This window comes from Miniopterus natalensis, chromosome 9 (assembly GCF_054644295.1).
Source record: "Miniopterus natalensis isolate mMinNat1 chromosome 9, mMinNat1.hap1, whole genome shotgun sequence".
NCBI lineage: Eukaryota > Metazoa > Chordata > Mammalia > Chiroptera > Miniopteridae > Miniopterus > Miniopterus natalensis.
Genome location: NC_142089.1, coordinates 17,808,283 through 17,876,021, shown reverse-complemented (window position 1 = coordinate 17,876,021; position 67,739 = coordinate 17,808,283). Strand labels below are relative to the sequence as shown.

The 67,739-nt window shown below is 42.6% G+C and overlaps 2 protein-coding genes across 6 annotated transcripts; both read right to left on the bottom strand.

Moving 5' to 3' along the window:
- Positions 1-2,564: 2,564 nt before the first annotated feature.
- On the bottom strand, positions 2,565-19,108 carry TMEM39B (transmembrane protein 39B). 4 transcript variants are annotated; one of them, XM_016217560.2, is made up of 9 exons: positions 18,839-19,108; positions 17,046-17,172; positions 16,312-16,531; positions 15,592-15,675; positions 15,122-15,276; positions 8,427-8,763; positions 7,285-7,472; positions 4,504-4,624; positions 2,566-3,061 (listed from the first exon to the last, which is right to left on the bottom strand). In XM_016217560.2, exons 1-9 carry the CDS (start codon positions 18,840-18,842, stop codon positions 2,819-2,821), a joined length of 1,479 nt encoding a protein of 492 aa, XP_016073046.2. In that variant the 5' UTR covers positions 18,843-19,108; the 3' UTR covers positions 2,566-2,818. The 4 variants fall into 4 exon arrangements, with proteins under 4 accessions (XP_016073039.2, XP_016073046.2, XP_016073052.2 ...); XM_016217553.2 differs by lacking the exon at positions 18,839-19,108 and having other exon boundaries at positions 2,565-3,061; positions 17,046-17,316; XM_016217566.2 differs by lacking the exons at positions 17,046-17,172; positions 18,839-19,108 and adding an exon at positions 15,790-15,872 and having other exon boundaries at positions 2,601-3,061; positions 16,312-16,327.
- Positions 19,109-26,676: 7,568 nt separating this feature from the next.
- On the bottom strand, positions 26,677-60,654 carry KHDRBS1 (KH RNA binding domain containing, signal transduction associated 1). 2 transcript variants are annotated; one of them, XM_016217537.2, is made up of 11 exons: positions 60,118-60,654; positions 49,623-49,747; positions 48,722-48,838; positions 46,191-46,337; positions 43,470-43,603; positions 42,664-42,865; positions 42,120-42,187; positions 40,857-40,915; positions 36,351-38,620; positions 35,788-35,845; positions 26,677-27,319 (listed from the first exon to the last, which is right to left on the bottom strand). In XM_016217537.2, the coding sequence occupies exons 1-9, from the start codon at positions 60,497-60,499 to the stop codon at positions 38,523-38,525; spliced, it is 1,332 nt and encodes a 443-aa protein (XP_016073023.1). In that variant the 5' UTR covers positions 60,500-60,654; the 3' UTR covers positions 26,677-27,319; positions 35,788-35,845; positions 36,351-38,522. The 2 variants fall into 2 exon arrangements, with proteins under 2 accessions (XP_016073023.1, XP_087676393.1); XM_087820267.1 differs by having other exon boundaries at positions 38,428-38,620.
- Between the last annotated feature and the right edge of the window lie 7,085 nt (positions 60,655-67,739).

Sequence of the window (67,739 nt, the reverse complement as noted above, 5' to 3'; positions counted from 1 at the left end):
TCTGTCCTCTCTGCTCCCGAGTGTTGGACACACATTTTCCTCAGCACTTAGCACCCTAATTTGTTCACAAGTTGTGTCTCTCTCAAAGTTGTCTATGGAAGGGACAGTATTGTAGATGAAAAGGGGGCACTGTAATAAATCTAACAAAAGTAACCACAGAGGGTGATCTGATTATAAATTCCTAATTGTGCAGGCAGGTCAAGGTGAGTAGTCATGCTCCATACAACTTTTTTAGGAAAAGGTTTATTTTTGCCTATTGGCTATATTATTCTTATGCATCTAGGTTAACACATCTTTGAAATGCCAGAGTAATTCTCTTTTTAAAACCCCTCAGAGGCATAACCACCCTCAAGGGACCACATGATCTTAACTATCCTGTACTTTGCTTTCTCTTACCTTCATGTAATCTTTACATTCCCTCCTTAATACCAAGCACATAAAAGAAACTGCAGAACTTCCATTCTCTGTAGCATTTGAGAGCTTGTTTCCCAGTAGTCATCAGTTTGGGTTTAAATAAACCTTTTTTTAAAATTAATGTTTTTAAAAATTTAAATCATTTAAATTTTTCAATTACAAGTTGACATACAATATTATATTAGTTTCAGGTGTACACCTGTTTTTAGACATTATATAACTTAGTAAGTGATCATCCCCATAAACCTAATACATAGTTATTACAATATTATTGACTATATTCCCTGTGCTGTACTTTACACTCCCACGACTATTCTGTAACAACCAATTTGTACTTCTTAATCCCTTCACCTTTTTCACCATATCCCCAACTCCCTTTCCACCTGGCAACCAACAAAAACTTCCCCATATCTATGCATCTGTTTCTGTTCTACTTTTTTCATTTTGTTGGAGATTCGATTGTTGATATGTATTTATTGTCATTTTATTGTTCATATTTTCTATCTTCTTCTTAAAGAAGACCCTTTAACATTTCGCATAATACTGGTCTTGTGATGATGAACTCCATTAGTTTTTTGTTTTTTTTAAAGATTTTTAAATTGATTTTTACAGAGATGAAGTGAGAGAGAAACATTGATGTGAGAGCAAAACCAATCGGTTGCCTCCTGCACACCCCCTACCAGGGGTTGAACCCACAACCTGGGCATGTGCCCAGACTGAGAATCAAACTGGCAACTGTTCTGTACATGGGAGGATGCCCAACCAACTTAGCCACACTGGCCAGGGCAGTTTTTTCTTGTCTGGGAAGCTCTTTATATATCCTTCAATTCTAAATGATAACTTTGCAGAGTAGATTAATCTTGGTTGTAGGTCTTTGCTTGTCCTCACTTTGAATATTTCTTCCCAATCCCTTCTGGCCTGCAAAGTTTCTTTTGAGAAATCAGCTGAAAGTCCTATGGGAGTTCCCTTGTAGGTAACTAACTGCTTTTCTCTTGCTGCTTTTACGATTCTCTCTGTCTTTAACCTTTTCTCTCCCTCCACCCCCACTCTCTCTGAAAAGCAATGGAAAAATATCCTCCAGTGAGGATTAAAAACAAAATAAAAAACAAAATTCTCTACAGGTTTGGACATTCTTACATTGTATCTTTCTCATCTTTGTATTTGTCTCAGTGCCTAGCACAATAGCTGCCTCAACAGGCACCAAAAACATTTGTTGCAGTGTCTGTCTACCATACACCTCTGAAGACTCATCTGCATATCTTGTGGCCAAAAAGGGCTCAGGGAATACAGGCAAACTAGATGAGCAGCTATGACTGTCTCCTCTCCTCCCAGCCCCTGAGTTATGCCCCATAGGAACCAGGTGGCCCTCCAAGCACCTTTATGTCTTCACTCTAGCACTTGGCCTTGCTCATAAACCCCCTAGAGCCATTGGTCCTCTCTGATCCAGGCCTTACATACCTTTCCAGCTCCACCCCACTGTTGCCCCACTTTCTTTATCCTGCCTGCTCTAGGAACCATATCCTGCTTACCCTCTCCAAATACACCAGGATGTTCCAAATCGCTGTGCTATTGTACAAACCCTTTTCTCTGCTTGAAATGCACTTTCCCCTCTTGTCCACCTAGGAAGTAGCTATCCCCTCCTCCAAGAAGTGCAGCAAACATTAAACATTCTTTCCTCTGTGCTACTGTGTACCTTGTAACTGTTATAGCCATCCCAGTGTAGTATGACTTGTTTCCTCACCATCTACCACAATGCCTGGCACAGAGCAGGGTCGTAGTGACTGCATGCTGAATCAGGATATCACATTCGGCTAGGATAGTAGTATCATCCTTTGGAGGGTTTTTGGCACCACTCTATCCTAGCTGTGTTACCTAGCTGGGCAAGTCACTATAGCTCTCTGAGCTCTTTCTTCATCTACAGACTAGGAGTGACAGCACCCACCTCCTAGGGTTGTCGTAGAAGTTGGATTAGGCCTGTAATATACATAAAGCAGCATCTGACTGGTACATGGTGAGCATTCAGCTAGAGGCAGTTTTCACTGCTACCATAACTCTGGTGCCTTGTCTCCCCTCCACTGGAGAACGCAGAGCCCACAGGCCCCAGAAGACACATGTGGAGCTTCCTGGCCCAGAATCCCACACCTCTGCACTCTCCCTGACAGGCAAGAAGGGAAAGAAATACAGGACACAAGCTCATTAGGAGTATAAAAATAGGACTTTTTTTTCCTCATAATCATATCAATTATCAAAGAAAGAAACAGTATGTAACAAAAATACAAAGCTCTGGTGGATTTTTTTTGTCAGTTTTTGGGATTTTTGCCCCTCACCCATCCCTCCCCAACAGCCCCTTCCCAGGGATCCCCTGGCTGAAGCCTGGATGCTGTCCCTGGGGTCACCCTGGGGCTCAGGAGAACCGGTGGTCCAGGTCCCTCTGGGGGTTGGCCGAGTATGAGTAGGCCTTGCCTAATACCAGGCGGTCCCGCAGCAGCTTGAAGAAGGCGTAGTAGTTGCTGAAGAGGATGAGCGCCAGTGAGATGGTCTGGTGCCACTTTTCAGAAGACATTAAGGAGTACAGCTGGTAGACAATGACAGCACCTTCCAGCAGCAGCAGAATGTTAAGGATCCGCAGAGGTTTGCTGAAAAAGAACTGCCCAGGAAAGCGTAGGCATGGACTGGGAAGTATGCTCTGGAAACCTGCCTCTTGCATGGGCTGGGTGGGCCAATGAAGGGGATGAGCTCTTGGGGGGCCCCATGCAGAGTGGGTTGGGAGGACGACTTTGGAGGGTTGGGCACGGACTTTGCTGCCTCTCTGCCTTTGCTTGTGGTGTTCCTTCTATCAAGACTATTGCTTCCCACATACGTTGTTTAAGATCCTATTCACCTTCTACCTCCTCCAGGAAGCTTTTCTTGAGAGGTCTTGCTTGGTCTTTCAAACTTTTTCTGGTCTAAACTCAACACCTTTTTATATGTGATCCTCCTGGTACTGTAAGACCTGAGCAAATTAGAATCTTATGCCATATTATAGATTCTATAGCCTGAGTCACCACTACTTCATGTGTAGCATAGCCAGCTAGGCCGGAAGTTTCCAGGGGACATGGTGACGCCACACTCTTACCTGGTGTTTACTGGGCAAGGGAGAGTATAGGGACTCAAGAGTGATCAAAGTCTAGGGATCTAGATTCTGCAGAAGTCAAGGTTCTGCACGAGCCAGGGTACCTAAATCTCAAGAGCTGCTTACAGGATGGGAGAAGTAGCAGGAAATGGGAGTCCAAGAAACCAGTATGCCAGGCTCAGCTCTGCACCTGGCAGGCTTCTGGGACCCTGGGCAAGTCCCTTCCCTGTCTGGGCCTTAGGTTTCTCTACTGTGAAATGAAGAGATCACCCAGATCAATGATTTCTCAAGTTGTGTTCCTTATATCACCGGGTTCTGAGGAGGTTATTTTAGGGACTGTATCAGTGGTGAGTGGGAAGTGAAAGAAGTTCCAACCCTTTCAAATAGAGCAGTGCCATGAGGTCCTATATATTGGACTTTAGTCTATGACTATATTGGGCAAAGGATTTTGATAGCAAAATAAATAAATAAAATGGAGACCACTAGCCTAGATGATTTTGAGCAGCCCTTTTCCATAGTGTCATTACCACTACCAGTTTCCAAATTTCTCAGGAAGGCACCCTTGAACAAGTTAAACTCTCTAAGCTGATTTTAGTATCTGAAAATGGGGAGAGCCCTGGCATTTCTCCCATACACACAAGGTTCTGGTAAAGCGCGATGGAAGGGTGCATGGGAAGTGCTTACCACAATAAGCATACAGTACAAATGACGATAGTTGTTATTTTCACCACTGAGAACCCCTCCCCTTATTGTATCATCTTTCCCGCCTCCACCCAGTGTTTCCAAAGATCTGCTACCAAAGGAGCTGCAGTTATGAAGTGGTCATTGGCATGGCCATCCTTGTTCTGCATGTGTGCACTGTCTTCCTTTGGATTTGGGAAATACTAAAAATAGCTCTCTTATTATGACATCACCTTCCTGCCCCTCCTGCCATCTAGATAAGGCCCTAGCCCTCCTTCCCAGGGGAGCAGACTCACGTGGAACCGGAAGTGGGAGACATCAGAGGGGATGGCCACGTTGTAGTGACCCACTGCTTTGTAGACATTCTTGCTGTGCTTCACCAGCACGCCCTGCGGCCACATGCATTCTTCAGTCCACCTGGAGGCACAGCCCAACAATGCCTTTAGATCCCAGCTCACCCACAAAAGGGGGTAACAGAAGATTGAGCATGAGGAGAGACCACCAAGCCTCTACTCCCATTTCTATGACTTAGACACAGTAACTTTCCTTTTCTATAAAATGGGGTAAGGCCTGGCCAGCATGGCTCAGTGGTTGAGCATCGACCTAGGATCCAGGAGATCATGGTTCAAATCCCAGTCAGGGCACATGCCCAGGTTGCAGGCTCTATCCCCATTAAGGAGTGGGCAGGAGGCAGCCGATCGATGACTCTCTCATCATTGATGTTTCTATCTCTTTCTCTCTCTCCCTTCCTCTTTGAAATCAATAAAAATATATTTAAGAAAAAACAAAACGGGGTAAGAACCATGAAAAATTCACTGTACTGGCAGTAACAAGGTCTAGGGCTGACATTAATGTCTGAAGGACTGTCAAGAAAATCCTTTTTTCTCTCTAGGTGAATTTTCTTCATCTGGTCTCACCTGTAGCCTCCAATTGGTCCATCACACAGTTGCCTAAGTGATCTTTGTAAAATACCAAACTGAGCCTGACTGTTTTCTGCTCAAAGACCCCTGAAGACTATCCAGTGCTCTTGGGGGTCAAGTACCCCTCTGAGGCCCTGCATGGCCTTCCATGACTCCCACCATATAGCTCAGTTTCTAGTCCCTCCAGTATACCTTACTGCTTCATGTCTCTGCACAAGTTGCTCCCTCCAATTAGAGTGCCCTTCCTGATGCCTTATCGTTCTGGCAAGGTCTTTGTCATCTTTTTTTTTTTCTTTTTTCCAATTGATCTCAGAGAGAGGAAGGGAGGGAGAAAGAGAGAGGGAGAAACATTGATGTGAAAGAGAAATATTCATCAGTTGCCTCCTGCATGTGCCCCAAATGGGGATCGAACCCGCAGCTTGGGTATGTACCCTGACTAGAACTGAACCACCACCTTCTGGTGTATGGGATGGTGCTCCAACCAACTGAGTCACACTGGCCAAGGCTCTCTGTCACCTTTTAAAACTCCGAATCCTTCAGAAAGCCTTCCTCCAGTTCCTCACAGAGTTCAGTATCCTTTAACTCTCCCTGAATCCCCTACTACTGGTCTATTTTCCCCAATATTTTGTCACTTATTTATTTCTTTGTATCCCACACTAGACTAGGAGCCCTTAAGGGAAGGGACGGTGTCCAATTCATCTTTGTGTTCCTGAAGCATGTCACAAGGCCTGGCACATAGAGGCCCCAGTGAGCATGTGAATGAGGTGATGGAACCAGTGAGCTTTCTTCCAATATTCTGCGAGATCTCTCAGGAACCCCAAGGGTGCCAGGCTAGAGGACTGAGAATCACTGTCTGCAAGAAGCTCAATCTCATGCTCCTGCTAGAGTGGAGTATGAGCTGGGGCATGGTAAGAGATGAGGTAGAAAAGGCTGGCAGGACCCAGTTCATCAGCTGGGAAACTGTGTGAAAGAGCCTGGATCTTATCTGCGGACCGTGGTGAGCTACAGACACGTTTATCCTCATATTCAGCTATGTTCTATCTTTCTACTCTTCCCTCCCTTCAGAGCCCAAGGCTAAGCCCCATTTTGGCAATGCCCATCCCCTTTCCTGGACCACCCGGACAGAGGCTGAGAGGGCCCTGAATGGCACAGAGGGCCAACACCAGGAGGGTTGGCCTCTGTGGCCTCCCTTTGCATCTCTGCTTCTAGGTGGGCGTACCTCTACAAACTATCCTAGCAGCCTCTTCTCTGCGAGGCCTGGTGCTGGGCCCAAGACTCAGATGTGATACAGAAGTGGCCCCACCTTGAGAAGCTTCCAGTCCAATGGGACAATACAGGCAGAAAAATTAGTGTAACCTGGGTGAATAGCACTGTGGTGAAGGGCTGTAGAAATGCTAGGCCTCCATGAAGAATTAGCCAGGCTGAGGGGAAGACAGCCTAGCCCCTCGGTGTCCCAAGCTGGGGACTTCTGCCTCTGCTCTGGGAGCAACGATATCCTGCAGCTGGGCTTCTTTCATGCCCCTCATCCTATTTGTATACACAGCTATCATCCCCACCAGACTGTGAACTCCTCAAGGATCTCATCTCAGTCATTTCCTCCGTGTCTTTTCTTCCCTGTCCAGGGTTCACCATCAGCTAACATAACACCATATCTTGTTACCAGACATGTTTCTAAGGTCCCTCCACTATTCAGAACCCTTTATAGCTTTCCTTTGCCTATAGGTCAAAGCCAAGCTTCTGTGTCCAATACATAGCATCAGGCCTGGTATGGATTAGGTAGAAATAAGAGTCTGCTGAGAGAGTAGGTGACCTAATAACTGAATGGATGAGTAAGCAGTTGATAGAGGGAGTGAAGCAATAAATGAATGCATCAGTAAATCAGTCAATGAGTGAATAAGTCGTGAATGAGAAAGTCAATGAGTCTATGAATTTACCACCTGTCCCCCCCCATTTCTAGTCCACTACAAGTTACCTAAGAACAGGGAACATGTCCGGCTTGTTCATGCCATACCCCATTCTGCCACAAGGTCTAGCATACAAGACATGCTCAATAACTATTTGCTGACTGAATGAATGTGTTGATGAGCGAAGAGGTGAGTGACTCCAGACACCAACCAGGAGGGTTGGGGTTGGGCAGAGAAGGGTAGGGCAACTCACGGGTGCTGCAGCACATTGGAGCACAGCGCTGGGTCCACCTTCTGCCAGCAGCCCAGGTGGGCAGCAGCCTTGTGCAGTAGGTCACAGTAGCTGGCAGGCAGCAGGTGTTGCATGAGGATCACTGAGGTGCTGATGGACACCAGAAGGAAGAGCTCGCAGGACCAGCGCTTGTCATAGTAATGTGTGTTCTGGGGGCAGGAAGAGATGGGAAAGGCCTGGGATGCCCATAATGCCCTCACTCCCTCACCCTTCCCTGATTCTATGTGCCTTGAACATCAGGACAACCCTGGAGAGAACTCAGGGTAACCTGAAACCAAGGACCTAACACATAACAAAAAAGGCTTAACCATGGGCTTAGACCCTGTGCCCACTTAGTTTTCTACGAAGAAAAACTGCTCCTACTGTCGACCACTCTGAGCCAGAGCACAGGCACTGGGGTCCAAGCAGAGACTCTGGGGTCCAACAGACATGAGTTCAAATTTTGGCTCTGCTGCTTATTAAATGTGTTACCTTGGGCAAGTCATTTCACTGCTCTATGCTCTAGCTTCCTCATCTGTTAAGTGAGGATAAGAGTAATCACCAACCACCTCTGAGAGGCATCCAGAGGACTATAATACCCATGAAAGCTCTAGCACATTGTAGGTGCTCAATAGACTTTAAGTCCTCTTAACCTCAGATTATTCAGTGTAGTCCATCCTTGGAGAAATGTTTCAAGCCTACAGTCAGCTGGAGAGGTAATTTCCCAGGCCACACAAACTCAACCGCTGAGCCATGCTCAGCCAGGCTCATCACTGATGTTTCTCTCTCTCTCTCTCTCCCTCTCCTTTCCTCTCTGAAATCAATAAAGATATATTTAAAAAAAAAAAGAAATACAAGTCACTGCTCTTTGTTATCAAGTATTATGAACAATAATGCCAGGTCCTCCTCATTTGCTGGGTGACCCTTTGTAGGCCACTTCCTTTCAATGAGCCTTATTGTCCCACCCTAAAATAGAAGTAGCAGCCACTCTAGCCCTCGAGAGAACAAACAGAATCTCATCAAAAACGGTAGAGTTATTTATGCAAGCAGGAGGTCGCCTGCAGGGCAGGCAGCAGGGTGAAGCCCTGGGCAGGCCCTTTACCTCCCTGGGTTGAGCTACATACCTTCACGAACCAGACAGGCACAAAGGCCACATAATAAGCACTCAGCATGGAGCTGACCAGCACTTCCTTCATGCGCCAGTTGAAGTCCATCTTGAGGAACTCCACCTCGCTGCGGATGAGGCTGGGCGACAGGCAGCAGGCATGGGTGGGCATTGAATCTGGGCCATACAGCTGCCGAGTGTGCTGCTTCCATGTCTCCCGCAGGGTCAGCAGGTAGTCCCGGCTCCGGGCCAGGCCACTGACAGCCTCCCGGGGACCCATGGAAGCCACATGGCTGAAGAGATTTGTCTTGCGGAGGTCACAGTTCAGCTGCAGGAACGGAATGTACATCCCAAACCTGCTGGGGAAGACAGTGGTGAGGGCAGGCCTGCCCATGGGCCGGATCCCAATCTTTAGGCACTGAGGGAATCCTTCTTTCCTTCCCGGGCCTGAGCTCTCCTGGCTGTTCTGAGGGAAGAATTTACCCATCCATCCTCCCATCCAAAGGTCCAGTCATTCAACACGTGTTAGCGCTGAGCATGTGCCAAGCATCAGGAATAGAGCAGGAAGCAAGAGGAGTCCCTGTCCTCACAGTCTACTGATGACTAACAGTAATCATAACTGCCCACAGTAATTGGGCACAGCCTATGTTCCAGACACTGTACTAAGTCCTTTACGTTCATTCTCTTCTTTTTTTTCTTCCTAAGAACATTGTGCTTTAGATACTGTTATTTTGTGCCCTTTTCAGATGAAGACGCTGTGGCTCAGAGAGGTGAAGGGGGTTCCCAAGGGTTACACAATTAGTAAAGGAGGTAATAGAGCTGGGATTTAAACCCAGAACAGTCTGGTACCATAGATCAAGACAGATACTCAAGAAATACTATGAGTAACTAATTTAAAATGTATACAGCACCACAAAAGAGAGGTATAAGTTGTTATGAGTACATATGTTAGAGGCAGCTCTTAAGTGTGCAGAGGAGGGCAGTTCAGGAACAATATTTGTGTGCCTACTATGTGCCAAGCACAGAAATGGACCCTTGAACAGTACAAATCACTTCCTCTGAGTGGTACCCTTAGGTTAGGGCTGGAGCTAATTAGTAAAGGGGTGTTTTGAGAGTCTAGCTGATATCATTTGAGGAGAAAAGTAGACGAACCCATAGCTCAGAAGGGTAGGTAATTATAAAAAGTGGGTAAGTGTCTAGCACAGTACATGGAACATCACAGTAGGAGCTCTTTACAAGCATTCTCTTTTTTAGCTTGGGGCCTCTCAATTTCCTCAGACACAGACACAGAAGGGGTCCCTGGGCTGCTCCCAGAAGTTAGGGTCAATGAGAATGCTACATTTTCTTATCAACAGTAATTGCCTCTTTTCTTGTTTTCTGAGGTTCCAAGAAGATAAATGAGTGTCCTTGGGCAATTTGCCTCTTTGGGTTTTTGCTTTCTGTATAAAATGGGGATGCTACCATTCTCCCTGGGGTAATGTTAAGATAACTAGAGAATTTGGTTGAGAGCATAACCTTTGGGGTCAAATATGCCAGGATTAATATCCCAGCTCTGCTACTTACTAATGCTGTGATCTAGGGCAAGTTACTTAACCTCTATGAGCCTCAGTTTCCTTAACTTGCCTTAAGTTACATAGCTTGTATTGATTCTCTATGCTCAACCAGGCATTATGCTAGAGTTTTCATAAATACTCTCAATTTCTACAATAACCCTAGCATGGTGCCTGGCTCAGAGTATGTCAATATGACTTTGTTTAAAAAAGAAATAGGCCAGTGATTCTATAGGACAGAAAGAAGACTGAAATGGGATTCCCAAAACACTCTTTAGGATACCCTGTGGGAATGAGGGGGCGGAGCACTTACATGAACATATAAGGGATTCAGAGTCAAACTTAAGGGCAAGTCCTTAAAATTTCCTTAGCTTTGCCTCTAAGAACTGCAGGTTCAATTAAATTATGTGGTAACAGCAGTGACTGCTCTGACAGGTCACAAATTAGAAGCAGCTTCACATGCAAGATGGAAGATTCCCTCCCATCCTCTCCACCCAAGACATAACAATAGGAAATGAAGCCATATCAGCAAAACAAGTGGGAGGAGGCGTATCAGTACACAAGTGATTCTGACAAATTTAGGAAGCGACGGAAACATGTCAACAGATGAGGGAGGAAGCCATTGTCTAGAGCAGCAATGAGAGTCACACATGTAATTTAAAAATTTCTAATAGCCACATTATAAAATAGATAAAATTAATTTTAATACTCTATTTTACTTAATGCAATATATACAAAATATTATCAATGCAACACATAATCATTGCTTATGAATGACATTTTACTTACTTTCTTTTTTTGTACTGTCTTCAGAATCCAGCGTATATTTTACACTTATAGCACATCTCAATTCAAATTAGCCTATTTCAAATGTTTAATAACAACAGAAGGCTAGAAACTACTAACCTGGATGGCACAGGTCTAGGATATGCCATAAGAGGGCTGCACTGGGGGTAGGAGCTTCTCTGCCTAGAGTGACTCAAGAGAGACTCTGGCTTGAAGTGAGCAATTTTGATAGAGGACAGAAGTGAGAAGCAGGGCTGAACAAATGAGATTAAACAAAGGATCTGTATTTATGTATACAAATCAGTCCTTTTACTCTATTACACACCTCATATAACCCACCCTGAAGGATTTTTCTCTAAAGAAATCGAAGAAAGCATTTGAGAATTGAGGTCTCCAATCTGGGCATCCGAGAGTAATACCTACCCCCCTTTTTTTCTGGCCAATGAGGGCTCACAGCCTGACAACTAGTACCTTAATCATCCTAAAGCAAAGTTTGCCAGTCAATATGCCTTGCCCACACACTCAGAACTCCCAGTCAAATCTCCTGTTCTCTATACAATGGTAGGGGGAGAGAAAATGCACTCCAAGCTACTAGGTCCTTTGTTCTTAAATAAAGACAACCAAAGAAACCAACTGTACCTAGAAAACTAGCAGCATGAAACAGAAAAATTGACCCAGGACGAAAGACAAAATTGTGGGAACATAAAGAGATTTTAAAAACAAGAGAATGCCATAAAAAAGAATAATCAGAAAATAAGAAAGAGGCCTTAGATAGGAAAAACATGATTGCTGAAAAAAATCTCAATAAAAAAGCTGGAAGATAAAGTTGAGGGAATCTCCCTAAGGCAAAGTAAAAAGGAAGAGACAGAGAAAGACTGATGGAAGGGAGATGAGAAAAATATGAGAGAAAATATAAAAACAAATGATCAATCTATGAGGTCTACCATCTGATGAACAGAAGTCCCAGAGAGAATAGAAAACATGAAGGAAAGATATTATCAGAGAAATAATACAAGAACATTTCCTTGAATTGAATACCTAAATCTTTTGGTTACAAAAAATCCTAGAGTACTGAAAGATGAATGAGAAAGTTCCACACTAGACACATCCTAGTGAAATTTCAAATAATCAAAAGATAAACAGAATATCACTCAAAGCCTTCAGAAAGAAAAAACAAGTCATCTATAAAGTAACTGGAATCAAACTGGTATCAGTCTTCTCTTTGGAAACATGGGATGCTAGAGACAATGAACCAGTACCTTCAACATTCTGAGAATATGAATTTGAATTTAATTTTCTACATTCAGCCGAATCACCAATCAAGTATGAGGGCAGAATAAAGATATTTTTAGACATGCAAGGACTTAGAATGTATATAGCTACCACGTACCCATTGTTAAGAAAATTACCTGATTGTGCAGTCCAGCAAAATAAGGAAGAAAACCAAGAAAGAGGAAGATATGGGATCCAGGAAATAGTGGATCCAACCCAGGAGGGCAGCGTAGGGAAGTCCCAGGCTGATAGCTGTACATCAGGCCTAGGGAGCAACCACTCCAGACTGGAGCAGGAGGATGCAGAGCTCCAGGAGGGATGTCTTGGGGGGAGGGGGCGGGGAATGAGCTCCAGGCAACAGGTAGCATGACTGAGAGAGGCTGGATAAACTTGAGGATATGTTGGAGGCCCATCATTCTTTTGTCAACAAGAAAAAAGAAAGGCAATTAGAAACTCCAAGATAAATAAAAAGCTGTATAAGAAAGTTAAAATCTAAATATGAAGCAAACTAAACTATGACATGATTTTAAGCAACTGATGAAATGTAAGAAAAGAGAAACCATTTGAGCTTGATACTACAACATTCTTTTTTTAAGAGGCTCGAGACTGTAACTCAGTAACTATAGAGAAGGAATGTCATCTATGCATTCATCTGTGGCCCTACACTGAGTGGCATTTTCATATTCATAACATCAAGGCTATTATTTTTAATTTTTAGAATTAGCCTTAGACAAAGAATGTGTTTATACAGAAGAGCGTGAATGTCAAGCTTGACTATATAAGAGTATAGTTGTCAGGAAGTGAGGGGAGGGAAAGGGGAGAAAGAGTGGATGGGCAGGGTTCCTAATATTCTCCTCTTATATAAAAGGGATTAAGATACTGACTATTGTGGATGGAATAAAAAATACAGGCATTCTCATATTACTGAAAAAGGTAACTAATAGGAAACAAAAATAAGTTATTAAACACTGGAAACAGTAGGGATGGAAGAGTAAACTAAATCTTTTATCTCTTATCGTATGTGTATATATGAATGCTTGGTACGCTTGTATATGAAAGGAAATTTATTTCCAGTATATACAAGAAACCAGAAATATTGGTGGCTACCTCTGTGCAGGGAAACTGGGTAGCTGAGAAACAGAAGTCAAGGGGAGACTTTTTCACTCACATTCTTTTATATCTGTTGAATTTTTAAATATGTTTTTATTGATTTTAGAGAGAAAGGGAGAGGGAGAGAGAGAAACATCAACTGGCTGCCTCCTGCATGCCTCCTGCTGGGGATAGAGCCCACAATCGGGGCATGGACCTTGACTGGGAATCAAACTGGCACCAGCAGTGCAATCGGTTAGTGCACAGTATTTATACCTGTTGAAAAAGCCTACTGGATTTAATTTTTTATGAGATACATGTATTACGTTCATAAAAATTAAAAAATTAAGCAAAATACAAACATCGGATGATGTCTGTATCCAAGGAGATTGGACTCACCGGAGAGTAACCAGAAAGGTCAAATTTAGGCAAATGTTGACAATTTAAATCAGTACAACCACTCTGGAGGATCACTTACTAATAGCTATCAAAAATGTACATAGTGTACTACCCAGTGTGGCTCAGTTGGTTGGGTGCCATCCCGTGCACAGAAGGGTCACCGGTTGGATTTCCGGTCAGGGCAAATGCCCAGGTTGCAGGTTCGGTCCCCGGTTAGGGGTGCTAAGGGAGGCAACTGATCAATGTTTCTCTCTCTCTCCCTCCCTCTCTCCCTAAAATCAATTTTAAAAAAATGGACATAACTTTTGCTGCAATAATTCTACTTCTGGGAATCTGTTGTACAAAAGTATTAGAAAAGTGTGCAAAGATTTATGCGAAAGAACGTTCCCTACCTCATTGTTTTAAATAGGGAGAGGATAGGCACAGCTCAAAAATCTACCAATAGAAGACAAAACAAACTGTAAGAAATCTATACAATGAAATACTATGAGGCCACTTGAAAAAGTGAGGCAGATCCATATGCATTGCCATGAAAAAATACCCAAGTTATATGATTATGTGAAAAATGTTATCAATTGTACATCATGCAAAGTATAATCCCATTTTCGTTTTAAAAAAAGTACATGTATGTGTTCTAGCACAAAAAAAATATGGAAGGATATGCTGTAAATAATGGTTTTCTGGGGGATTGAGATTATGTGGACTTCCATTTTCTATGATAAAAGCTTCTATAAAGTTTAATGTTTTTATATGACATATGTCACTCTTCTAATTATAAACTAGATATAATTGAAGCAACAGTGATGGGGCTCCTCCCATGACAGTACTCTTTTGGTCAAGCAAGGTAGAGAGGGAGAAGTGTCCAGCTATGAAGCTTCCCAGGGAACAGGGCTGGTCTAACCTGGAGAAGCTCATGAACCAGGAAACTCGGGTTGGGAAATAACTGTTAATGCCCAGGCAGCCAGAAGCCTGCCCCAGGAATAGCCTAGAGTAGACACCTTGCCAAAGCCCTCCCCAATTCTAGGCCAGAAAGGGGCAGTCCTGGGCTCCTCTTAGACACTATTTCTCCATCCTCAACAATCTGGGTTCTGGCAAGATGGAAGGAGTGAGTGACCAAAACAGACACAAAGACAGACATATACACATGCAAGTGCAGATATATACACACATGCTTCATGCATAGACACCCACAGGAAACATGCACACAGGTGCCTACATGCATACAGACCTAGGGGACGCACCAAGAGCTTACACAAACACTGATATACACAGCCAGAAAGAGAGAGAACCAGAGAGAGAGGAAAGGAAGAGAGAGGGAGACAAAGCCTGTGCATTCTCCCTCAGGAAACTTCCTTTGGGATATACACTCAGATTTGAGTCCCGTTCTGACCTCCCCCTTGGTGGAACCTTGGGTAAATTATGGCATCTCAGTTTCTGCTCCTGCAAAAGAAGGCTAATCACTCTGACCTCGGGGATATTGTCAGACAATGTGAGGGGACATTGTTGCCGCCCTGCCTGGGAGTCTTCCAGGTGTGGGGGCCTGGTGACCCAGCCACACTCAGGACAAAGGTCAGGAGCCAGGTGCTAGGCAGTAAGGGGTGAAATGAGGGGTACTCACGGATAGCAGAGGAACAGGAGGTTCAGGAAGGAGTAGGTCCTGAAGAGGTGGATGAGGGAGCGGCACAGGCTCCAGCCTGTTGCCGTGAGAACGGTGAAGCGGGTGAGGAACAGCAGGATGGAGCGAAAGAGGGAGACCTTTCCCCTCTGAGAAGCCTGGGTCAGGGTGAGATAGGACAGGATGGGGCCTTGGATAAAGGCCATAGGGGCTGTGCCCAAATCCCTCCCAGTATGGCCTATGATCCCATCCAGGCAAATATGGGGCAGCAGGCTAGGCAGAACCTGGCAAGGGAAGTTCTTCTCCTCAAACCCAGTAAACTCCAATAGCCGAAGGGATGTGAGTAATGCTCTTTGACCAAGTCCAAAGGGAGCCCCAATGAAATGCTTCAGGGTTGAAGGGCTCCACATGTCTCCTTGGCACCCCCAGGGGAAAGGGAATCCCAAAGTCCCCAGCCTCGAGGAACCAATCACCTCCTTCACGATGGACCCAATGAAGCGGCGGCCCAAAACGATGGTGGTCACCATCAGCAAGTTGAAGTCGATCAGGTGGAAATTCTGTCAGGGGCAGAGGCTGGGGGTCATGTGGGCCCCCTGCCCATATATAAGCTATTCTCATACCCACCTCCCTCTGCCCAATCCTTTCCATAGGGACTGTCCCCACTCTCTGACCTTCAAAGGCCTCCAGCTGAGTCAGGACAGGAAATTACCTAGAGGAGTAGAACAGGACCCAGAGGAGGGAAGTGGGAACGTCCCTGGAGATAAGAGAGTGGTGTGTGAGCCCTCTTGCTCTGATCACCCCTGCCCCTGTCCCTGAACCTCTCTTTCTGCAAGGAGAACTTTCCACTCCTTGAAATACTCATGTATGCCTGTGGTTCATCTTCCCCACAGGACTTAAGACTGTGCTTCATTAGGCAAAATCTGTCAGATTCATCTCTGCTACCTTTACAATGTCTTAGTGTGGTGCTAAGCACATTAGGGGTGAGTATTCAGGAATCACCAGTTACCTGTTCCTTCTATACTTCCCTTGCCCAGCACGAGGCCAAGCATACAGGGTGCTAGGTAAGCTATGCTAAACTGAAACCAAACATATCTCTCTCTCTCTCTCTCGCTCTCTCTCTCTCTCTCTCTCTCTCTCTCTCTCTCACACACACACACACACACACACACAGCTGGTCCTAGCTGGGCACCTACCAGGGAGGTGTGGGAGGGAGGGTGGGAAGGTGGGTACCACCACACTGTCTTGTAGATGTTGATGTAGTGAACGAAGAGGGCCACAAGCTGGCAGAAGAAGAGCTGCAACTCAAACAGAATGCTGGCTTGGACTGGCAGCTCGGGGATCTTGCAGTGCTGTAGGGGCACGACTGTCTGGGTGGCCAGTGGGGGACTGGAGAGGCCTGTCCCGGAACTGCTCCTGGGGATAGGAAGGGAAAACATCAGGAGCTGACCTGAGAACCCTACCAAGAAGGGCTTCTGAGGCACAGGATTGTGCAGAACGATCAGAAAAGTAGTTCATGGCAAGAATGGAGTCTTTATCCCGCCTGTCAGACAAAGGAGTCAACAGAACCTTTTTCTGTCCCTAATCTTGTTCAGGCTTCCCAACATTGCCCAGGAAGGAAAAAATTATTAGATCCATTTTACAGATGAGAAAAAGGAGGCCAAAGGGGGGGGGGGGGAAGAAAACTTGACCAAGCCCCCAGCAAATGAGTAGCAGAACTATAACTGAATCCAGGCCTTGGGGCTTACTACCCAATGTACCACTGCAGCTGTCCAAATGACCACCCTCTGGGTCTTTGCTGCTGCCCACTGCCTTCTGAACTCCCTCTGGTATCTGGGGCATCACATCCTAGAGCTCAGTCAGGGTCAGCTTTGTCCTCACTACCCCTATGAACCCACAGTGAGGGGCAAGAGACAGAAAGGTGGTTTACCTGGTGCGGGAACGGACACTGGTGACTGATGCGCTGGAAGTGTGGCTCCCACCAGAGCCCCCGGAGGATCCTGGCTCACAGAGCGGATTACGACAGTAGGATGTCCTGTTGGGACCTCTTCGTCCTCCTGTGGGGCTCAGCATAAGGTAGATCCTCAAGCCAGAGGGCATATATCAAGGATAACAGCAGTGATACTGGCTACCAGTTACCTAGTGTCTTGTTTTACGATTTAATCAGAGACCTATGATCTGGCCCCTGTCTACCTCTTCAACCTCATCTACCATTCTCTTCAAGCCCCCACGCTTCAGCAATCCTGGCCTCTTTCTCCTTAAGCAAACCAAGCTTGTTGCTACCTCTTGTACTTGCTGTATCCTGTTTGCAGAGCCCTTCCCTGATTGCCATTTTGGAAGTATGTGCTTCCATAATTCTTTTTTCCTCCCACAACAATTCACTCTTGGAATTTTTCTTATTCACTTATTAACGTATTTATTGTCTGTCTTACCCACTAGTATGGAAACTACACTTATGTCTTTTTCTGTTGTATCCCCTCCCCATACCACAGTGCACAGCATTAAGTAAATGCCCATAAGTATATGTTGATGAGTGAATGAAACCGGCAGGGTAGGCTTTCCGTAGATTAGGGAACAGTTTATACTGTACCACAGGTAGTTTGGGGGTCTAGGTCCTGTGCTCCTAGCTCTGGTGTACGCTGCCCCCTTCAGATACTACATAGTTTCTATAGGCTTACAGTTCTGGGCACTCTTGAAGCTTTTTCCTCTAGGGCCTGAGGTCCAGCTCAAGGGGCATCCTGGTGTCCTACAGTCAGGACCCAGGGCCTGAGCACAGGGTAAAGGGTGTGGGCTTTGGGAGAATGGTGTGGTTGTGGACCCAGAACTTGGACCCACAATCTATTTCTCTAGCCTTAACAGCCTAGCCCAAGCTCCCAGGCACCATCCTGCTTATAAACACCACTCCAGTTCTAGTTAAGGTCATAGCCTTGCTTATATCCCTTCGGGGTAACACAGCAGCCTACAGAACACACACCCTTTGCCCTAGTTCCTCAGTCTGGAAGCTTTTCCCACAAGTCTCCACAAAGAACTTGTCTATGAACTCTGTCCCCCAACCAGCCCCCAGCCCAGAAGCTCTGTTCGTACACTATTATACTCAGATTAGAAAATCCCACACAAGCACCCTCAGCCCAAAAGCTCTGTCCACACCTACTCTCCTCTCTTTACAAGCTCTGCACCCACACAGGCATCCTCAGCTCAGAAGTCCCGCCTACATACAATTGTCAGCCCAGAAAACCCGCCCACAAACCAATAAAAGCTCCGCCTACCATCCTGCTTATAAGCACCACCCCAGAAGCCCCGCTCCAGAATGGGCTCTCTTAGTCTAGAAGGTCTCCTTCTACCCCCACCACTCCCAATATAAAGCCCCTGCAACCCAGAAACATCGCTCCCGCTCCAGAACCTACAGTCCAAGGGCTCCGCCCCTAGCACTGAGGCCCCACCCCATTAAGCCCCGCCCCCACACCCAGCCCAGTCCTCACCAGAGCCCAATTCTCCACAAGACCCCTTTATTTTAGAAGTCCCGCCCACCGCTCAGCTGTCCCGCCCCAACAACAGAGGCCCCACCCCTCAAAACGACAGGAGGGGGCGGGGTCCCTCAGCGCCCGAATCCCCTCCCCCTCCCCTCGCCGGGATCCCGTCCGCGTGTGGGAGCCATTAGCAGCTCGGCCATCCCAATCTCCGCGCCCGCCCGGTCCCCGGCCGAGCCGGACCCGCTCTGCTCACCCATCTCCTCCCCCCGGCGCGCTCTGCTTCGCCGCCGCAGCTCCTGCGGGCAATATGTCGGAGGCGACGGCGGCCGGGAGAGGACTAACCGCCGCAGCCCAGTCCGCGGGTATCCGCCGCGAGCTCCCGCCTCGCGCTAAATTTGCATACAAGGCCGGGCTAGAGGCTGGGGGCGCGCTTCTTAAAGGGGCCGTCCGGACCAAGGCGGGGACTGCGCGGTCTTTGTCTCGCAGTTCCCCACGCCCTTCCTGCAGCTGCTGCTAAAGAAACCCGAGAGGCCAGGAAACCCACGTCCTGCTCTTCCGTCGTGACTTCTCCCAGCATCTCTTCAGGCCCGAGGGAGGGGGCCGGAAGCCGCCGCTCGTCTCAGTTCCTGCCCGAGATGGACTGTGCTCCTGAGTGGCCCGCAGGCTCCTCAAACTCGACACTTCCCAAATTGGGCTGTCCCCTTTCTCTTCGGCCTTATTGCTCTTTGGTCCACCCCAGTCAAAACCTGAGAGTTATTTCCCCCTATCCCTTGGCCCCACATCTAATCTTTTACATAGTCTTGCCGACCCTAAGATGTAAATATTTCTCACATCTGAACCTATTACCCTGCAGCACCTGTTCAAATTCTGACTGCCGGTTCCCAGCCTTGAAATCCTGTTTCTTGCCCTTTACAATGAGGCTGGTAATATTCAAGTTATAGGTCTTGGTGAGGATTAAATGAGATAATGCATGTAGAACAGAGTCTGTTTTATAAATTAAAAAGCCATCATTATTATGGTGATGTATGGCAAGCACTTAACACAGAGGAAGAGCTCAACAAATGAGCTACTACTAATAATTGTTATGGTTTCTTCCCTCTAAGACTTACAAGCTGTGTTAATCGCCTGGTAGCTCCATCACTTAGCACAGAGCTTGGCACATAATGGTCATCAATGTTCAATTAATTATATGAATTAGTAGATATTTAATTGATATTCAGAGCTTATAGTCAAGTGGGAGGATATGGACATTAAATTAGTAAATTCGGTAGTACGTTAGAAGAGAATGATTGCTGTGGAGGAAACAAGAAAGGGGAATGGCAGTTTACAATTATATAAAATAGGCTTCACTGAGGTGACTTCTGAGCTAACACTTGAAAGAAATGAATCAGTATGCAGCTATCTGGAGAGATAGGGCAGTCCAGGCAGAGGAAGTCAGTGGAAAGGCCCTCAGGTACAGGCATGCATGCCTGGCATGTTTAAGACACAGCCAGGAGCCAGTGTGGCTTGGATGGAATAGATGAGAGATTAGGATATAAGAAAGGATGGACCATATAGGACTGTGTGGCTTTACTCTGAATGAAATGGGAAACAGTTGGGAGGTTTGAACTTCCATTTTTATTGATTTTTAGAGAGAGAGAGGAAGGGTGAAAGAGAGGGAAACATCAGTTTGTTGTTCCACTTATTTACCCATTCATTGATTGTTGTATGTGCCCTGACGGAATGGAACTGCAACCTTGGTGTATGGGGACGACACTCTAACCAACTGAGGTATCTGGCCAGGGCCTGCACTTGCTTTTTAATTATTGATTAATTTTAGAGAGGAAAGGAGAAACAGATTTGTGTTCCACTTATTTATGCATCCATTGGTTGATTCTTGTATGTGCCCTGACCTGGGATCTAACCTGAAGCCTTGGCTTATTGGACAGTGCTCTAACCAACTGAGCTACCTGGCCAGGGCTGAACTTCCAATTTTTTTTAAAAAAAGTCTTTATTGATTTCAGAAAGGAGGAGGAGGAGGAAGAGATAGAAACATCAATGATGAGTTATTGGGGAGACAGAGATAAGAATCAATAAATTATGGTACAGTGTGATAATATCAGTCGGTATCAAGTTCAGAGGTGGATGGAAGGTGACTAACTCTGACGGGGTGGTGGACAAGAGAAGGCTTCCTGGGAGATGACATCAGAGCTGGTTTCTGAGAGATGGACAGGAGTTTGCCTATTATACTCCTATGGGAGGAAGCAATAGCTTGAGTCAGGTAATTGTTTTACTGGGGATGGGAGCAGAGCAATGTCTTGCTGTGCATTTATCATGTGCATAGTTCTAGACCTTGTACATGGTGAATACTTAGTAAATATTTGCCAAATTGCTTTTAGGGCATCCATACAATGCAGGGTAAGAGTTCAAATGAACTGTTATGCATGTGACCCATTACCGGTAGCTCCTGCCCACCTTGTACCTGTCCAACTATTGATTTTGCTTGCCTGGTATCTATTCATTCCTTCTGGTAAGAACACTGTGACTTTCCCTTGGGAAACTACCCTTCCTTCCACTCAGGTCATGTGGTTTGGTGAGGCTGCTTTATTCTGTAGTTCCAGTGTGGGTAGATGCCCCTGTCCTGGTGAATCAAAGCATTCCATCCCTGCCACCCCAGCGCCAGTGACTGGTTGCGGGGAGGGGTGTGTTAGTGACCCACTGCAGGCCAAATGTGATGCAACCCTAAGATCTTTGCTAGAAGTATTGGGAAATAATTTTAACTTTTGGGATGGCTAAGTAAATAGGATATAAACGTGGAGTTGTTGGTGGGTATCTTGATACTTTGGGGGGAAAACTTAACTGACAATGAAGGAAACAGTTACATCTGAAGCCTTTTTGGACTTTTCGATTACAAAAGTCCACTTTGGTGTCTGACTACTGCATTTGAAATAATGCAAAATACACACTTCTATCACTAGCAGAAACATCTAGGGGTTTAGCCCTTTCACATTTGCCTCCTACAGGCTCTCTGGGGAAAATAATAAGATGGCAGGATGCTGGTTAGGTTCTGTCCTCCAGATCTGTAGCCACACATTCCAGCTGTTTCTTGACTTAGAGACCTCACTTTGCTTCTTTGTGTCATTTCCTGATTAACTTGCTCTCTGTTGGTTCTTCCAGGAGTCTGAGTTTTTGAGGAAATGCCACTGGCTCTAGGCCAGTCTATGTTATTGGGTGTTAGGAGTTGGAATCTCTTCCTTGGTCATGTTATTCTGGGGCCAAGGCTGCAATGTCCATCCTCAAGATCAGTGGTTTTCAACCTGGAATACACTGACCTCTGGTGGTATACAGTGGAGGTGCTAAAACCATAGAACAAAACACAATACTGCTTTCTGGAGTGTTAATTTTATTCATGGAAATGTAAGGCAGTATTTTCAATATTAAAGTGTATTCAGGGCACCCTCTCCGAGCCAGTCTTACATAAACTCAAATCCTGGCTCCATCACTTACTAGCTGCATGACCTTAAGATTACTAAACCTCTGTGTACCTGATTCCTCAAACTATGAGGATATAGTATCAGTGCCTATCTTATGAGATTATGGTAAAAATTAAGTTAGTCTGTGTAAACTTACTCAGAACAGTGCCTGCTGCATAATAAGTGCTATGTAAGTATTAGTTATTACTGTTAAAACATGGATATATTGTGAAGTACAAATAAAACTAGTGTAATTTTAAGATCCAAGACTATGAAGAAATGTCACCTGCAGCTCTGACCCAGCTTCCCAGGGAGGGATTTGCTCTCACTTTCTTCTGCCAGCGAGAATACTTACATCTATGGAGAAAAGGGAACGCTTGTGCACTGCTAGTGGAAATGTAAATTAGAGCAGCCACTATGGAAAACTTTGGAGCCTCTTTGAAAAGTTAAAAATAGAACTACCATACAATCCTGCAATTCAACCTCTGGGTATTTATCCAAAAACAAAAATACTAATTCAAAAAGATATATGCATCAAGATATGGAAGCAATCTAAGTGCCTATTGATAGATGAATGGATAAAGATGATGTGATACATATACAGCGGCATATTACTCAGCCATTAAAAAGAATGAAATCTTGCCATTAGCAACATGGATGGACCTCAAGAGTAATATACTAAATAAGTCAGAGAAAAAGACAGATACTGTATGATTTCACTTATATGTGGAATCTAAATACCAAAAGAAATGAACAAAATAGAAACAGACTCATAGAGAACAAACTAATGGTGGCCTGAGGGAAGCAAGGGGGTGGGTAAAATAGGTACAGGGCAATGAGGTACAGACTTCCAATTATAAAATAAGTCTAAGGGATGTGATGTACAGCATAGGGAATACAGTAAGTAACATTGTAATAACTTCATAGGGTGACTGGTGATTACTAGACTTAATGTGATCATTTTGTAAGGTATTTAAATGTTGAATCACTATGTTATACACCTGAAACTAATAGTTTATCAACCATATATATATATTTTTAATCCTCACCCAAGGATATGTTATAATTTTAGAAACGGAGAAACATCAATGTGAGAAACATAGATCTATTGCCTCCCATATGCACCCTGACTGGGATCGAACCCATCACCTTTTGGTGTACAGGATGATGCTCCAACTAACTGAGCCACCAGGTCAGGGCTCAACTATATTCTTTTTCTTAAAATATATCTTTATTGATTTCAGAGAGGAAGGGAGAGGGAGAGAGATAGAAACATCAATGATGAGAGAGTCATCGATCAGCTGCAGCCTGCAACCTGAGCATGTGCCCTGACCGGGAATAGAACCCTGATCGCCTGGATCCTAGGTTGACGCTCAACTGCTGAGCCACGCCCGGCCGGGCTCAACTATATTCTTTAAAAAGAATACTTACATGTGATTTTTACTACAAGAGAGAATCCAGGTGAATTCACATTCTTCTAATTTCCAGGGCCATCCTTGTTTCATGTATACATTAGCTTCCTCTATCCACTTTCCACATCTTAGGGCCACCCACCCATTGTCATACAGACACTTGCCTTCCATTTGATTACAAGGATAATATATGCAAGCTTTAAAAAAATAACCATTTCTTCAGTTTTTCAAAAATAGGATTTTGTTAGGTAATGTACTTCATGGGGGGTGGGCAATGAAGATAGAAGGAACAGCATGAGCAAAGGTCCAGAGGTTATGTTCCAGAAGAGCAAGTCCATTTTGACTTGAGAGTAATTGAAGATGAGGCCGGAAAAATAGGATAAGTTTTTATCACTTGAGGATCTTGAATGTTACATACATTAAAGAGTTTGAAGTTGATTTAAACTCTCTAAGCCCGTTTCATCTGTAAAATTAGGAAACTTTCTCTCACTGAATTGTTGTGAGGACTGACGAGAGAAGCAAACAGATGGTGTGAGATATCCTACAGAGAAATGGAATGACTGTCTTGCGAGTTGGAGACAAAGATTCTACTCCTTGGTATAGAGCAAACCATCCCACCTCTCAGGATGGCCTCTAATTCAGATTTTCCCACTTTTGAGATCATATGTTCCTGCAAGGCACATATCAACCACCACCAGAGGGAGCTCAATACAAAGGAATCAGAGCTCACAGTTCAACAGGAAAATTGTGGTAGGCAAGTGTGGGCAGGGGGTGTGGAATCCTGAACCCAATCCAGAGATTCTCAATGGTAGTAGTGGGACATGGATCTAGGCGCCCTCTCTCTGGCCCCCTCTCCTTAGACCCATCCTAAGGACAGGGGTAGGATATGCCGCTACAACCTAGAGCTTAGGTAGCAAGTCAGATGTTAAGATCTCTAGGATGGGAGGTAGAGGATGAGGGGCCAGACCTAGTTTGGGGGCCTGAATTTCTGTATCTCAAGTAAAAGGGCTTTCACCAACTCTGGTTATAAGCCACTGAGCTGGGTGCCAGGCTAGGTAGTCTAAATCTAGCCAGACCTTAGAACAGGAGCAGAGCTGCTGTGTGGGAAGGAAAGAGGCAGTGCCATGTCTGATAATTAGTCATTAGAGTGGTGTCTGCATGGCGCTGGGACTCCAGCCTTTAGGTCTATCAGAAAGGGTTATGTACCCGGCTGGGCGTGGCTCAGTGGCTGAGTGGCGACCTAGGATCCAGGCGATCAGGGTTCGATTACCGGTCAGGGCACATGCCCCGGTTGCGGGCTTCATCCCCAGTTGGGGGAGTGCAGGAGGCAGCCGATCAATGACTCATCATTGATGTTTCTTTCTCTCTCCCTCTCCTTTCCTCTCTCTGAAATCAAGAGATATATTTAAAAAAAAAAAAAGGGGGGGGTTATGTGGTCTAGCTTCTCCAATCAAGACTACTTACTAACCTAGTGGTTCATACAATTTTTACAAAACCTTTGTCTTTTCCACTAACCCACACTGAGTTAAGTACTGATTTTTGTGTTGCAGATGTTAAAATGAAAGCCTAGAGACATTTAGCAGTTTACCCAAGATCAAATAGCACTCAAGGGCAGAGTTGGGCCTGGAAGCAGTAGGAGTGGCTCTGATGGGCCCAGGAAAGGGAAGGCAGGCCAACAGAGCAGCAGCCTTCAGAACTGCCGCAGCAAGCACTGGCTCTTGTCCAGGCTTCAGACTCACTCCTCCAGGACCAGCTCTGCTGCTAGCCCCAGGCTGCCAGCCCAAGTCTCCTACTCCCACCCCAGTCCCCTGAGAGCCCATCACCCTGGCAACAGCCAGAGAAAAGCCCAGCTAAAATATTTATGGCTCAAAACAGTCCAGAGGCTTCTGATAGGGGGAGGGGAAAAGGTTGAAGTCATCCCTTCTCTGCTTGCAGGGGAGGTGATTGACATGCAGGGCAGCTGGGTGTGTGGGTCAAGCCCAACAGGTCGGGGCTCTCACAGGAAGCTCTCTAGGCTGCAAATATTAATGAGGGAGGTCGTCCTGTATGTGACAGACGTGACAGGTGACAGGACTGGGTAAGAAACATAAGACGGATAAAAGGAAGAAGGAAACTCAAGTGTTGAGCAGTATTATGTATAGACCTTGTGCTGGGTATTTCACACACATTCCATTTGCTTCTCAGATCCAATTCAGTGCATAGGGATTATTATCCTGCTTTTATGGAGTAAACAGGCCATGAAAAATACACAGCAAGTGATGAGCTAGAATTTGAACTCAGATCTGTTTGGCTTTAGCTCTCTGAGTTTTCTGTAAAATTTCGTGGCTCCCAAGCAGATATCCTGCATTTGGGGTTGAGCATATAGCAGCTTAGGAACCTAGTGCTGGCTTCTCAGACAGCTGACACCAGCTCTGCAGCTCCATTTACCTATGATCAGGATGTCATGATTCCCTAATTCCTTACCTCAAACTCCTCCCCTGCCTGCTAAACTGAAGCAGGTCCTCTGATGCTACATAAAGGAACTCTGGCCACAAGGTGAGGTCTATGAGACCAAGAAACCAAGGAAACTGCAGACTCAGTGGCCAATCCTGGACTGAGTCTCAGTGCAAACAGGCTGACAAACCCATCTCAGTTCGCCTGGAACTTTTCTGGTTTTAGCACTGAAAGTTCCACATCCTAGGAACCTGCTCAGTTCTGGGTAAATCTGAGGGTCTGTCATCCTTAAAAATCTCTTACACAAACATAATGCTTTGCTGCTTCAAAATAGTTGAGGCTAGAAGAGGTACAAACAGGTCAAGAGCAGGGACTATGAAAATCTGTAGCCCTTAACCGTAGGCAGTTATTTACCCTCCTTGAACCTGCTCCTCACATGCAAAATGAGGGTGACAGAATGAAGGGTTACGTGAGACAGTGCACACAAATGCTTGGCACAGTACCTGGCACACTAAGCATTCAATAAATTATTAGCTGTTATTCACAGTAATCAATAATGAAGATAAAAATGTGATCAGAGGTTAAATAACTTGCCCTAAGTAAATCAACTGATTTCAGTGTCCCTTCCCTGCTAAGAATAAATCTAGTCTGTATCAAAGGCTGACTTTCCAATCCTTCAAGAGAAATGTTGAGGGCAAATAGCTAGCCTAATATAACTAGGTGAGTGGAAGCTATACAGGGAAGCTTTGGCTCTCTCCCAAAGTTGATAGAAGCTACCCGAGTAGGTCCATTCATCACTTGACCAAACCTTTATTGAGCCCCTCATTACCAGATATTTGCTGGGGAAGGGATACAGCACAGAGGTAAAGCCCTACCCTTAAAGAGCTTTTTGAATAAGTTTAGTAATAAACAATGCAGAGAAAAACAGGTGCAGAGGTTAAATAACTTGCCCAAAATAAATGAACCTTCTCACTTGGCTTTCCTCAGCCTGTTCCTGAGTTGGTGACCAGCTTCTCTCTAGGAGCCCTCTGGAAGTGTCCAAGGGCTCCCAGGCTGCACTCACAACACAGATGTGGCAGGGAGAGAACTAGGAGGTGGTGGAGTGTTGGTAGGGTGTCCCAGCCAGTTCTGCTAGAGGCTAAGGGGAAGCACGCAAACTGGGAATGACACAGTAGGAGTTGCCAGTTTATTCAGATTTAGGCGGCCATGCTGAGGATATTGTTAGTCCCCTTCAGTTTTTCCCCTGCAGCCCTGAGGACTCCATTCTGGGCCTAGAGACTCTTAGGGGATCTTGGCTGGCTTTCTGTGTGTAAATCAGACAAAGAGGTGGGTGAGAACAGACTGTTGATCTCTCGTGTTTCTCTGGGCTCAGCAAAGGCCCTCAGGCCAGCCTTGACACAGCAGGCAGCTCTCCTGGTTTCCGGAGTCCTCTGATAGCTGCAAAGACACAGGCAGAAAATTAAGAAACATGAAACTGCCACATCAGGGGGCTTCCCTGCCTCCCATATGGCCAGGCTGCCTCCCTTACAATCTCCCCACCTCACAGCACAACTGCAGTTGTTCCATTCAGTACAAGGTTTATAGGTGCACAGATGAGCAGAAAATAGAAGTCCACAGTCTATGAGCTTTTTCCATGTCAGTCAGGCATATGGTTCCTCACATCTCATACCTCCCAGCCTTGGCCATGCCAGAAATCTAATCATGTCACTCCCCACCCGTCACTCCTGGGTTCAGTGGTCTTCAGTGATGACCACAGAATAAGGTCTAGATTCTTACCTCATCTTGAACCTGCTATAGTTTTACCCTCTGCCTAGAATGTGTCCTATGCCCTTTCCCAAGCCTTCTACCTCACTAACTCTTCCTTTTATTTTTCAGATGACGGCTTAAACATCAGTTCCTCAAGGAAAACCCCAGTTAGGTTAGCTCCCTGTTTGTGCCCTCAGAGCACTCTGTTTTCTTTTATAGCACTGATGGTCACAACTGATACATTTAGTGTCTGTTTCCACTAATATACTGTTTTTGAAAAAAGTTATTGAGGGAAGGAGGGAGGAAGAGAAAGAGAGAAACATCGATTTGTTGTTCCACTTATTTATGCATTCCTTGGTTGTTTCTTGCATGTACTCCGATTGAGGACTGAACCAACAACCTTAGTGTAATGGGATGACGCTCTAACCAATTGAGTTACCCAGCCAGGGCTCCCTAAATATACTGTAACCTCTATGAGGCCAGGGATCAATTTTATCTTGCTCTCTTGTGTCTAGCACATAGTAGGTGCTCCAATTTATAAACGTGAATGCATTAAGAAAAATGAATAAAAGGGGCCATGTGTCTGATATCTGGAGAGAAGCTTATGAAGCCTTATGTCAGAGCATAGGTATTTCTCTTTCTCAAAGGCTGATGCAATTTATTTCCTACATTCCAACCCCAGAGAGCCTGAGAAATGGGTAGCACCGTTCTTTTGTTGTTTTTTTAAATATGTCTTTAGTGATTTCAGAGAGGAAGGGAGAGAGAAACATCAATGATGAGTCATTCATCGGCTGCCTCCTGCACGCCCCCACTGGGGATTGAACCAGAAACTCGGGCATGTGCCCTGACCAGGAATCAAACCGTGACCTTCCGGTTCATGGGTCAATGCTCAACCACTGAGTCATGTTTGGCTGGGTGGTAGCACCCATTTTATAGCTAAAGCTGGGCCATGAATAGGAAGCATGAAGCCTGCAGGAGTTAGAAGATCCCAGAGAATTAGCCTGTATCTGAACTCAAATGCTTTTTTTTCACCAACCCTGGGATCGATCAAACTCACAACCTACATATGTGCCCCAACAGAGGATTGACCGTGCAAACTTTCAGTGTATGGGATGACACTCCAACAGAGCCATACCAGCCAGCCAGGGCTGAACTCAAACACTTTTATCTCAAGTTCTCACACATGGTGCCGAGTGGGAAGAGACTGGCTATCCTGAGGTGGGCCAAGGTGGGCTTTAGAGGTTGATAAGGGAACAGCTAACTCAGGCATCTTAACAGAGTATGAACAGAAACAATGCCCAAATTTCTGGCAATGTGCTCTACTTAGCTGATTAATCTGGGGCAATAGCCTGACCATGCCTCAAACTCTTGCCTAGAAACATCTCAAATAGGCTGTCCTTTTTCAGGAGTCCCAACTCCCCCAAATTTGTCTTGGAAACAGCAAGGCCTCCTTGAAGCAAAAAGCTCCCTAGGTCTAGGTGAGGGAAACACAAGGTTAGCTTGTGTACCTGTCTAAGAACTCCCCTGCCTAATGCCTGCATGAGATGCAGTCAGACAATCACTGCAGCTTAGGCTAGGAATGAGTAGGACACGTACTGCTGAGAGGCTACTACTGCATTTATAGTCAAGGAATTTCAAGAGGCTAAACCCCAGCGGCATAGCTATGAAATTCAAGTCCCTTCCAGATACAAGTCTCCCTCCTTTTAGAAAAGAGAGCTGCAGTTGGCAGAACATTGGGTAAGAACACATTATCTGTCCCAGAGTCAGAACAGGCCATAAAGGACCTCCTGCCCAGGGGTTGTAAAATTGATTCTAGATGCCAGGAAACATAATCTGCTCCAAATAACCCCAAAAAAGGGGTTTGGTCTGCTGCTTAAATGTAACCTCCTTGGGAGCCCAGGGCACCAATCAGGCCACAGTAGGACTAGGGAACAATACCCACCATAGGCCTTTGTTCCCAAAGGGGTAGGCCAGGGAACAAAAGTAGTTAGGTAGTAAAGTGCACTTCCTCCCCTCCCCCAACAGCTGCTATCTCGACAGCTGTATGCAGCCTGCCTGCTCAAGGCTATTAAATATTCATCAGATGCTCACAAACTTTAAACATGCAATGACTATTAATCTGGAGAGCAAGAGGTACATAAGGGCTGGAGAGAGGAATCCAATTTTTTTAAAGTTCAGGGATCTGGAAACCATGCCAGGGGCACCCATCCTGTACACCAAAGCTGGGAACTACTTTCAGTGCAAACTGATCATCTTGTTGCCACTCTAGACACAGAGGCGGCAGCTCAGTGGGAGTACAAAGACTTGGGTTTAAGCTCCAGCTTTTTTTTTTAAATATATCTTTATTGATTTCAGAGAGAGGAACAGAGAGGGAGATGAAACATCAATGATGAGAGAGTCGTTGATCGAGCCCACAACCTGGGCATATGCCCTGACCAGGAATGGAACTGGGATCTCCTAGATCCTAGGCTGATGCTCAACCGCGGATTCACGCCTGAACGGGCTAAGCTCCAGCTTTTGGACCTTGTGGTCATCCTAACCTGTATGCAACAGTTTTCAGTTTCACAGGACTGTTTCTGAAAATTAAATGGGATGCTGCGTGTGATATTCTTAGCATAGTTAGCACAGAATTAAAAGCTTAAAATGGAGGCAGAGACTTCATTCATTCAGGACAGAGTAGTGTGAGCAAAGTTTGTATCAGTGGAGACTCAGAGTTTTGGTCTCCAATTCACAGGGCAGATGAGAGGGATAGATATGGGAAGACTGTCAAGATATGGTGAAAGCTTAACATACACCCTCATATAGTCCAAATTCTATCTGAGATGATTTTTCTTTCTGAAAAAGAACCAAAGGCATTCAAACAAGAGGGAGAGAGGAAGGAATGCAAAGTGAGAGGAGACTATCTCCTTCACTCTCCCAAAAGGGAGTGGTGCTACTTATGGATGGCTCTCCTCTTCTGGTTCCCTTACTCTCCTACCTCACCAGCACAACGACAAACACAGGTGTATTCTTGTGCTTAAGGCCTCCAATAGCTCCTTAAACTTCAGAATAAAGTCCAAATTTCTTGCCTAACATTTACTGTTTCAAAATTGGCACTAACCTACTCTTCCAGCCTCTATTTATAGCTAAATTTATTGGGCACTCACTACGTCATGTTGAATGTTTTACATGTATTAGTTCACTCAAGCTTTACGACGATGTTGTGAAATGACTATCATCATCCCATTTTACAGATGATGGAACTGAGACTTGGAGAGGACAACTCATCTAAGGTCCCAAAGCTACTAGCTTTGGAGGCAGAATCTGAAATTGGTCTGTTTAAAGCCATAGTAAAGTGCTATGCTAACCTATCTGTTTGCCTGGTAAATTCTTAAGTTATACTTTAGGACAACTTAAATTCTACCACTCCCCTTCTCCAGCACTTCTTATGCCTTTCTCACCAGCTCCTGCAGGCTCTCTGACAGTTCAGCAACAGAAATGATCTCACACTACCGTTAACTATGTAAGACTTACTCTCCCATTAGATTGAGTTTCTTGAAGGCAGAGGCTATGAACTGATGTAGACCCGTGATCCAGCACAAGAGCCTAAGTGACTTCAGCTAATGTTCCCTACATTAGTAATAACATTCCTGCAGAGTAAGCCTCCTTCCAGGATACAGGATGACTGTGCAAGCTCTCTGGGATGGTTCTGGCTAACAGGTAAAACTTCTCAGTTCCAGTATAATCTAGAAGTTGAGACTGATCATAGCCTCTAAAATTAGACTACCTGAGCTTGAATCCCAGCTTTGCTACTTAACAGCTGCATGACCTTGGATAAGTGATTTAATTTTTCTGAGCCTAAGTTTCATCATTGTGTAAACATGGGATAATAACAGCTCCTCTACATGTGGAGAAGATGGTGCATGGCACACAGAGAAGAATGTTATAATTGACAAAATGCCATAGTAGCTAAGACATATTTTTTTTCAGGTTTTAACATCTCTGAAATCGGGATGCAATCTTACATTCAATATAAAAACACACACAAAAACTATTGTGTTGGTTTAACTGGTAGTCTTTTTTCTTTCTTTGTAGTACTTAATAATACATCTTAGAATAAATGGCCTCAGTGTCAATAAAATATAGGAGCAGCAAGCTTTTAGCACAGAAAATGGATGTTGGTGCACAAAAGTATTTGAATTTACTGGGGTGACAGTGGTTAACAAACAGAAAAATGTTGATACTCACCACCTCCCGCAACTTCCTATGCAAACATGGTAAACTACTTTTTCTCTCCTGGTATCATCTGCCTCATTTACAAAAACAGGGATACATAGCAGGAATTCAAATTGTGTTCTCTTCTCCCTTGGCCAGGCAAAGCTGCTTATTTTCCCTATGTTACTTTCTCCTTCTTTTAAAAATGGGGTCGCCCTGGTGTGGCTCAGTTGGTTGGAGTGTCGACCCATGCACTGAAAGGTTACCAGTTTGATCCCCAGTCAGGATGAGCACGGGAGGCAACCAATCGATGTTTCTTACATTGACATTTTTCTCGTTCTCTCTCTCTCCCCCTCCCTCTTTCTAAAATCAGTAAAACTTATCCCCAGGTGAAGATTAAAAAATAAATTAAAAAGGGTCTTGGCTGATGTTGCTCAGTGGTTAGAGCGTTGGCCTGTGCACCAAAGGGTCACAAGTTCCATTACCAGTCAAGGGCACGTACCTGGGTTGTGGGTTTGATCCCTGGCCCAAGTTGGGGTGCCTGTGGAAGGCAACCAATCGATGTGTCTCTCTCACATCAGGGTTTCTCTCCCCCCCCCACTCCTTCCCTTCCACTCTCTTTAAAAAGCAATGGAGCCTATCTGGCGTGGCTCAGAGGTTGAGCATCCATCTAGGATCCAGGACATCTTAGTTTGATTCCCAGTCAGGGCACATGCCCGGGTTGTGGACTCCATCCCCAGCAGGGGGCGTGCAGGAGGCAGCCGATCAATGACTCTCATCATTAATGTTTCTCTCTCTCCTCCTCCCTTTCTCTCTGTGAAATCAATCAATAAAATAATTTCTTTTTTAAAAAAAAGGCAATGGAAAAAATATCCTCGGGTGAGGATTAATGAAAAACAAACCAAAAAAACTAAATTGGGTCAAGGTCGATGAATGAGAGCAGACTGAGAATAAAATGAGAAAACAATTGAAATGAGAATAAAATGAAACACTGCCAGCAAAGGGCAGCTGTGTAGGCTCAAGCAAAGCAAAAGCCTATATATCAAGAAAAGAGGAGCCCATATGCTGCATTATGCATTCTAACTCAGAAATAATCTTTGGGCAAAGCCTTAGGGGACATAGAACTTCAGGGTTTGAGGCCAGGGAGGGAGTACTTAAATTTAAAAAACCCGAGCAAAACATCCACCAATACTACCTCTATCTCTTTTGTTTACTTAGTTCAAGAACACTCTGCATACTTATAGGCAAGAAGCCTTTTGGTTCCCAACTCTCAGGCTGCTGTTTTCTGAAACAAAAAATAGTCTGAGTCTGTTTCACCCTTTGTGGCCAGAAAGCCCCAGCAGCTGCTGATGCATCCTTACCTTGGCATTTTGGGGGTGATAAAGTTGTTCTAAAATGGTTGTGGCGATTATTGTACAATTCTGTATATATAGTCATGAACCACTTAACAGGGATACATCTTGAGAAATGTGTTTTTAGGCGATTTTGTCATTGTGTAAGTATCATGGAGTATACTGACATAAACCTAGATGGTCTAGCCGACTGCAAACCTAGGCTGTACAATATTACCACCACTGTACATGCAGTCTGTTGTTGACTGAAATGTCATTATGACTGTACTAAAACCACTGAATTATACACTTTAAATGGGTGAATAGTATGGTACACAAATTATATCTCAATAATCCTAACATGTTTTTAATTTATATTAATAGAAGCTAACCAGACTCTGCAAACTGGTAGGCTAAAGGTAGCATCTGGCTTCTAGTGGATGTTTTACAAGGACTGATACAAATCTGAGCAAACATTAAACTGGTATATAAAATCCAAATTTCTAGTTTTCCTTGAAAATCAGATCTAGCAAGTCTAACAAAAAACTTTGAAGCTGGGAAAGAAACATGAGTGAAAACGATCCTCAAATACTTGAAAGGATATTCAGGGGTCCAAAGAAGAACCAGTAATAGGTTACTGGAGTGATTTGTTCAACATACGGGAAAATTTCCAATACCTGGAGCTGTCCTAAATTAAATGGGCTGCTTTTGGAAGTAATGTTTCCTGTCAGTAGTATGAAGTACTGATACATGCTATAACATGGATGAACCTTGAAAACATGCGAAGTCAAAGAGGCCAATCACAAAAGGCATATGTATATAATTCTATTCATATGAAATGTTCAAAATAGGCAAATCCATAGAAACAGAAAATAGATTAGTGGTAGCCAGAGGCTGGGAAGAGACAGGAATTAGTGACCACTAACAGGTATGGGATTTCTTTTGGAGTAATGGAAATTTTCTGGAATTAAATAGTAACGATGGTTGCACAGCATTGTGAATATTCTAAAAAAACCCATTGGACTGTACACTTTAAAATGGTTAATATTACATTATGTGAGTTTTATCTCAATTAAAAAAGAAAAAGGTAGAAGGTCAAATGAGATAATCCTTATTAACTGCTTAGGACATTATGATGGACATAGTGATAAATGTTAGCTATTATCATCAACTTCATTTGGTGATAAATGAGAGGGGTTAAGGGTTTACCAATATCATATTCAGGACTTCCTGGGTGCCTCACACCATGCTCAAGACAAATGGTCCTCCCTAAAATCTCCAAATCTCAGAGGCTTCTGGCTATGAGGAAGGCTTGGAAGAAATGGTGTCCAAAAAGGCAAATTACTCTGTCAAAGACTACAATGTGCCTTTGGCTTACCTAAGTAGATCTTGTCTCCTCAGTGTTACCAGAACCCTAACAACTTATTCAAGGGCAGAGGGAAAAATCATCCAGTTAGTTCCTTGATGGCTTCAAGCAACAGGAAGACTCATTCAGTTGTCAGAGTGAGCCCAACGATTCAAACAGGGAGAATGCTTGAATTCTTAGGGGAAGAACACTAATATTTACTATGTATAGGGCATTGAATTGGTTGGCCTTATACAGAACTCCTTCAGTCTGCCAACCACTCAAAGATGTCCATTATCATTATCTTCCTTCCCAGATGTGGAAGTAAGATAGATAATTGCTCTAGATCACTAAGCAAGATAGCTCATGGAGTCAACTCTAGGTTTTTGTCAGGTCCTATGTCCTTTCTACTATAAAATAATATCCCTACTAGGGGTCTAAGTGTGAGAAATGACCCTTTCCTTAAAGTAATAAGCAGTATTGTGTAAGTCAAGATGTTAGGTTCAGGCAACACATAAACTTGGGCTTGACCCTGGGAAGTCACTTCACTTACTTCTGTAAAATACATATATTACTGGACAATTGTTTTTTGGCTGTCCAGAATCCACTTCCCCTTCTAATAACACCCTGACTTCCTTTTGTGGAATGAGCTTTTTCTTACTGCATACTGTTAAAGCACGGGCATGTAACTCAAGCTAATCCAGTTTGATATTCCCTCCCTAAAACTTGAATCTTGAGGGCCAACATGGCTAGAGTTTACTTATTCCAGCCAACAGTGCCTAAGCAGCTATCGCTGCTTCAGGACTACTCCTGTGGTTCTACCACTGCTGTTTCACACGCCCCCTGCAGGGATCGAGCCTGCAATCTGGGCATCTGCCCAATTGGGAATTAAACCAGTGACCTCTCAGTGCACAGGACGATGCTCAACCAACTGAGCTACACTGGCAGTCCCTAACATCCTTCTAGTACATTCCCTTCTGTTTACATGAGCTACTTTGTTGCTTACGACCAATGAATACCAATGAACTCCAAGTGAAACACTGCCTTATTAGATTACTGACAGGATAGAGTGGGATTCAACAGCCATAAGTTGATACTATCTAGTCATTATATAAAATCAGTATGAACTGTAAAGGAACATACAAACATGGTCATGTTGTAAATATGATACAAACGACTGTGTAAGAAAGATCTGCCCATTGATTACCTCCCAGGCCACCTCTTGGCAGAATTGTTTTATATTTAGGATAAAAGTCCCACATCCTTAATAGAAAGCCACCTTAACGTACCTGACATGGGTCTTTACTACCCACTCTACTTCAGGAAATGTCTTGAGTTTTCAATGACCTGAAATGGACAAGTAAGAGATCAGTCTTTCAAAGAGGAAGTTTTAAAGACATACAAAATAAAAGGTAGAGATCCTGCATGCAGTTTACACATTACAGGAGAGAAACATGCAACTTTAAGGAAATTTTAAGTAACATTTCATTGTGAATATCAATATGGGGACCTATAGGAACTCATCCTTGTACATTTTAAAATAACTGAGCAGAAAGCTTTACTTTGGGGAGCAGATCTAATCTACAGTCATTGAAATTTTACATTGTGTCATTTAAGATGTCAGACTTTGTGCCCAGGTTACATTACAGTTCAGTTGTGATGGGCAGGATTATTAAGAGTTATGGCTAATTTATGCGGCAGCATATGGTTTTTCTTTTTACAGCTATTTTTATTAAACAAGTTTTGCAAAGTTTTAACATTAAAATTAACAGCTAAAGAATTGTTTATGCAAGTTGCTGTCACAGTTTATGTAAAAGAAATATGTGCTATTAAAATCAGACATTTAGGTTACCTTTGGTTTTTTGCGATGCATGTTAGCTTTACACATCCTGATTCTCTTGCGATAATTTTCCTTTAAAAAGGGGGGTATAGAGTGATCTCTTTTCATCAAAACAAGACATAATGCCCTGAAAGCTGACTTCAAACCATGGTTGAAAATTCAGTTATTTACACTTTATCACAATCTACAAATACATTTTTTTGTTGGTGTGTTTTAAAAAGAAAAAAAAATGTCCATCATGCACTGCTGCAGGCAGCCTGGCACTTCATACAAGAGGATTTTTCACCCCCGAGCAGTTTTAGGTGGCTCACTTAGACAAGGCACGGGAACCCTGAAAATTAACAAAGGAGTGGAAAAAGGGCCAACCAATTCCATCATTTCCTCTTGATCTCTCAGGAGGGAATACAGAGCCAGCCTATCATGCCAGATCCTGCCCCAGCCCAGCTGATTTATTAATAGTGTTTCTGGGATTAGAAAGGAAATCCTTAAGGGCACCCAGAGTTTGCAGACTTGTCATCTCGAAAGCAGGTGCTATTCATGTCCAATCTCAGAGAGGTTATTTGGTGCCACTCCTAGGACCACCTAGGGACTCTACAGAAGATGCAAACAAGGTGGCTGGCACTTTAAATATTGACACCTCTGTAAGGAAACCAATCCAAGTTTTGGTTTAGTTGGGTTTTTCTCTCCAGAAATGAGATTTTGTGATAGGATTAGATAAAACTGTTTTCAGTAACTTCCAGGGGGTGAAAAAGCTTTGGTTATTTTAAAACTAAAACTTAACAACTCGATAAACTTTTTTTTGGTAAACTTAAAATAAAATCCCCACCACCACTTTTAAGAATGTCTCCAACTTTTAACAAGCCCATTAACTTTAGAATTAATTTAAGTTTATTTGAAAGAGAAAACTATTTTATTGTCCACCCACAAAAATGACAATTCATCACATTTACTTTGATTAAAAAAGGACTAAACTTTATTGACAAACTGCTGCAGACATTTTGACATAAGTTTAAGCTACCTATTTAGGCAGACTTACACATGTAGCATTTAATCTTCCAAGAACAAAATGGGAGGATGGTACAAATCCAATTAGGACTTTAACTTATGTACAGAGTGGATTTTGATTCCTTTTTCATTCAGCTGCAGTCCCTTTTTATATCATGCTAGTGTTGAGACATACTTGACTACCACCTTGGGAACAGTTCAATATTGACAACTGTCAACTTAGGAAAATTATCAGCTTTTGGCCCGTGTCCAAGTGAGCTTTTCATGGAGTGTAGAACCTCAGATGGACAAAATACTTTGTCTTTTTGAATACTGAAATTTTAATTATTAGTACTATTATTGAAAGATTGTGGCTAAAAAGCTCTGCCTTAAATTCAATTCAGGTGGCCAGCCCCCCTCCCCCAATCAACCCCTTCAAAACCTACTCTCCATTAAGTATCTCTCAACACTGTATGTCTGGGGCTAGATTTCAAAACCCACATAATGAAAAAGTCATTTTACAAACCTAATCTTGTTGTTGTTTTTTAAGTCAATTAATGTTAAAAATTGCATCAACTATTTAATTCATGAGGATCTTTCATATTAAAATTTAACCTTAAGATTCAACCGCCATGTGCTTTTAAAGGAAACGTTTTTAGAGACGTCTGAACTCACTTTTACATGGTGGCACCTATTGCCGTTAACGTTTGTGATTTTAAATCTTAAACAGCCCTGAATTTTGAAATGTAGCCTAGTTTGGGATTCTGCAACTACAACTACACGGGATGCCTCAAATCAAAACTAAGATAAAGTTAACAAGCCTTAACTTCAGAACCTTTAAGCAAGCAATGTCACTTTTGAAACTAACAGGTTGTGGTTTTTTATTTTTTTACTCAACTTTTTTTTATTATAAAAGGTACATTTCTGTTTATATTTAAACAACAAAGAAAAAAAGCATCTACACACTTAAAAAATTAATTCAATATTCCTAAATCTATTTTAACTCATTTTAAAATACTACATACAGAAGCCAGAATGCAGAGTTAAGAATGGAGTAAGGTGGGGAGAAGAAGGGGATCACGAAGAAAAACACTTAGACAATTACTTGTCTGTTGTGGGTAAAGCAACAGGAATCCTGGGAGATACAAGAAATCAGTAACAACTTTGCTCATAACTGATATTTTCCCCTCATGTTTGTTTTTAATAACGTCCATATGGGTGCTCTCTGTATGCTCCCTTCACCGGCCTAGCTGGAGGGGCCTTCAGCGACGGCCTAGTCCCATTCCAGTCGTCTTGGCCTATGAGGAAAGCAAGAACAGTTTATAAACCATGTGTCAATGACATTTGGAGATGAGCAGGGGTAAGTCACCTGGGAAAGAAACATGGCTTTGCTTCCAATGTCTTACTACCTCCCCAGTGGTCCTTGTTTCTCCCTCTACTTGGCCTTCCTGAGCAGCTTAGGCAATTTCCCAACTGGAGGGCAGTTCTGAGCAATGGGCGGAAGGAAACAGCTCAGAAAGGACTTGGAATAATCTCCACAAGCAACATGATCTATATACTCCAGCCCCCAAACCTCAATAAACCCAACACTTGCTAAGACAGTGAGGAAATCAATCTCAGTGGGCCCTTTCCTGTTCCCAAAGCAACCAGATAGCCTCAAGTAAGGTGAACTTATGGAAGTCTTTCAGACTGGAAGCAGGCAGCTCCCTTTCCATACAACAGAAAGGTTTCCTTGTGTAGAAGTGTCCTCTGGCTCTCTGGGCGAAGCAAGCAAGGACCACTTTTCGTGAGGCTCCCCAACAAGAGCTGAGGTCCACTGCTCTGGCAGAGGGAAGTACAATAAAATGTGTTTAGAGCACTGACTAGGAGAATACATTCTTTCTTTCTTATACCAGTAGTCCAGAGAAGCCAAACATGGGGGACTATTCTCAAACGGTTTCCCTCTGCGATACGGAAAAGCCTGAGGGACAGCATCACTTATTTCAAGAGCTGACCTCTCATAAAAATGAGCTGTGTTTATAAGCTTATTCTTCCCATTCATTGCCATATTTTACCCATGCCAGTTCATTCCTGAAGTATTTCTCCAGCTGCCTGTATTCATAAGCATCTGCTTCCACCACTATAGGTTTAAAATCTCTTATATGGATCTAAAGTCACACAGAACCCTATCTAAGCTGTTTCTATGCCTCGTATAATAGATATGTCCATCACTTTCCAAGTTGCTTCTGGGTACCAACACGATAGTTTATTTTCGAATTCTGTTTATAAAGGCAGAAATAAGAACAGATTACCATGGCAACATCATACCAGGAGCATAAGGAGCAGTCTGCCTCTTTCAGTCCAGTCTTTTATCCAGCAAAAAAGAAATGCAATACAGTAAACACATACAGAGGCCCCACTGTGCTGCCTCATCGATGGAGGGAAATACCCTAGGGCAATCATACTGCCCTTCTAAATAGTGGCACATGAATAGAGCAGTTACTGATGGCAACTGTCCAGTGCCATTTAGCTACAACTAGTAAAAACTGCTTCCCTGGGCAAGTAGTTGAGTGGCTACTACACACTGTGCTGAGGAGTTGATTTCAGCTTGTCCATCTGTGGGAGGCCCTAAGAGGTTCCCCTTTTTCAGCTAGGGGAAGAGGGAGATTGTCAACTAGCATCTTAAGAACTGTCAACTGCTGAACCTCTTGCCAAGGATTCTGGAATTCCTTTAGGTATATTTAAAATACCTCATATTTAAAAGGCTGCTCCCTCTCTGCATCCACTGCCACATGGCACTCCCTATGGGGCCCATTAACACGAGGCCATAATTGGCTTTTGAAGACATTCTTGAGCAATGCATTTTCAAACAAAACTCAGGGAAGGCAGTTTGGTCATGCAGCCATTCCAGCCCCTATAGCTCGCTTAGCATCAAGGGCTGAGTTGAGATGTCTCCAAAACAATAAGGATCTTGGTGCCAGTACTGCCCTGAATTGGCTCCAGGCCCTATAGCCTCTAATCTGAGTCTAACAGGTGTTATTCTTGTCCCAACCTGCTCTGGCTAGCTACATGCAATCTAGGTCTCTTTCAGCTATTATTTCCTCTACAATGGGATCCTTTTAGATGAGAACCAAAACTGTTTTTAAAAGTGAGGTAGAGTAGTAGAGTTGGATATAATTAAATTCTCATTATTCACCAATGCAGTCTAGGTCTCAGCAGCAAAGGCCCACCAACATAACCTAGGTCTAGCCATCTCCTGGCACAAAGTAAGAAAAAACTCAACATCAGCTTAAAACTCTGCTGTTCCAACCAGGCAAAGGTGAACCTGAGCCCTAGTTTAGGACATGTGCTTAGCTTTCTGAAAGTAATAGTACCCCTATCTCTATCACACACCACAAAATTTAAGTAAGAGTAGGATTCCTACTGTTATATCTACCAACATCTTGGCCTTTTAAGGGTTCTCCTAAGGTGTGTGACTGTCCAATCCCCAATAATCCAGCATTCTCTCAGGCACTTACTTGCACATTCTGCCCCACCACAGAAATAAAGACATACCATATGCTTCATAAGAATCTTGAACCTCCCCATGTCCATAGTCATAATATTCTGAATCCCTAAAAGTCAAAGACAGAGTGTTAGAGAGCCATACAGCAACTATGTTTCAGTTTCACCTTTCTCCCAAATATTTCCATATTTCAGTCATTTTACTGTGTGTGTAATAAAGGAAAATGTTCATTCCCCAATCTTCAAACCAAAAAATATTACCAACACATGTATAACTACGTACTCATAAGAAAAACAGGTAACAGCTATAGCAAAGAAAAATGGATACTACACAATTTAAAGTGAAAAAGCACAACACAAAATTGACCATAGTGTACATACATATGCATTTATAGGGCTCACTGGAAGAGAATAAACATGAACTGTTCTGTCCCCCACTGTAGAATTATGAGACATCAATCAATCACAGATAAAATACATATACACAAAAATTGTTTTTAAAGAAAAGTGCAGCTCAGGCCAGTGTGGCTCAGTTGCCCATTCGATTCCTGGTTAGGACACATGCTTGGGTTTTGGGCTTGATTCCTGGTAGGGGGTGTGTAGGAGGCAGCCGATTGATGTTTCAATCTCACATAGATGTTTCTCTCCCTCCCCCCAAACTCAATAAAAAAATCTTTAAAAAAAGTGCAGAATAGAACATAAGTTATTGCAGTGGAATTCTATAGTTTCCTTTTTAACTTTTATACAATTTTAATGTGACTTTGGTATTTTAAAATGATAAACTGCCTGGCTGGTGTGGCTCAGTGGTTGAGGTTCAACCCAATGAAGCGCAGTGGTTGAGGTTGACAGATTCCTAGTCAGGGCTCATGCTTGGGTTGTGGCTCTATCCCCAGTAGGGGGTGTGCAGGAGGCAGCCAATCAATGTTCCTCTCTTTTGATGTTTCTTTCTCTCTCCCTCTCCCTTCCTCTGTCTAAAAATCAATTAAAATATAAATACATATACACATATACATATATATAAAGGAGTTTCTAAAAAAATCAATCAAACTAATTTAAAGGCATTTTCCCTTTGTTTCCATGTAGTCAGGAATTTTTCATCTGCTATTCTCAGATTCTACAGTGTAATTTAAGATTTACTATTATCCAAACTTGCAGATCCAATAGGTGTCTTACAGATGTCCAAAGCACAGGAGATACCCTCAAAAGGTAAGTCATACTGCTCCTTAGATTTGTGCTGCCTAAATCTCTCAGTCCCTCCCCCCTTCCCTCATACAACCCTAGGACAAAAAATAGCAGCTCTATTTCCTGACTCACCCTTGGCTCTGGCTGTAATAGCCTTCGTAGCCTTCGTAACTCTGCTCTGCATATGTATCATCATATCCCTAGAACAAGTAAAATGAAACAAAAAGTCAGAATCACACAGAGTAGGGAAAGTAATTATATCCCATGGGAAGATGGCAGGTTTCTACATTAAGAGAACACGAAACTTCCTTATTCCTAAAATGTGAAACTAAACAAACAAAAACCTAAAAAACAAACAAAAAAACTCCTTCAACTGTGGGCAGGAAACAAGGTACAAAGTTGAACTTCAGTAGTAATAGTGGAAAATCCCTTAGTAAAACACTGTACATCAAGGCACAGCTTATTTCCTGTTTAATCTACATACAGATAGTAGTAAACCATGCTCAAAAATGGAAAAACCTTCTCATAGGTTAACAGTCACTGCAAGAGAAAAGAGCAGATTCTGAATCTTACAGGCAGTCCCTGCCACCTACATCAAGGGCCAAGGCCCTGTCATTCAACTTCCTTTGGCAACCTTCTAGGTAGTGGGAAATGGCACATTGTTCAAACTTCTTACATATTCTTCATATGTTTCTGGTGCAGGGGGTGGAGGCAAAGGTATTCTCTGGATGCCTGCTGTCCGTGCCCTTGGTGCTGGAGCACCCCTCACAGTAGGTGGAGGTGGCACTCCTCGAGTCACAGTGGTGCCTCTGGTGATTGCTCCTCTCACTGGCGTACCACGCACCAGAGCTCCCCGAGGTGGTACAACACCACGGCCCCTGCAAAAAGAAAGTCCCATCCTTGTTACTGAATTTATTGGGGTAACACTGGTTAATGAAATTATACAGGTTTTAGGTGTACAATTCTACAACACGTTATCTGAGAAAGTTTATTTTAAATGGAGACTTTTTAATAAATAGTAAATATAAAGAAATAGTAAGTAAATAAATAGTTTACTTACATGGCCAGATTTGTTTACAAATTCTGGAGCTAGCTAGATTTTATGATGCCTTAAAAAGATTATTATTAGAACACAGAGGAATGTATGGGCAGGTAAAAGACCCACAATGGAAGATTCCCCAGGTCCCACAGTGAACTGCCTTGGAGAATCTGAACACTCCATAGAGATCAGTGACAAAAAGGTAAAATTCTAAAGTTAGAGACCATTTAAAAATGCTATAACTGTCCAAAATTAAAAGATCAAAAGTTTCAGCAGGACTATTGCACCTGACTATGGCCAAAGGGCTCAAGAGCTAGAATTCCACTCAATGCAGGATTCAAATCCTGAGACCCCTTCTAAAGCTGGAGATAATACCACTAAGAGAGAGATGGTACTAGCAGTCACATTTATATCCTATTTCTGGTTGTCTACATTATTTTTACCTGGGAACAGGTGGAGGAGGAGGGGCAGCTCCCCTGCCTCTCACTGGCACCCCACGTCCTCGAGAGGGCTCCGGTACTCCATTCAAATAGGATAGCTCTAGAAATTGCTCTTGACAGATATCATCCATCATATCCTGCAAATGAAAGATAATAGGAAAGTAACACTTTCCACCTTTTGCTCAGAATTCATCTAACCCACATGAACCTTGAATGCTAAGAATAGATTTGAAAGCCCAGATGAAGTCTTAAGAGGTCATTCATTCTCTGAAGTCAAATGGCACCCTACCTGTTACCTCTTTGAGGAAAGTACCTCATCTTCATTAAAATGTCATAGCTCTTTATGATGTGGATCCTGCCTAGCTCACCAGATCATCACTTCCATCCTCTCTCCAAGTATAACCTCCTTTCAAGCCATGCTGAACAACTTGTAGTTCAGAATCTGGCATACTCTTACACATCCATTCTTGCAAACAGTTTCCTCTTCCTAGAATAATAAAAGCCACTACCATCGATTAAGCTGTATGCACTGGGCATTATACAATTAGCTTTATGTATATTTTTCAGTTTAGTCTTCAAAATAACCCTGAAGTAAGTAAGTACGTAGGCAGATCTTCCCCCTTTTTTTTTTTTTACAGTTGGAAAAATAGATTCAGGGAATATAAAGAGACCAGCCTAAGGACCTAGAACTAGTAATTGGCAGACTCTAGATGTGAATTCAGAATCAAGGCTTTGAATCATTAGACTATAATGCCTTTTTCTTGTCCATCTGAGGAACTCTAACCTACTCTAACAAGACTTAATCTAAAACATTACCGTTTTTTGAAAAGCCCCTCCTCTTTTCCCACAGCACCACGTTAACATTTTCTACCCAAGCAGTTAGCACATCATTTTAGAATTGCTGCTCTGTCTTTCACACTAGATTGTGAACTCCCAGGAGCCATTTTTGTAACTTGAGACCCTAGGCACCTACCAGATACTTAACATTATGACTGAGATGAACAAAGCTCAGAAAAGTGAAATAACTTGTTCAAGATTATGCACATAAAGCTCCCAGTCCAGTGCTCTTCCTATTGCACCAGGAAGTCTCTCTGATATAACTAATGGTTCTAAGGGGAAAATGGAAAACTCTGATCATGGATGCAAAAATAGGCTCACTCCTTTTTCTTCCCAAGAGGGGAAAAATTGAATCAAGTGTTATCTGCAAATCTTTTCACATATTTCCTGATGAGAGTCATTCAGTCTTAATACTACATGCATTTTTATACATTCCAGGTGGATACAGCTTCAAGGATAGAAATTTCTAGTTACCACAGAGATGCCCCTCCATAGCTCTTCACTTCTTCCTCCTACCTTACATATTACTGCTGCTTGAGACTCACACTGGAGAATCAAGTGACCAGACAGCCAATTTGCTTAGAGTCTCCCAACTGCCACATCACCACTGAGGAAACCCAGATCTCCCTGGCAGGTATCTTTTGTGAAGATCTGCTTACACGGAAGCCTTGTAAACCTACTCCTTTTGAGAAATATGCTGAGACCAATGATAAAGAGGATGCTTCAATACAACACCTCAAAAAGAGTCAAAAGAATTCCCTTAAGAAAAAATTTACCAGCTCTGGATTTTTCTCCAGAATACTTAAAATTGGCTGTTTCATATTGAACATTCTAATTAAGACAAGGTACTTGGAAGCAAAGCAGCTGCTGAGACATTTGAGACACTGATGGAATCTTTGGAGCTCAGCATTATAGGTACACAATGCTTATACATTTTTGCTCTACCAATGCTCACATCCTCTGACACCACATTTAGCTCCAGCTCCCTCATTTTACATAGTCAAGAAAACCAAGAATTGTAGTTCATCCCCTCTTAGTTTGTGATGAAACTACGATGCTTACTCACTTCTAGTTGAATAGTGCTATAAATGCTTTCTAAGGTTCCAGATTCAACCTTGGTTATTAAATACTCAACAGTAGTATGTTAATCCCAACAACTACCAAGCCTTGCTAAAAGGCAAAAATCCCACCATTTTCTATTTATTCTAAGAATGGACCCTCTGACCAGGTGGTAATAAGCAAGGCAGGTAACCTTGGCTGTCCTAACTCTTCCTAGGCCTCAGTTACATTCTCAAAGGAGTTGCACACCAATCTGTTTAATATCATCAACAGTCAAGCCTGTAATAATCATGTCTTTTTCAAATCAAACTCTACTTGAGTAAACTCGTTTAGGAGAAAAAGCCCTGAATACATCCAGGTCAAATTTAATCCATTAAATTAAGATTGGATACTAGAAGCTTCTTGCTGTTATCCTCTACCTCTAAAGTTTAGAACATAAACCCTTGAGTGCAAGGGGTGTATGATCATTTTATTCACTTTCCCACCATAACCTCCTGGTTCCTCACTAGTAGCAATATACTTAGCTCAGGGAAGATACTGTTAAATCTTTGTTAACCGGATGTTAGAATGCCAGACACGCTGTGGACCTAAGATACTGATATACAACTAGAACCACATCAGACAAGGATGACAAGAGTGGCCTTGGGGCACAGTGCTTTGAAAACTTGTTACAAGTTAATAAACTACCTCAGGAAAATAAACGTAAGTGCAGAATTTGATATGCAATTTCAGGTTCTGCAGACACCCTGATTAAGAGCCCCTGCCTTAGCAACAGCACAAGATCCAGTTCTCTCTTGCTCAAAAGATACAAGATATAGATTTCCTTACTGGCACTAGAAACTTCTTGACTTCCTCCATAGCATGTGCCATAAGAGCATAAGCCTCACATGGGGGTCCAAAGACTTCAATGAAGACATGAAGATCCATATTCAAATGGGCATATTTGGGGTCTCCACCTTTGCGCAGCTCTTCCTCCTGTAGAAAAACAAAAAACAAAACATCACATCACACACTAGGGAGTTAATGACACCTTTAATCTCAAGGCCAAAGAAACAGCAAGAAATAACCATAACATCTAGGGAACACAGTAAAGCATAAGAAAGAAGTAAAACAAGCTCTGGAGAATAGTAATTTATACAACCTGCTAAGCCTACAATTGGTCTTGTTGCTAGAAGTTTATTTACTATTGTCTTGAATCCTTGGTGTATTCACTGGAGCTCTTATTAGAAGCTATAGAGGAGACAAACTTAACTCCAGTCTCCATTCAGTCATGGATTCATTGTCAAACATTTATTTTTTATTTTTTTTTGTTTTCTGCCCCAGATGCTTCTTCTAGTACTATAATCGCACAAATGTTAGATTGCATGGTAATGTTCCATAGGCAACTTATAGACTGTTTATTTTCTTTCAGTCTTTTTTATCTTCTTACTTTGGCATGAATAGTCTTGCCTTTAAGTTCTCTGATTTACACCTCCCTCCTATTTCTCTTTTAGTGTCTTACATTATCTTATGCTCATCCCGTGAAATCTGCATTTCAGCTACTACATTTTCATTTTCTATACATTCAATCTGTCTCCTAATTATTCTTCCTCTACACATCCTTGAACAAATTTATTATAATAACTATTTTAAAGTCTTGTGTGCAAATCCCCAAATCTCTTATTATTTCCAGGTCTTTTTCTATCAGCTGATTTTCTTCCCTGGTTATGGGTCACATTTGAAAATTTCCCAGTGTTTAGTAATTTTTTTGACAAACAGACATAAAAGTGAAAAGAAAAAGCACAATAAAATAAACTTTAATTAATTTATTTTTATCCCCTCCCCACCCCTTCCTTTGGCAAATACCAACTTCTCTATACAAGTGCTTTTGTTCTGTTTATTCATTTATTTTGTGTTTTTTTTAGAGTCCACATAAAAATGAGATCACACAATATTTGTCTTTTTCTGTCTGACTTATTTCACTTAGGATAATACCCTCTAGGTCCATCCATGTTGTTGGAAATGGCAAGTTTTCATTCTTTTTTTAACTGCTGAATAATATTCAAGTGCACACATCCCCCCCTTTATGCATGAATCTATTGATGTACATCTAGGTTGTTTCCCTATCTTGGCTATTACTAAGTAATGCTGCAATGAACACAGGATTGCATATATCTTTCCAAATTAGTGTCTTTGTTTTCTTTGGATAAATACCTAGAAGTTGAATTGTTGTATCATATGGCAGCTCTATTTTTAATTTTTTCAGAAATCTCCAACTGTTTGGCAATCACTGATTGACTCATTCATTCACTGCTAAGCATTTGCTTTTAAATCCCAGGTAGAGCCCGGCCGGGCGTGGCTCAGGGGCTGAGCGTCAACCTAGGATCCAGGTGATCGGGGCTCAATTCCCTGGCAGGGCACATGCCCGGGTTGCGGGCTCAATCAATGACTCTCTCATCATTGATGTTTCTCTCTCTCTCTCTCTCTCCCTCTGCTTTCCTCTCTCTGAAATCAATAAAGATATATTAAAAAAAAAAAAAAAAAATCCCAGGTAGAGCTGTTAATTACCAGCTCTTTTTATATGCTTATATGGCCTGGGAAGTTCTAGGGGAGGAAAAAAGTTAGGATAGAGAGGAAGAAAAATCTCATGTAAATCTCATTAGCTAGAATAACATACTTCTGCCCTAAATGTATTCTTCTAGTGAGAAATGGGAGTGAACAAAAGAAGAGGGTCTGAGAAAACAATGTTCATCAATTAGGATGCGTAAAAGGAGGCCTGAAAGAGTAAGTTTTAAGGTTGTAGTAGGTATGTCTCATCTAAAACCTGACCCTAGAAGGCTAAGACTATTCTGTTTTGGTGGGAAGATTCTTGGCATTTACAAAGACTACAACATATATGGGGCTATGACACAAAAATAAATAAGTATTAGGTTTTGTCAGGATTACTCATGGCCTCACATTCCAGCTGGTTATAAAACAGACAACTAATCCTCAGACTTACTTGCATGCACAATACTACTGCTTTCATTTTTCCATGTAACTAGAAAGGAAATGTGCTATTCACACTTTAGTGTTTTTAGTCTGGGTTTTAGTACAGCATCCCTTCCAAGTTTTCTTCCTAATGCCATAGTTGCCACTGCTGTTTGCATTACTATGCAGTCAAAAGTCAGAAAGAAAACAATCACCAGGATCCACCTAGGCTTTTTCAGGGTTACCAAACAAGTAAACTAACTTGGTCCATAATCTCTGACATCTACTACAAATTTAAAGGAGTCATATTCTGTACATACACAAGTGCTAGCTTCCATAAGGCATCTGTACTGGACCCTGGGCTACAAGAAGGCATTAGGGTGTCTTCTTGCTTCACTATATGAGCTTACCTTGGCTTTGTCTCTCATTGAGCCCTTTCCCAACACAGAGATCTTTGCACCAGTCTCTTCTTGCAGTCTTTTGATAGTATTCCCTTGTGGTCCAAGGATCTTCCCCACAAAATTGAACTGACAGAAAAAAAACAGATTTCTAAATATACATAATCCTATAAAACCTTTCTACATGTACTATCTCATTTGATCTTCAACAACCCTATAAAACGAGTAGAGTTCCATTCCCATTTTACTGAAGGATATACTGAGGTTGTACTGATAAAGTGATTAGCCTAAGGTTATGAAAATAGTAGTTCCTAGAATTGATTTTGGGATTCCTGATGTAGTCTGGTGTTCTTTCCATAATATCACACTGCAACCCCTAGCACTTTAACATACATAAACATTTTTAAGGAAGTCACTTCAGAACATACAGGACATCCTTTTTTAGTACTTTTTTTGGTAAACTAAATGTAACAAATTGCTTTCCTGAAAAAAGGAAAAAGAAGAGGAGGAGGAGGAGAAAGCATTTTTAAAAAAAGTAAAACTGAGTAAGAAATAAAATTAATTTCATCTTGTCAAGGATTTGTATTATAATTTCCTTTATTTCGATTTCATGTCCATCTTTTAACAGAACAACTCTTTAGGGTTCATTTTTTTTTCTTTGAACTTGGAGCTGGAACAAACATTCGAGAAACTCCTTTTGATAATAAAAAGATTACATTTCTTTCGTGGCTATAGCTATGCAATCAATTATGTACTTATTTGTTTCAAATGCCAGAAACAAGAACACAAGTATGAAAGAGAAGCTTCACAGGCTTAAGTTTCTGATGCACCATGATCTCTGGAAGTCATTATTATAGCCCACAACTCACACCTACAAAGACAACTCAGAGAAGTGAGGCACTTTTTGCCTTACCTTGGGATACTGCTTGACAGGTATCAGTACCCGCTCCTTCAGCTTCATGTTCTTATGAGAAAATAAATCCAAGTAATTCTCCTCATCATCCTTTTTTGAAAGCCCTTTCTGAATCTTCTCAATTTCTGAATAAAAGAAAAAGAATTTAACTGAGTTTTGTTCTGGTGAATAAAAGTAAATTTCCAAGTTTGTGTAAAGCAGTACCATGGAGTACCATGTAAGACACCAATAGTTCAGATGAATGTGCTAATTTCAGAGAGAGAGGGACTAAAAGCACCAAAGCTCTATGAATTTGACCAGGAAACCCAACGCCTGCTTCTAGTAAGAGCAGTTTGCTCTTTCACCCCACCTGAATGTCTATACATCATTTAGAGCAATTAAATAACTTTCAAAGCTCACACAACTAGTGAGTGGCAGAGTAAGAATCAGGTTTTTCAAACACACCTTTTTTAGTTTCCTCATTTAAAAAATGAAGGCAACATCTACTTCATGAGGTTGCTATAAAAACAGACTAAAATAACATATGTTCATATGCTAATTAAAACCCATTTCTTCAGAATTGTCAACATTAGCTAGCCCAAATTCAGTCAATGTCTTAAAGGAAAAAATGCACCAAAGTATTTTCAATTCTCAGGTTAAGATAGTTGCATCAGATAGAACCTTAGCATCCAAAAATATTTCCTATTATCAGGAAACTCCCTCCCTCCCACCCAAGTATTTGAGTGCTTCTTAAAAAGAGGCAGATGAAAGGAGATACACAGGTGTAATTATTAAACACTAAGCGAGACTTACTGAGGGCCAGGCACCAATCCTAAAAAGTATAGGAAACACAATAGAACAAGTCAGATATGGTCCCCATCTTCACTATGTTTATATACTGGAGTTCCCAGTTAATGAAGTTAGCAATGAAGTATAGTTAAGTGCTATGATAGGAATACTAACAGAAATGGGGACAGTGGGTATGGGTAACGAGCAATTAAAAGGTTCTACGGTCCACTGAGAACAATAAAAAAAATTACATACCCACCCTGGCTGGTATGGCTCAGCTGGTTGGGTGTCATCCGTGCACCAGGTCACTAGTTTGATTCCCAGTCAAGGTACGTACCCAGGTTGCAGTTTAGTCCCTGGCCAGGGTGTGTGCGGGAGGCATTCAATGTTTCTCCAGCATTGATGCCCCCACTCCCCCCATTAAACATTCTAAATAACACAGAATGTTCTCCTTATATAACATTCCAACAGTGTTTCTATCTTCTGTAATTTTAAGGCAAGGGATCTCAAACTTGAGTATGCATCAGAATGATCTGGAGGGCTTATTAAACTAGATTGCTGGGCCCAAACCCCAGTCTGGGATTTGTGTTGGGAGTTTGCATTTCTAACAAGTTACCAGGTGATGTTGATATTGCTAGTCTAGGGACCACATTTTGAAAACCACTGGTTTGGTATGAAAATATACTACTTCAAAGACATTCTACAAATCTAAAATTTTAATAGTTTTTAAAAAATGTTTAGATTAAGTCCAGCTATGGAGTACAAAGATGAAGAAGGAAAGTAACTTTGACCCTCACAGACTTTGAGAGTTCAGAATTTCAAACAGAAGGCTTCCTGTTTATTAAAAAGCCTAATTTCAGATGTTATAGTATACAGTGAGCTAAATGACCTAATGTCCTAGAGCACGTACTCCCTTGCTTTCTGACAATTAAAACTGCTATTCATATTCTAAGTGTCCTTAACTAAACATTTATTCCTATGAGAAGAACTGTAAATGGCAGTGCTCTTCACATGCCTATGTTTTACTGGTTGGAACAGAAAACAACTCTGACCTTATAATTAACAGACTAAATGCTTCATTCAACATCTTACTTGTTTGCTGTTTTACTGGTGGTAACCCCTACCCCTTCCCACCTACTGCTAATATTAACTTTTTGTAGTCACTAGTTTTGGGACTACCATCATCTTTGAATACATCTTTTCTTGAGTTTTCAGGCTGGAAAACTCTGTACTCAATCCTCAAAAGTTCTAAAGGAACAAATGTCACACTTTTGCTATGAAAACATCACTGAGGAGTTTCTAAAAATGTGAAACAAATGACAGACTTAGTTTTATCTATGTCCCTCAGTGTTTCTTAATTGCTATCATCTAGTTAGGCCCTTCAGCTGTATTTTATACCACTTTCCAGAAACTTTACTTGGTTAGTGCAAGAAGACTCAAAGTCTTTAAAATCTGTTGTACTCCTACAGGAAGCAGGGCTACAAAAAACTGAACCCAGGAGAAAAGTTTGTTTATATGCAATGTAATGTGGCCTGTAATGTGGCTTTTCTGCAACATGGACCCTTCTGTTATATTTTGAATTAGTCAGAACTTAGAATCCCCCTGTCCAATTTACCTCACAATTTTAAAAAGACCATTAAAGCATTTTTAGAGAATTCAGAGAACAATGATTTAAATAAAACTGAGAACTGAAAAGATACACGAATCAGGGGAGGTTAGCCTAGAAAGCAAAAGACTAAGTGGCAACTTGATTCTACAAGAAGAGTCATCTTCCATGTTTGGAAGGGGAAGGACTGAACACTTATTCTATGCCTACTATATATCAAATACTGTACAAATACTACCTCATTTATCCTAAAAAATAGCTCAGTGAAGTAGCTGGTACAATCCCCATTTTACAATTGAGGAAACAAACTGAGAGAAGTCGATAAATCACAAAAGCTAATAAAGTACCAGAATAGGGCCCAGCCGGCGTAACTCAGGGGTTGAGCATCGACCTATGATAAAGGTTTGATTCCTAATCAGGCCAGGGTTGCTGGCTCAGTCCCCAGCGGGGGGCGTGCAGGAGACAGCTGATCAGCTCATCACTGATGTTTCTACCTCTCTCTCCCTCTCCCTTCCTCTCTCTGAAATCAATAAAAACATATTTAAAAAAAATAAAGTAACAGAGTAGAGATTAAAAACCAGGCCTTTTCTAATTTCAAACCTTATGCTTTTACTATTGCCTCTCACAATGGCAGGTGTGTGTGTGTGGGAGGGCTTTCTGTAAACAAGAAAAAGCTTATTTTGGGAAGTACAGTTTTTTGTTAATCCTCACTGGAGGGTATTTTACCATTGATTTTTAGAGAGAGTGGAAGGGAAGGAGGGAGGGGGAAAGAGAAAGAGAAACATGGATGTGAGAGAGAGACACCCATTGGTTGCCTCCTACACTCAAGATGGAACCTGCACTGCAACCCAGGTATGTGCCCTTGACCAGGAACCGTACCAGAGACCCTTTGGTGTGGAGCCAACACTCTAACCACTGTGTAACACCAGCCAGGGTAGAAGTACAGTTTTTAACCTCAGAGACTGTCATGCAGCTAAAGGCAATAAAAGGGCTCTGTGGATGCTCAGATGTTCAGTTGCCTGATCTTTTTTTTCTTTTTTAATTCTGTTATTTCTCTCCTTAGTCTCACTTCTCTTGGAGAGCTAGGAGTAGGATACAATGGGGAGGAAATCAAGAAGCTTCCTAAAAATGGCTTATCCTCAGGCAAAAGTTCTTTCTAGACAACGTTTTTGAAACTAACTCCTTTAAATGATCTTTGCCTGGGCCTCTGGAGACCTTGGATGTCCCAAGAGCCAAGGAAAGAAAAGCTAGGGTGTAAACAACACAGAGAGATGACCCATTTATTTCCTCGCCAGACACTTTCAATAATTATATCTTATCCAATGCATTCTATGTGTCTGGAATTTTGTATTGTTTCATTTTGTTTTTAACCATTAACAACCGGAGAAACCTGGGCTTAGAAAAGTTATGTAACTTGTCCAAGATCATAAAACTAATTAGTAACAGAGCAGGTACTTAAACCCATGTCACTCCTTACATTAGTCAGACCAAATTCAACTGGTCTTGTGGCATTTCCTTTACTATTTTACTATAATTTAATCTTTCCATTTTTGGTAGCTCCTGAAGATGAGAACAATTTAAAAAATGTATGTCTCAAAGGAAAGAGCATGAGTTTTGGAGCTCGACAGAAATGGGTTTGATTCCAAGCTCTGTTACAAGCTTGGTATGTTACTTTCAGTAAGTCATTAAACCTCTTAGTCTTCCCTTCTTACTTTTAAAGAAATTATGGCATATTGTCCATGGTCTCCCGAATCTTTCTCAGAGCACAATTTAGAGTTTAGTGCTTTTTTTCTTAAAAATTTTCTTGAGCCCTGCTGGGCATGGCTCAGTGGTTGAGCGTCGACCCAGGATCCAGGTGATTGGGGTTCAATTCCCGGTCAGGACACATGTCCGGGTTGCAGGCTCGGTCCCTGGTTGGGGGCGTGCAGGAGGCAGCCGATCAATGACTCTCTCATCATTGATGTTTCTATCTTCTATCCCTCTCCTTTCCTCTCTCTGAATAAAGATATATTTAAAAAACATATATACATATAGTCTTGAGATAATTATAGATTTATATGCAGTTGTAAAATATAAGAGATCTCATACTCTTCACCCAGTTTTCTCTAAAAACATTTTGCAATCTACAATATCATAACCATAAAATTAACATTAATATTATCTATTGACTTTATTCACATTTCACCAGTTTTACATGCACTTATTTGGATGTGTGTTTAGTCCTACGCAATTTAATCAGATTCACGTAACCACCACCACCACAGTCAAAGTACAGAACAATTCTATCACAAGGATTATTCCCCATGCTACACTTTTATAGCCCTTCCTTCATCTCCCCTTCACCATTAGTAACCGCTAATCTGTTCTCCATCTTTTATTATTTTGTCTTTTCAAGAATGTGAAATTAGCTCTGGCAGGGTAGCTCAGTTCTTTACAGTCGTCCTGATAAGCCAAGGTTGCAGGTACGATCCTCAGTCATGGCACATACAAAAATCAACCAATGAATGCATAAATAAGTGGAACAACAAAATTGATGTTTCTCCTCCCCCCCCCCCCCCCGCCTCTATGAAGAAGAGGAGGAAGAATGTTAAATTAGTGGAATTACACAGGATGTAACCTTTTGAGATTGTTTTTCACTCAGCATAATTCTCTCGAGATACAAATTGTTGCATTCATCAACAGGTCATTTCTTTTTACTGCTGAGTAGTATTCCATGGTATGAATGTACCATGGTTTAACTATTTACCTATTGGAGACATGGGTTTTTTTCAGTTTTTGCCTCTTATGAATAAAGCTGCCATGAACATTCATGTACAGGTATTATGTGAACCTAAATTTTAATTTTTCTGCGATAAATACCCCAAGAGTGCAATTGCTAAGTCATAAACATACTTAGTTTTGTAAAAAAGCGCTTTATCAAACACACACAAACAATATTTTGCTTAATCTTACTAATTATTATATTCTATAAAAATAGTATTGTACTATATGTAGCCCTTTAAGATTTACTTTTTCAGCCCAGCCAGGCGTGGCTCAGTGGTTGAGCATCGACCTAGGATCCAGGAGATAGGGGTTTGATTCCTGGTCAGGGCACATGCCCGGGGTGCAGGCTAGGCAGCCGATCAATGACTCTCTCATCATTGATGTTCCTATCTCTCTCTCTCCCCCCCCCTTCTTCTCTCTGAAATCAATAATGTTTAAAAAAAAATTTTTACTTTTTCAGCTAATATTAGATTTCCAAGATTTCTCCATGTTGTTGCATGTAGCTGTAGTTTTCATTTTCACTGCTATATAAATACTTCATTTTTAAAATCTCATAGTATCCAATCAGTGGTGAAACAAGTTGTACCATTTTGTGAACAAGGTGCACCATTTAACAAATGAAGCATTCTTGTGTAAAAGTTTCTTTGGGCATATTCCTAGGAATGGTGTTGTTGAATTTTAAGAAATTTGAATGTTCAACTTTTAAATGAAATACCAAGCTGTCATCCAAAGTGGTTGTACCAATTCAAGCTTCCACCAGTAATGTAATTCACATCTTCTCAAGCCCTTAGTCTTGTTTGGCTTAATTTGTCAATATAGGTTTTCATTATTTTCCTATCTCTAAAAAATTTTCTCATTTATCTTCACTTATTTTTTAAAATCCTCACCTGAGGATATGTTTATGATTTTTAGAGAGAGGAAGGAAGGAGAGGGAGAGAAGGAGGAAGAGAGAAACATCCATCAGTTGCCTCCTGTACTCACCCTGACCAGGGAATTGAACCTGCAACCTTTTGGCATACAGAATGCTCCAAACTACTGAGCCACCTGGCCAGGGCTCATTTACTCTTTAAAGCTACTTTATATTCAACATGTCAAGTTAAAAAAAAATAAATCCAGTTAGAACTAGTTTGGAAAATGCAAAAAAATTAATATGCTGATTAAAAAATTCTCTTATCTTGCCCTGGCCAAGTAGCTTAGTTGGTTGGAGCATCATCCTGATACACCAAGGTTTTGGGTTTGATCCCTGGTCAGGGCACATACAAGAATCAACCAATGCATCACACAACCCATGGACACAGGCAATAGTGAGGTAGACTGGGGGAGGGTACCAGGTGTAAGGGGTTCAAAGGGGGGGAAGGGGACATCTGAAATATGTAATACTTTCAACAATAAAGATAAATTTAAAAAAAGAATCAACCAATGAATGCATAAATAAATGGAACAAAATTGACATTTTTCTCTTTTTCCCCTCTTTCTCCCTCTAAATACCAATTAAAAAAATTTTTTTAATAAAAATTCGGTAATCTTTATAATACTAGTTCCTCCTCCCCACACCCCCTTCAGGAAATGACATATTTCTTTTTTTATTCAGATTTTCCTTTATCACCTTCAATAATATTTTAAGTTGACAATGTGATCACAATATTCCTCATCTCTAACATTAAGATAAAAATTCTTTCTGCCTCACAGAATGGCCAGTAAGGTTGAATTATGAATAGCACATCTCATGGCACGTTACATGCTCTAAAAAGGTTGAATATTATTAGTTTGTTATGATTATCCACATACATTTTGAACTGATTTTTACCACTTATCCCAAGGCATTTGATACTATTCTAAAAGTTAGATCATTTTGTCAGAAACCTACTTTTCCATCTCCTAATCAGCCACAATACCACTTTTCTAGGTAAACAATCATCAGGATGTTGCAAACAGTCATAACTGCCTTCCATTCCTAATATTTATACTTATACCTGTATCTGGTCTATAATTTTTTTGCAACTTCACTTTCTGTTTTAAATAGATCTTCTAGCCCTGTAGAACAAAACAGGAACATCTAGATATATTTCTACAGTATATTGTAAATAAAATAAAGCAATTAAGTATTTTGAAGTTCCAATAGACTCTGTAAATGTTCTACACTGAGTGCCTTTGGAGGATAGATTTCTGAGTATCCTTTCAAGATCTGGGGATTGTTAATCTAGTCAAATGTTTACCTATTCCTAAATAATTTATACTAATTTATATTTTCCTAATTGTAGGAAGTAGAAAAAGAACAGTGATATACTTGAAAGCATTTTATGTTTATTATGTGAATATTTAACACAAATTGCAAGATAAATTATTTTTTGTTTCAGAAGGCAAGCATGGGTACACTGAGTCCTTGCATGTCTGCAAATGCATTTGTCATTACAGTTAAGTATCAATTTGGCTAATACAGAAGTTTATATTCCAAACCTAAATCCCTTAGAATTATGTTGATATTTTTCCATCACACAATGAAGACGAATATCCCATTCATCAAATATTTAGTAATATTTGTGTGGCACTCTTAAAGGAACAGGAGATATAGCGATAAACAAAGCAAACAAAAGATCCCTGTCCTGGTGAAGCTGACATTCTATCTGTGAAGGAGACAGGGTGATCAACAAACATGTAACTACAATATATAATGCATCAGATGCTGATAAGTGCCAAGTAAAGTTGGGAAAGGGACAGGGGGAGAGCTATGTGAACAGTGAAGCAAGAGTGGCTGGGTCTTGTGGCAGCTCTTTGGAAATGGGAAGAAGTGCTTCAGTCACAGACCCAAGTGCTAGGCTCTATTCTTTGGGTTTCCCTTTTCTTTATCTTGGCCTTGTCATTTTCACCGCCCTGTTAGCGAGCACTCTGATGCGTTCAAATGGATTTTAAAATATTTTGTCTAAGTAGTACTATATATGTATATATTTTTAAAATCCTCACCTGAGGATATGTTTTCATTGATTTCAGAGAGAGGGGAAGGGAGATGGAAGGAGGGAGGAACATCCATCTGCTGCCTCAGCATGCACCTAGCCAACCTGGGATTGAACCTGAACCTTTTTGGTATAAAGGAACCACCCGGCCAGGACCAAACTATTTTTTTAAGTACAATCTGTTGCAGGTACTATAGTGGAGGGGTGGAGAGGGCTAGGTGTGTGGATCCAGACTCAGACTGACTTCAAATTCTAGTTATGCTGTTTATTAATTTTGTTACCTTGGGCAATTTAATCTCTGCATGGTTCCCTCATCTGTAAAAGTGAGGATAATAAGAATAACTTCCTCACAGTATTGTCATGAAGACTAATTATGTGATGTTAAGTGCTCAGGCCAGTGTCTGGTACAGTATTAGCTATATTTTTGTTACACGTATCCTTATCATAGCTTAAATGCTACTATTCTGTCTTCTCAGTCTCATACTTCCTTGCAGTTGGGTTACCTTCACTACAGTCCCTTTTCTGGATCATTAAAAAATACCTTAAAAGCTGGGTTCAACATATACCAAGATTTATCCATGCTAAGAAATTTGCAGTCTGTTTTCTCAATAAACAACCATTACCTTAATCCCATTTCTCCAATTAAATTTCAGTTTGGTTAAAAAAAAAAAAAAAAGACATAAAAAAGCCCAGGTTAAAAAATTAAAGAGCACTGTCTTTTCATACCATATTCAACCATGAATTTACAACTAGAAGAAAACTGTGGTGACAAGTTATTATCTAATGATTATAGGTCAAAAGAAACTGTGTTAGTGCTTTTAAACCTCACAACTCACCATCCCACTTTAGGTTACTGAGGTTCAGAATGTTTCCCAAAAGTAGGGTCAAAATTAAACCAACAGCTTAAAGTCCTAAAGTTTGATATTTTAGTCTCACAAATTTTGCTTGGACTAAAGATTTGAGAAAATACAAATCAGACTACCAAGTCAACCTTTACCACTTAGTCTGACATTCCTTAAATCTGCATGTACTTGCTTTCAAATTCAATTACCTGGTGTTTGCTATACACAAGACATAAAAAAATATAAAGATAAAATGCATTCCTTGCTCTCAAAAAGCTTGCCAGAAGGACACAATGAACAATCAATCCAACTGTGTTAAAGAACAGCAGAGCACTGAGTTAAAAATGTAACCACTTTAAATCTTATTCTTCACCACTGGTGCTTCCCCGCTTCCTTTACATTTTTTAAAGACCCCTTACCAATGATAGGAGATAGAGAACAAAGGGAGGGAAATATTTTCATAATGATCTGTCCATTAAATCAACCTTGCCAGAGTCTAACTATTCATTCAGTGTTGAAGGCTGTGAATTTCTACTTAATGAAATTTAGGTATCATAAGAAATACTTATTAAAACATTTCAGGCAGAAGTGAGGACAAAACAGACGGCTTTAGGGAGAAATCAGAGCGACTAGGTAATTGGCCAGTGGAGAGCAGAAAAGGAGCGCAACTCGACCGACACCAGAGAACAAAGACTAACTATTCCTAATCTATTTCACTACTGAAGCAAAAATAAGAAAGACCAAGCCTTTCAGGTACAAGCATCGTGCAACTTCCTCAATTTTTGTCCATCTCGTTGAGGAATGTCATGCAACCACCTTTACCTCCCTCTACCCCATTTTCACGGTCTCTAGGGTTATTTCCCCCCGTCTTGAATGACGGCGAACACACATTGTAAAATAAAGGTGTCCAACCTTGCGGCTCTGTAACCATTATTTTATGTGCCTAAGTCAGAAATCTGATTCGGAAAACCTTAAGCGTCGATTCCCACAGGTTGCTCCTGCCTCGTAGGAACTTAAGCTCCAGTTACCGCAAAGTCCGACCCGGCCCGGGCGACCACGGCGCGCTGGACAGGGCACTTCAGCCTCACCCCGTCTCACCTCGGCCCTCCCCCCCCCACGGTCCCTCCCATCTCAGGCTGTCTTCACCTCCTACACTCTTAGTTGATGCGCCTACCGCCACCCGCAGTCAGAAAAGCTTTCCCTTTGGGAAAGGGGGAGATAAAGGTTCATTTCTGGAAGAATCTAAACACTCGGGGCGTGGGGCAGCTGCAAGAGGTGAGAGGGGGAAGGGTCGGCAAGGGGGCGGGGAGCCTAGCACTATCCATCAACACCTCTGCGCTAAGAGGTCGCCAAGTCCCCTTTGGGCCTCCACTGCAGCCTAGACACCCTCCTTCGCACCCTTGGCGGGATGGGAATATGAAATCCAGGCTCCCAAAAATGAGTATAAGAGAAGACTAGTTCACTGCTGCCTTGGTCCCCAGGGGGCGGGAAGCAAGAACAAAGCCGCTGCCATCCATGCTCCCGGGTGGCCAGGCGACCCAGAAGGACTGAGGAGGCCCGCTTACCTGCAGTCAGCAACTGCATGGCGTGAGTGAAGGACGGGTCGAGCGAGTCCTTCTCGGCCATGAGTTCGGGCAAGTACTTGTTCTCCGGCTCCATCTTGACGGAGGCAGTGGCCGAGGGGGGCAACAGCGGGGTCGGCGCCGGACCGCCCACTGTCGCGTCGGGACCTGTGGCCGAGGGAGGCAGCAGCGGTGGCGGCTGCGTGGCGGGCGAGGCCCGGGCTGCCCCTCGGGCCCCTCCTCCGCCTCCCCGGGACCGGTGAGGCAGCGGTGGCTGCCGAGAGGGCGGCTGACGCACTGAGGGGTGGGCACCTGAGGGGTCCATGGAGCCGCTGCGGCCGGAGGACCGGCTCATGCGCGCGGCGGGGTCGTCCCGGCGCTGCATTGGGGAGGATGTGAGATCGAGGAATCAAGAGAACGACGGGGCAGCGGCAGAGGCCCGAGCGGCGGTTGGCGGGGGTGGAAGAGCGGGAGCGACGGCGACCGAAGCCGACCCAGGCGACCCAGCGAAGAAGAGCACCGGAAATGAGGCGGCGCGCGTGCGCAGCTAGTCACCGGCACCGCCCTTGGGTCTCTTCGAGGAGAACAAAGTCCCCAGTCGGGCCACGGCGCCTGCGCACCGCCGCGGAGCCCAAAGCAGTCGCCTCCCCGCTCTCCTCTTCGCTCCAAGCCCGCCAGGTTAGAGTGTCGCGCGCGTGCGCGGATGGCCGCGGGCTTCGTTCGTTTTCTTTTCCACGTGACTCAGCGCTAGCGGGACACGTGTCTCCTCCCCCAGTGCGCGGCGGGGCGGGGGCTGTGGAATGTCTTTGTCTGTGCGCGGGCCGGCGGAGTGTGGGGCCGGCGACCTGTTACTCGCGGGGCCACGCCCCCTCCAACGGCCCGGCCGCTGACTCGCGCAGCGCTCAATGGGTTGGGGGTGGGGGTCACTGAGGTATGGAAATAAAAGGAAACAGGCGTGGGGGACGCGGGGTGGGGGTGGGGAGAAGAGAGAATTGAGGCTGCTTGGGCAGGGAGACTGGAGGGAGAGAGACTGCTTGAACTGGGGGAAGGGAAGAGACCGGGCACAGGGAGGCTAGGGGTGGAGAAGGGACAGCTAAGGGAGAGTCTGACGCAGGGATGAGGGGTGCAGACGGGGAAGGAAAGCTTGGAGGAAGAAACTGCGGGGGGACGGGGCAATGGGAAGATCGAAGGCTATTGGAAGACTTGAACTAAGAGATCCTTCCGCAACAAAGTGGGGTAGAGGCCAGTTTCTTAATCCATGATGGTTGCAGCATTAGGGTGACTCCTACTGATGAGAATGCTGCTCCTGCCTCTCTTGGGCCCTTCACATTGGGTCATTCCAAACCTGCTCTGGGAGATCCTGACTGCTGCTCTCGAGGCCAAGGTATATAGTAGCCTCTCACATCATTCCCCTCATTTTGGGGTGCAATGGGTACAAATTCACCAGCAGTGGTGCCTTCTCTAACCTTCTTCGCGCAGGCTTTTGCTTCTCCCATTCAAAGCACTCCCATTCATTTTCCTTCTGGATCAGTTTCCTAAATATGCCCACGCCTTTCAAAAGCATTTCTGAAAATTGTCTTCTGGGTTCCTGGAAACTTGATTTTTTGGATCTTGAAGCTTAGACACCTTCAAGTAGGAAACATTAAGGCCTGGCTACTTTCTTGTGGGTAGGGGAGAGAAACCACCCACAGAAATTAGAACAAAACACAAGTCCATAAATTATCTCATACATATACAGGGATATTTTCAGTGTCTGGTGCAGTACTTTACTTTGAGGTCACAAAGGTTGTTTATAATGAAGTAGGAGAATAAAAATATTTAAAATAATTGTAATGAAAAAATGTGACAAGTGCCAAAAGATAAGCGAATATTAAGTGAAAATGGAGTTTGGAATTTATAGCACAAGATAGATTTCGGACAGGGAGAATGAGTTCCAGGCAAAGGGACATGTGAATAAATGAGCAGAGATGAGACTGTCAGAGATACCTTTAAGGAACGTGAGTAATCCAGTTTCGACTGTGAAGAAATAGGTGGGTTGAAACAGCAAATGCATGCAGGAGGGGAAAGGGGCAAGGAGGATTTATAGCTCCTTTACAATTCATTTCTGCAGCTATCCTTGAAAATTCTACTTGCGTGGTGGTGTTACAAATGGCTGAAGTGTCCTTGCTCTGTAATGAGATGCCCAGATGGAGGTACCCTGAGCTGAACCTAATAAAATTTTGATAAAGAAGTGTCTGAGAAGGAAGGAGCTGGGTTTCTAGTAAAGGATGGCTGCCAAACCTTTACTTACTTTTTCTGAGGGTTGGGTTGAGGGGAGGTTTGAGCCTTCTTTCTGGTGAGACACACAAAAGGGAATCTCAGAAGTGATGGTTGTATGGTAGCAGTGTACTTACCTGCTACCTGATGCAGCAGCCTTCCACTGTGAAGGGAGGCTGGAGGAGTTGAGGGGCGGGGGGGGACCCTTCCCTGGGGGTAGGGAAGGGTAATTCCTGTCTTGAAAGCCTATAGAGTTCTGGAGTTCATTTTATGTTGACCATGGTTTGCTGTTTCAGGCTCTCCTGAAAGTATTAACAGTGTGGCCTTGTGAAAACACTGACTTTAGAGTGAGGCAGACAAATTCAAATCCAGCAATGCCTTGTCCTTGCCGTGTGTCATTGGGAAAACCACAACCTGTCTGAGCCTTAGTTTCCTCCTCTGTAAATTGGAGGTACTGACATCTACTTGTGAACATTAACAAATACCAGTGTAAACCTCCTGACAGTAGGGCTTGTAAGCAGAAGTTATAGAGCCTAATGAAGAGTAATGTTGGCGGTGGATCTGAAAGGCCTGCTCTCTTATCTCTCTAGTTTTCATGGACTATAGCTAGACTTTGTTTTGGAGCAGGGAGTTTCCAAAAAGACTAAGCTTTTTGTACCCCATTTTCTTCCATAATCCAGTTACTATGGCATAGGGTGCAGGAGTAATTGAGAGCATAGTGATCCAGATGGAGTTAGGGCTAAAACTGGCTCTTCCATTACCTAACCTTGCTCAACCTCTGCTTCCTCCTACATAAAACAGGGCTTATAACAACAACTAACCTCAGGACTGATAGGATTAAAAGAGACCCCCACAATAAAGCACTCAGAACAGAAGCTGGCAATTAGTAGGTGCTTGATAATCGAAAGAGGCCATTGTTATTATTACTACACAAGTGTATTGAGTACTGTATTTCTGACTTTCACTTTTCATGGAGTCTCTAACTCCAGTGCAGGCTGGAAAGAATGGAAGTTTTCCTGACCTGTGTGATCACAACCAACCTACAGCCCCTGCTTCGCAATCAGTTCCCAGGAGAAGGGATCCAGCCCTGGGCAGGAGAGTTTCACTTTCAAGAATGTAGTTCATCTGTTCAATCTTTTTTTAAAAAAAATATTTTTAAATTTATTTTAGAGAAGAAGGGAGAGGGATATATATAGAGAAACATCGATTGACTGCCTCCTGCACACCTACTGGGAATAGAGCCCACAACCCCGGGCATGTGCTCTGACTGGGAATCAAAACTCGATCTGTATCATAGTTTGATGCTCAACTGCTGAGCCATGCGGGGCTGGCGAACCAGCAACCTCTTGGTTCATGGGTCGACACTCAACAATTGAGCCATACCGGCTGGGCCATCTGTTCAGTCTTAAACACCTAGTTGGTGCCAAATATGTGGAGGATAGAGAAGGACCCAGGGGGACTGAGATTCAACATTTTTAAGTGTTTTTTTAAGATATTTTATTTACAAAATATATACTTTTAGCTTTAAGAAAAATCCAACCATAATAAAGGCATAAAGTGAAAAGTTAAATTCCCCCCCAAACCTTGCCCATTCACTGGACTGCTGTTCTTTAAAGATACTATTCAGTGGTTGCTTGTGTAGCCTTCCAGACATTTTAACAAATTTACATGCAAGTCTATCCTTTTTGTTTTAAACACAAAGTGTAGCATTCTATACAAACAGTTTTTGACTTGTTTTTAAATGAACTATCCTGGTCACCTTTCCTTGACAGTATAAGTCTATTGCATTTTTTTTCATGGTCACGTATTTTTTTTTTAATCCTCACCTGAGGATAGTCCCCCCCCCCCCCTTCTCAGAGAGAGTGGAAAGGGGAGAGATGGGAGGGAGGGAGGGAAGGAAACATCAATGTGAGAGACACATCAATTGGTTTCCTCCCACACGCTCCCCACCAGGGCCAGGGATGGAGCCTGCAACTGAGGTACGTGCCCTTGGCTGGAATCAAACCCGGGACCTTTTAGTCCGAGGGCCAACACTCTAATTACTGAGCCATACCAGCTAGGGTGGTCACATAGTATTATATTGAGCTCTCTTAACCAGTTCACTTCTGATAGAACTATAGGATGATTCCAGCTTTTCAGTATTGCAAGCCATACTGCAATGAGCATCACTGTACAGAACATTTTTGTGCATAATATCAATATATCTATAGGATAGTTCCTAGAAATGGCATAAAAAGGCTGCGCAAGCAGGAGGGTAGGCACTACCCTCATCTTCCACCTCCTCAATCAGTTCTGGGTACTGTCTTCCTATCTTTTTAGTCTTCATCGATGTGGTAGCTGAAATGGCACAAGATTCAACATGGAATAAGAGAGTCCACTCCATGCCCTCAAGGAGCTCACTGTTTAGTGAAGGAGACAAATATGTAAACCAAGAGTTACCATGTAATAGTGTGATAAGTGTTATAATAGAGCACTGTACAAATTGTTGTGGGGATGCACAGGAAGGGGTGACTGACTAACTGCTGACATGAATTAAGGAAGTTGAATATTTGAGAAGTTGTCAGGTGGAGTGGAGGGGGCAGAGCATTTAAATGTTGGGAGCTCAGCAGAGCTTGGTCCCATGCCTATAACCCCTCCTCCAGTTCAGGGCTCTGGAATTTAGATCTCTAACCCAAACATCCTAGTTCCAAATCCCCTTCTGCCACCTCTGAACTGGTCCCTGCTTCTACTCCTGCTTCATCACCCATTCTCTCTTTTCCACCCAGAAGTCAGCAAAATATTTTCAAAATGCAAATCTGATCATGTCTGTCTCTCTGACACACTCACACACCCCTTGTTGTTAAACCTTTTCAGTGACTTCACATTGCCCCTAGGATAAAGATCAGAACCCTTATGTCTGACTGAGCCTTGCCTGCATGGCTAGCTCCCCCCCCCTCCCCCCAGTCCCCTGGCTTTCTTGCCTTATCTCATGCCATTCTCCTTAGTTCCTGTCTTGGCAACCCTGGCCCTTTTCAGTTCCTTAAACAAGCCAGACTCTTGTCTCCCCCAGACTGCACACTTTCTGGTTCCTTTACCCAAAACTCCAATTACTGCTCCCTCTCCCCAACCCAGCCCCTGCCTGCTCCAATGCCTCTTTTCCTTAGATACTGTAATTCCTACACATCCTTCAGATACAGTATATGAAAATGTCTCTTCAGGAAAGCCTTCCCAGATCCTCAGGGCAGGCCAGCTTAGCTCTCACTGTTATGTGCTCTCATGGCTCATTTCTAACACATATCAAATTTTAAATTCGTTTCTGCGTATCATTATTTGAGATGACATGGCCACTGGAGTAGAGAAGGAAACCAGGGGCTCACAGGCCATATTTGGCCTGTGTGTATGTTTTCTTTTTTTAAAAAAAATATGTGTTTATTGATTGCAGAGAGGAAGGGAGAGAGATAGAGATAGAAATAGAAACGTCAATGATGAGAGAAACCCATTGATCAGCTGCCTCCTGCATGTCCCCTACTGGGGATCGAACCCTCAACCTGGGCTTTTGCCCTGACCGGAATCAAACCATGACCTCCTGGTTCATAGGTTGACGCTCAACCACTGAGCCACTCTGGCTTGGCCTGTGTATATGTCTTAATTGGCCTGGTTAATTTTAAAAACGGAAATAGTTGCCAGTACTTCAACATTGGGAAATTTCACATTTTAAAAAATTCTGGATTTCTATTTTTTTCTTGAAACCTCAGATGTTCTAGAAACGCTGGGTTCATATTCCTCCAAGTAATTAGCTTCTGCCTTTAGAGGGCACTGCCTCTAACTCCCCAGGCATTTTTGCTGTCAGCTTGACTCTCGAAGCATTTGTATTAGTGACTCAGTTCTAGAGGGATCATTCTGGTGGTGGAATGGGAGAAGAGATTGGAGTGGGTGGGGAAGGGCAATGGCAGCTGGAGGAACCCAGGGAGAGAAGGGAGTTCACATTCAAGTTGGAGACACCTAGACCCAGGAGATACTACATCTGGACTTAGTCAGTTGGGCCAGGCTTGGGATAGGGAAGGGGAATAAGCGTCAGTACCTAGGGTCCCTCTTCCATCATTAGAAGCTTTGTTTGGGTTAAAGAGAAGTAAAAACAAAACAGGAAATGTGCTGCGATACTTGCTGATTTGAGAGTAAATGAATGGAAACTTTGGAATTTTAGCAAAGAAATGTTTTTCTGGGCTCACCCTTGCCCTCTCCATATCTCAGAGAGATAAAAGATGAATAAGAAAGACTGTGGTCCTTTCTGTAGAGGAAATTGACAGTCTTGTGGGAAAAGAAGATGTTTAAATAACTAACGCATTGGTGTGTTTTTTTGCATAGCCAAACATCTTTTATTTTTCAAAACTAGAATACCAAAGACAGAACCCAACCGGCTGCAGAACACTTCCAGGTTTTTTTCTGTTTATTTAACCAAACTAAATAAAGTCTTTAAAAGGAACATCTGCAACAACAAATAATATGTGCTAGATAATAGAATAGGATCAATTTACTCATTCAACAAGTATATTTTGAGCACCTATCATGTACCAGATACTGTGCTAGGTGCTGAGATATAGTCATAAAGAAGACAGACGTGCATGTCCTCTGCCCCGGCAGAGCTTATACCTGGGTGGTTTGGGAGATCAGAGGGTAATGGAATTAATTCTGAAGGAGATTTATATCAATGGGAATTCTGGAAGGCAAACATTTGAGCTGGGCCTGGAAGGAAGAATAATATTTTGTTAGAGCTTGGGTTGGAACATAGAAGGCTTATTCTAATTAGAAGAAAGAGCAGGATGCATAAATGTTTGAGGAATAGTGAAGTATTGGGTTGGAATGATTATTTTTTAGAAGAGAAGGAAGCAAATTGTTTAGAACCTAAGCTGCCTTTTAATCTAGATGCCATTGGATTTTTAAAATAGAAATTGAATTCTCTAAAATAGAAGTATTTCAAAAATAACTAAAATGAGGAACCAGTTCACAGGTGAAACACTGTTATCCCAGTGTATAAGGTTTCACTGTAAAATAAGGTAATCATTTAAAATCACCACAGCATTCCAGAGCTTACACGTTGAAATGAGAGGGTTCTGGATTTCTGTTTTCAAATTATCTTTAGAGCCTAAAGTCCATTCTTCAGGCTATTATCAGAAGTGACAATTTTTTATTCTTGAGGGTGAATTTAATTTTGGAAAACAAATAATTCAGAGCCAAAGTTAGTTGGGGAGAAAAAGAATTAAGTGTGACTACAAACTAGTGAATCTGATTTTCTTATATAACTTTTAAAGTGATCCTGAAGTCAGTTCTAAAAGATGAGGTCCCATGCCCTGGCTGGGAGGCTCAGTTAGTTAGAGCGTTATCTGGATACA

Excerpts from the sequence above, each read along its gene's own strand:
- KHDRBS1 (XM_016217537.2), bottom strand. The coding sequence starts at position 60,499 with ATGCAGCGCCGGGACGACCCCGCCGCGCGCATGAGCCGGTCCTCCGGC. Across the intron at positions 43,604-46,190 it reads TCAAGAAGTTTCTAGTGCCA|GATATGATGGATGATATCTG; the intron begins GTAAGGAAATCT and ends TTTCATTTGCAG. Across the intron at positions 42,188-42,663 it reads CAGAAACATATGAAGAATAT|GGATATGATGATACATATGC; the intron begins GTAAGAAGTTTG and ends TACTTGTTCTAG.
- TMEM39B (XM_016217553.2), bottom strand. The coding sequence starts at position 17,215 with ATGCCCTCTGGCTTGAGGATCTACCTTATGCTGAGCCCCACAGGAGGA. Across the intron at positions 16,532-17,045 it reads AGTGTCCGTTCCCGCACCAG|GAGCAGTTCCGGGACAGGCC; the intron begins GTAAACCACCTT and ends TCCTATCCCCAG. Across the intron at positions 7,473-8,426 it reads TGCCTGTCTGGTTCGTGAAG|AACACACATTACTATGACAA; the intron begins GTATGTAGCTCA and ends TCCTGCCCCCAG.